Source organism: Osmerus mordax, chromosome 13, assembly GCF_038355195.1.
Source record: "Osmerus mordax isolate fOsmMor3 chromosome 13, fOsmMor3.pri, whole genome shotgun sequence".
In the NCBI taxonomy this organism is placed as follows: domain Eukaryota; kingdom Metazoa; phylum Chordata; class Actinopteri; order Osmeriformes; family Osmeridae; genus Osmerus; species Osmerus mordax.
In genome coordinates, this window is record NC_090062.1 from 412,535 (window position 1) to 484,623 (window position 72,089).

The window sequence follows — 72,089 nt, forward strand, 5'->3', positions numbered from 1 at the left end:
GCTCAAATATAATACGTGAGTGTCTTGACTGAACAACATTAACTGTAACTAGAGAGCTTGCTTGCGTCGGTTGCACAGGGGTCCGTTTTTGAATGACATTTTTACAACTGATATTTCTGTATATGTTATATAAAAATGCATACTTATTATTTATAAAGATTACATAGATTTAAAAGCATTTTTTTTTTTGCTGCTCATTTACAACTGAAAATACGAGTGAAGTGTAGAATGAAATAGATGTCTTCTCATTTCCCCTGCAAGAGGCAGCCTCATCGTTGAATCAAAACAAATAAATTTGGCAGACCGGTGTAAAAATGGACCTAATCTCTATGACTTAAACGTCCTTTTAAGTTTTTCCCTTCTCGTGATATTTTCAAGCATTTAGCCTACTCATTGCATTCATTCATTAACAAAGAACCCCCTTTGAAGATTATTCTACGACGTTACCCGGCAGGTAGAAGATGGAATCGCGATTCAAACAGTACCATCTGCTAACTGAAAATATGCCCCCCAAAACGTAAATAAGCTTGACATTTATTTAGTGGAAAATCGCTCATTCATAAAAAGCTCGCTGGTAGCGATCATTGTCAGTAACAACGCAAAATGCGATATAGCTCTGTGTGGAGAAGCTGCCCCGGTAAATTGTACTACTACGGTACACTACTGCTGTGTTCGTCTTGGTAGCGATTGCGTTGGTTGAATTGGATTTAACGTTCCGTTGTACGGTTTAGGCTGAAATTCATTATTTTCATGAACAGATTGACAAAGTTTAGGCTGTGGTAATGAAGTTCAAGTTAGTAGTTAGATAGACTTTTGATTTAAGTAAGGGGAGTGCCGAACATGTTCTGTCGCCGTTTGACTTCCTAAACAGCTGTGTAGATTTGTAGTGTCTCGCGTAGGCTACAGCGTTGCAGTGATACACTGGATTGAAACCACAGGTAATGATAATTTCACCCACAAATCGTTTACTTGTAATCTAATGTCATAATAAATCCTACAACGAAAATGTATATGTGAGGAATGTTTATTTTAACGATTGAAAACAGATACATCATAGACCACTGTAGTATGGCTACAGTGGTCAGGCTAATGTCATGATGCTAATACTTCAGTGAAATAGTAGACTACTGTTTCCGAAAGTAGATGTACTTCCTTCATAATATCATCTTATATTGTACATTACACATCACAATTGTGTGTCATAACACAAAGTAAAATCAGTAAATAGTTATCACCCTGGCCTCTTTTCTTGTGGCGTTTCTGCAGCTGCCTTGCAGTAAAGCTATAGTTAGCCTAGCTATCCCCCAAGTTAACAGATGCGAAACGAATGTTCTGCCAAAGGTAGTCACGCGTGTTTTCGTGACGTTAGTGACGCAGTGACGTTAGTAACGTCAGTGACTGTGGCTAGCAAATTAGCCACCGTTAGCTTCACTTTTCGCCACAAAAACTTAACTTAAGCCTAAACCATGCAACGGAATGTAAATTCCAATAGAAGCAACTCAATCGCTACCAAGACGAAACGTTTGACACCTACGTTGTCTATGTAGGCCAAATATTGACTGAGTTTTAGGGGGGCAAAAAAAAATAAAAATAAAAATAATAATATATATGTGAGAGAACAAAGGTTGTGCCCTTGCCGAAGGCAAAGCACACCCAAAAAATAAGCAGTTCTTTCTGTTGATAACAGGTGGGGCACCTGCCCCTAATGACCAGTCGCCAAACCCCACGCCACAAGAACAGTTTCTTTCCGTCTGCAGCTGGCCTCATCAGTAAGGCCCAGAACTCCCAACTGTCACTAGCACTCTCATAAAATCCACCTGTCACTTTACTGCACATTACACAATTTTGGCACCAACCATGTTGCGCTCTTCTTTATATATTATTTTATATTTTTATATTTAATTTCTTACATTGTATAGTATTGGCTAGACGGTGGTGTAATGTCCCAATACTGTTTTCTGTATAGTGTACATGTTCAAGCGCACATACACGGAGTGAGCACAATGTTTAATTTGAGTAAATAATGTGTTTTTACTTTAGCAAATGAACTGGTGATAAATCTTGCCTAGGGCGCCAAATGTGCTAGGACCGCTACTGCAGAGCATCTTAGAAAATCAAACAGTGAATCATGTTATAAATGCTTTCTACCTTTTATCTCCTTTTCTTTTCATCCCTGCCCTGCCCATCACTTCCCGGTCACAAGGGACAGGGTTCTTAGACTCTTCCTCTTAGTCCTTAGTTAAAACCCCACTAGATTAGCATCTTATCGCCTAATGAGATTCTGTGTGTGTGTACTGTTCTACTACTATCTACCCAGGGATAAGAAAGAACATCCCCCTATTAAATTTTTACTTGGAACTTTTACATGGAAATCACAATGTATCTGTGTATGTACTCACTCCATTTTGTATATAATATTATACTATATGATTGACAGATTGCTGCGATAATCTTTCTTTCTTTTATTCTTCCGCATTTTCTCAATATGTTTATTAAACTGCATATCTTCATGTTACACTTTAATGTACTTCACTACCTAACGCTCAGCAGACCCTGTAAACAGTGTGGCCAGGAAACCAAGGACCCTTCACTCCAGTCTTTCGTTGTCCGACCACAGAGACCTTTATCCACAGCTTCATCCTATTCAAAGATCTGTGATGCCAGCAGTTCAATCCTCTCTGTTGCTGACGCTGAACTGATCCTTGTTAGCAGCTAATCCTTCTAGGGGGCACATTAACAGTTTTAGAAATCTGTCACTCTCCACAGTTACCAGGGAGACACACCTCTATGGTGTAGCATAGCGTACTGCTCACACTGACACAGAATACATCTGCCCTCACAGATCCGATGTGCCATAGGAATTCCTTGCCTGCAGGTTCTCCTGTGAGACCTAGTGTACATATGCCTGAAACTAGCCTGGCAATAACACATTAAGTAAAGCACATCACCCCAGTGTTTTTTGTGGTTATCCTGCGTCCAATTAAAATGAAAGACTTTGAAAGCAACCTTCCTGTATCCTTCTTTCTCTGTTCCTATTTTCCTCTTTCTGTCAGTATCCTATCCTTAAGACAGGGTCTTACTGACAGGAAGTGGTATTACAGATTGTCAGAGGTTGTTCTTTTTGTGACGCTGACCCTTCCGTCATCCTTCTAATGCTATGATTAGAAGAGACACACTGATGGGAGGGGCTCAATACAATAAAGTTAATGAGAACCAGACACAGTGAACATTAACTGAGTTTCTTTTGAATTTATTTCATTGTTCAGTTATCACAGTTTCCTAGATAGCAACTAATACATCAAAGGAATGAGTCTACCTGGGCTGTGAGAGTCCCGGACCTCGGTACAACACACTTGGCTTTGGTTCTGGCCAATGGACCTTGATTTATAATACTGGGAACCGGTGTGCCAATTCTGGTTCCACTCTGCCACATACCCTTGCTTGTTCCATCATGCTGCCCCAGGATCCAGGTCTCTAATCCTAGCCCCCACCCCTTCTGCCTTACAGAGGGAAACCGCACAGTCCTTCAGCCAGTAATCCCATTAGCAGAGCCCAGTTTCAGGTAATCCTCCCACATCTCGAAGCTCCTTGCAGCCTGCACACACTCACCACCTCTGGGATGCCGGGTAACTGCTGAAGCCGCTCAGGTAAGCTGTGCAGACCAACCTCAGGAATCCATCATGGCATAGGCACCCTACACTCCCTAACTGCAGCTAGTACAGCAGGTCTACTCAGTTGGTTTCTATCAAGGACGTAGTTTGGTGACCTGTTGGACACATACTTAGATATTTTGCTAAATGTGTACTTGCACTGTATTGGTTGGATGTTGTAACTTGGGATAACTATGGTAAAGACCCATGTATGGAGCAGTAGTTTATACTTATGTGGGCCACAATGCTTTGCTTTTTTTCTTCAGTGTACCAACAGCTGTATCCATAAGATTTTGCCTTAATGCACTCCTCTGTTGTCTAACTACAGTATATGTTGATTTTGTTGTAATATGCCAAGATTGAAAGTAGTGTGTCACTACTAAAATTGCACATTTCCAAGAATGCCTCTTTTTATCTGTCCGCAACATGAGAATGGACATGGAGATGAACAATGAGGTGATGTTTAGGAGAGGGAGAGAAGACTGAAAAACCCTAGAGGGCCAAAGGCCATCAGAGATGATTGAGAGTGACACTCAGCCACTCACAGCCATGATCCACAACCCAGCCACTGACAGGATGACGGAAGTGGAAAAATAGGGAATCCTCTTGTCTGTGTTCTCGTTCGTTAATCAGTGTGTTTGTGTGTTTCAGAATGTTCAGCTGGGTGGTGAAAGTGGTTCCCCAGCCCCCTGAACCCCCTGGGATTTTAGAAAATTCAGAAAAACCTAATGAACCTCCGCCAGCCTCAGTAAGTGTGTGTGTGTGTGGAACAGGGGTCTTTGTCTACCTTGTTCACCATCATAACACTTTTTTTTTCACAGGAGAAGAAAGTATCTTTTAAGGAAGAAAAGAAACAAGAAGGTAAGAGTCCTCTCAACCCATGACTAAGTCATTAAATGCATTTCCTGAACTTGTTTTACATCCCATAGTCTGATACTCTGACCTGATTGTTAGCTTCAAAGCCTGCCAAGCCAAAAGAGGAGGAGCAGGTGTCAGAGGAAAAGTGAGTGACTACTTTGTGTGTGTGTTATTTTCAGTGTTTAGAGGTCCTTCTGACCCAATAACCTTGGCTGGTGTCATAGATACCAGGACAGAGAATAAGAGTGATCAGATAAGGATCACATGATCAGAAGAAATCCACTAGACATCAGTATCCCCTGTACAGGACAACAGTGCCAATTTCAACACCACCCAGGATTAGAGTGACTTTCCACCACATGTAACTTTACACAGCACAGTACACACACCTCTAATATCTACATTCTGATCAGGCTTCTACTCTGTGGAGCCACAGTGGTATTTATTGAAGTAAACTATTATTAGCTAAATTGTTAATGGTAGGAAGGAGCTACGCATCCTCCTGTTACTGTCTGCAGGTATAATACAGTGACAAAAATATGTCTTTGGTGAATGTCTCATTCAGGATTGAGTACAAGGTTTCCCTCCTCACCCATCAGTGTCTCCACAGTAATGCCCCCCCCCCCCCCCCTACCTCAAAGAACTTCTCACCCCACAAACCTCCAGACGGACCCTCCGATCTGCTGAAAAACATTTACTGAAACCACCAAGGACTAAGCTTCGTACCATGGGAGCTCGGGCTTTCTGCTCAGCCGCTCCCAGTCTGTGGAATCCTCTCCCTGATCACCTGAGGACACCACAGACTGTGGATGCTTTTAAACGTGGCCTAAAAAAACATCTTTCTAACAGAGCCTTTTGTTGATTGACCATTTTTTCTGTTTTTCTATATATATATATATATTTTTTTTTTTGGTCGACATGATTGTTTTAATTAAATTGTATTCGACCTTTCTTGCTTTTAACCTGTAGCACTTTGAGATTTTAGTTAATATAAAGTGCTTTATAAATATTATTATTATGTCCAATTAAAAGTAATTTTATCCTTAGTCCTCCGTTAAGCCTTCACCTTAAAGAGATGTTGTGTTTGTTTCTAGTAGTCAGAGTGGGGTTCTGACTTGGATCTCTCACGGCTTTGTCAACGCCCTCCCCCAGCCCGCCGGAACACCCAGACTTGGCCGGGCCAATGCAGAGACCAAGGTAAGAACCAAGTCTAGTTTTGTAGTTTAGCACTGCTGAACATTGTAATCTGGCTTGGTTGGGCCACAGCCACACCAAGAATTGTGTTAGCCCCACCATGATACAACCAAGAAAATTGTGTATTCTATTGTTTATGTATTCACATAGAAATTCTGACATTGATTTGAGCCCCACGACTGGATGGATTACTTAAATAGTGTTGAAAATAACCTAGACCCCTGTCAGAATGTCAAAATGCAAAGAAGAAAAACACAAGAATTTACATTTAGGGACAGGTTCAGTGTGGGATGGTTAATTTTGCACTTTGGGATGGTACTGGGACAGTGAGGAAAAAAAGTTAGTTGCGAGTCCTGATTGTAATCCTAGCTGTAGTATTGCGAATCAGTGTGGGGTATGACTGGAGCCATGGTAACATATGGTTTGACACATGTATTTGTCTTATCTCTTCTTTATCTGATCCCACATTAATCTCTGCTGAACAGGATGACAGTGCAGTGAGCAGGTATGACACTGTGTGATTTTATTAAAAAGTGGTGAGTGTGCATATGTGCGTGTTTGTATATGTGCATGCAGTCAGCTGATGTGTGTCATGTGTCATGTGTTCTTTACCTCTTGGGTGAATTGCAGTAAGACTGATGAAGAGTGAGTAATCAAGAGAATTACATTTACACTATGCTACAATGCTAATAGCGAAGCTGCTATTTTAAAGCCTGGCATGCATTCTTCCTACCATAGAAGGTGGAATAATTACATCAACTTGTTTTAGATAATGACATTTTAAACACTTACACAGTAATATCTTCACAAATCTAAATATATCTTTTAAAATGATGTGGCAGAGTTGTTTGGTGTTTCAAAAAAAGGTCCAGATCAACAAAAAAAAATTGTTTGTGGATGCATACATAATTATTCAGCCATTCCAAGAAGGGTAGAGCTCCTCAATTTGCAGCAAAGTGAGAGTGCTTTTCATTGACCCCCTACTGCCCCCTAGTGCATACATCTAGCCATGCATCCAAGCAGCAGGGTTGCAGAGCAAAAGAAAATAGCATGCTGATGAATGTATATGCATTAATACCTTCATCAAAATAGACAAGGGCCAGGAGTCATTGGATGGATCGTTCAGGAGTTGGGCAAAGTGGTTCCACAGCCGGATGAGAAATACAAGGAGGGGGCAGAGCCAGAGGAGACCACAGAGGTACAGCAAATTCATCAAATCTCTACTCTTGACTTAAAGACATACTTAAGCTCTGGATTTAATGTACAGTAAAAAGAAATACATTTCAGCTGTAGCTGGTCTCTGTGTTAGTCTGAGATCATTGTCTTTACAGATAAAGTCCAACTCTTTCTGTGGAAATCACAGAAAGAATTAGAAACAGGGAAACTCATCAGCCCACTGTTGTCAGTGGAGCAGTGTGGCACTGTGCCCTGTTTAACAGCATTTCCATTTAGATTGCAGAGGTGAGCAAGGTGCCGGAGGTTAAGACAGAAGTAAGTGAGTAGCAAGCATGGCCCTTGCAATCCAAAACCTACTGCTGTTCAACCACTCTGCCATAGAGTTGCTCAATAATGGTCCAACAGATCCAAGTAGTGAAGGACCCTGGCATGACCAGGACACTTGACCTTGGACCCCCCCCCCCCCCCCCCCCCCCCCAGATAAAAAAAATAAAAAATACTGCAGTCATTGTTGATTTAAGGTCCCTTACTCAAAGACCAGAGTACAATTTAGAAGAAAAAAAAAGTATTTTGATGACCAGTGTTCCGACCTAGGTCACCTTCCTGCTTAAAGCCTCCCCTCCTTCCCTCTCCCCTTCCAGCTGTGCCCCCTGTTTGGCAGTAGGGCTTGTTCTTGCTTGCTCCATTGATCTATGCAAAATCAGCTAATGCAGGTATGAGGTTAATCCCATCCATGACTTCAGATTGATCAGGACAGGAGAGCAGGAAATGTTTTTGTGAAAAGGGTGAGTTGAACAACTCTTGACCTAGAAAAAGAGTGAGTTGAACGACTCTTGACCTAGAAAAAGAGTTAATCTTACCTACGCGATATCAATGTCAATAGGGAGTCAGGTGGCTGAGCGGTGAGGGAATCGGGCTAGTAATCCGAAGGTTGCCAGTTCGATTCCCGGTCATGCCAACTGACGTTGTGTCCTTGGGCAAGGCACTTCACCCTACTTGCCTCGGGGGAATGTCCCTGTACTTACTGTAAGTCGCTCTGGATAAGAGCGTCTGCTAAATGACTAAATGTAAATGTAAATCAATGTAATATTTCACATAGCAAATCCAAAAGTGTTGTATTTTAGTTATGTTTGTAGCCACCAGACCTTTCACTTTCTTAATCTCTACATTGTGACATGCCTTGGCTACATCTCTGTTAAGGCACGAGGTATGATCCAACTCCCTGACCTTCTCAGGTTCAGAGTTGTTCATCAGTGATTTACTGTACATCCATCAGGATCCTTAGGGATCCTTACTGACTTCTTGTGTTTATCCACAGGTGCATGATATTAAAGATGTTCCAGGTGAGACAAACAATTTCTTCATTAGTGGATAGAAACAACAAGGATGATGATGATGATGGTGATGATGATGATAATCTGTAGATGCAGAGCCACTTCCTCACATCCCTGTGGTGGAGCTTGTCTCTGACGAAGAGCCTGATGACAATAACAAGCCCTTCCCACCAAGGTATTTTTCCCCTCTCTCTGTCTGTCTCTCTCTCTCTGGATACCAAAATACTTTCCAACGTGTGTGTGTTTGTGTGTGTGTTTCTTAGGGTAATTGACTGGATAAAGCATGGCATTGAGAAGGTGATTCCTCAGCCAGAGATATACATCACAACCAACACAGAAAGCCAGGTGAAAAAAGAGAAGATAGACTCATGCCCACAGAAAGGTACATTACCACATAGATTACCACAGTTCGTAATATCACAATCCGAATAATGGAAATGATTGTTGTCTTTGAGGACAGAAACATATCTGTACAAAAATGTGTGGTTCACTCTTGCAGTGATTGCTCCACCACCTGAGCCCCCCAAACTAGTAGAGGAAGAGGTCAAAGGAGAAAAGTAAGAGTCTTGAGTTCTCATTATATTTGCACATACACATGTGTTTCAAGTGATGCTGTAACATAACAGTAACACCAACAACTGTTATCTCAACATTTGTTAGGGTTATACTGTAACTGCAGCAACAACTACTGCTGAAAAAATATATACAAAAAGTTTATCTTAACCTTGGTATTTCATGCCATGACAGAGAGGAAGGACAGAAGCCTAAGTAGGTGATATGCTTTTTATAAACTCAATTTTGAATGGCAATAATGCAATGCGAAGCTGATCATTCTCATTCTATCCAGGCCGAATATATTGAATTGCTGCTGCAACTGTCTTTCTAAATGAGTCTGTACGCTGATGCTGTGTACCAACAGTGCTGGAGAGATTTTAGATTATATATAACTTTATTGATCCAGAAGGGGATTCAAAAGGTTGTATCCTACTTTGTCTGCTCTAAAACTGTGCTAATAGGGCAATAACCATGAAAACTACACAGCTGTTACTGCTGTTACTATAGTAATGACTCCAATGACCACGCCTGTATGGTGCATTCTCAGATGTGTTCTCTCATTGTGCAGTGTGGTGGGCTGGATCGTTCAGGGCCTGGGGCGTATACTGCCACAGCCAGTCCCCAAGACCAATGGAGTGAGTGACCTTTTGTTATACAACCAGTGTTGGTGACTTCCAAACAAGCAAACATTTAATTTACAATGAAATAATGATAAATAAATCAAATGAATACAATACAAATACAACCCATGACAACCAATTAACTATATTTTTCTGTCACACACAGGATGGCTGTGAGGATGTGCAGAACAGTAAGTAGTGTTCTCACCCAATACACACACAACAGAAGAGCCCTATGGTGAATTACAGTAGTGGGTAACAGACCCAATCAAATAGCGTACCATGGTACTCTACACCCCACACAGCAACAACACCAAGGCCTGTCAGAGAACACAGGGGTGTATGCATGTATGGGAGTCCAAAACATCAAAGACCAAACAGCCAGTTTTATCATTAATGAGTGAGGGATAATTGGACAATGGTAGCTCTATAGGGTGGCTTTTGGCTGAGTTACTAGGCTGGGCTTTGAGGGACAGTGTCAAGCACAGGGGATCTGATCTTCATAGATCAGTTCTTAATACACAATATATTTAATTAGAGAATTACACGTCTTAATATATTTTCTGAGTTATGGATGGATTGACTGATTGATTGATGAGCTGATTGGTAGATGATATGGTAAGGGTTAGTGTCTGTTGAGACAGACTCTAACTAGGCTCCTCTTCTCCTTCTGTTTCAGGGGGGAAGGCGCTGAGAGCCCCTTAAACATAAGGAGAAGGAAGACTGGGAGAGAGTCACTAAAATACACAAACAAACACACACACACACTCAGATGCTCACGCAGACTGGGAAGCATGGAACAAATAGACTAAACTAGCTGCTCTGTAAAGCTTTCAGTTGTTTTTGCGCAGCTATGATGCATAATGCACTTTTTCCTATATTTTCCACAACGTTTGAAAATAAGGAATTCCTTGTGAATAAATGAATCATTAAAATGTACTATAGAATATTAGACACTCTGTACATGCAGTAAACAAGGATTACTGTGGATACATTATCAGGTGGTTCATATCCCAAATAATTAATCATCCAAATATGCTGTAATTTAAACCTATCACCCTCTGTTATAAATCCTAAATGGGCAATATAACCCATCCTTTATCATGACTGTGTAGTACCTCAGGACTATACTGTTGTTAAATCATAAGTAATTATGTTGCATATGTTCTTTCTATTGCGAAACATTGATTGAGGGACAACATCGAGTTATTTCAGTACAGAACTCCCACGGTTTTGCTCGGATCAAGACGAGTAGAGCCAAAAGCTATTTATTGCAGTAGATAACATAGACAACTGTTCACAGAGGAATTTGCTTGTAACACATAATGTGTTTTTGAGGACATTCGTTTTTGTTGATGTCACATGAGAGGCAATAGCTAGCTATGCCCAGGCAGCTATCCTATTGTTTGTAACAATATATTATTACATCAGATGCAGTTTGTTATACAGTATAAATGTCTATGTCTAATAAAGAGCGTGAAATGTATTTGGGTGTGTTGAATGACGATGGCCTTTTGGATTGTAATTATTCTGTTGTTCCCAAGTGAGGTGTTAAGATTTGAGATAAAGGTATGACACCATCCATAAATCAATCAATCAATTTGTCAATCAATAGACCCTCGAAGTGCATGTGATTATTTAAGTTAATTAGCCTGAATGTATCATTTAGAATATCAAACAATGTTTTTCTTGTCAACCTATTCTACTACTTCACAAATTAAGCCATTCATAACAACCCCCTTGATTTTCTCACAAATCATCAACTGAGCCCTTAATCCTTAACATTTAACCCACTACCCACTTCCTGTTTCCTGTTTGGTGTGTAGTCTGCATACTGCAAGACCCAACAGACATGGTTCTGGAAGAGGTGGATGCCAACTGGGTAATGGAGAACCAGGATGCACCCAGTTGTCAGATCCAGCATCCCCTCCCCTCCCTGATGCCAGAGGTCAGAGTCTGACATTTTGAAACCTTTATTGTTAATGACCTTGCCTGGGAGCTCCAATGATTGTGAATGAATGTTTTTCTGTGATGTCAGGTGATGGCCATGCAGGCTGAAGATGCAGAGACCCAGACAGAGAGATGGACTCCCCTGATGGAGAACATTAAGAAGGAGGCTGAGCAAACAGTCTTAGCTCAAGTGGAGGAGAGGTGAAGAAGAATTAATGTATTTCTCTTGTGATTCCTGTAAAGTTGAATGTGACATCTTGATGCCTGGCCCATGGCCGTTGACCCCTAACGCCTGACCCTGCCCTGTGGCCCTGGCAGGCTGCAGCAGGAGCGTTTGGAGGCGGCACGGCTGGCTGAAGAGGTGGCCAGACAGGCAGCAGAGCTGGCAATCCGACAGCTGGAGGAGGAGCAGGCTGCCAATAGGGCCACAGGCACACAGCAGGAGGCTGACGGAGAGCAGTAAGTCACACACACACACACGCACATGCACACTCACACACTTACACTCTCTCCAATTTAACTCGTCCATCCTCTTCCTCACTTTTACCCATACGTTTTAAAATCAACTTGCAAGGTTGAATGAACTCTGTCTCCTGTTGTTCAGGGTTACTATGTGCCACTGCTGCTTGGTCTGAATCACTGAGGTGATAATCACTGGATTATGATGAAAAGCGCTATGTAGGGCTAAAAGCGGCACTTAGTGCTATGGTACATCAATTCATACACAAATACACGCACATAAACAATCACACAAACTCACACACATATACACACCCAGGACATGTAATCACTATGGAGACGTTATAATTACCCTGTCTGTTTTGCAAAGATTGCACAATATCCAGGAGGAAGAGAACGAGGAAGACCCAGAGTAAGTCCCACCCCCTCTTCCTGCTATCTCGCATCATCCTGCCGCCTCCTACTCTCAGAGTGGGTAGAGTTTGTCCATGATCACTGATACAGGATCAGATGATACTTCACAATGACTGAAGGTCATTGAGTAAGGGTCACCTGATTCCAGATCTGTGGTTATGAGCAATTTCCATCTGGAGCAGTAAAGGGAGACTCAGCAAGTTGACGTCATACTAAAAAAATGGGGCATTCACCACCAGAGATACAGACATGAAAAAGGGAGGAATGCGGTCAGGATCTGACAGGAGTTTGTGAAGCTTATTCATTTATACAACAGTACTTGGCGATTGTCATCCCTCTTTTTTCTCAGTACCGTCACACAGCTGAGACTTTCCTTTAATGTCTGGTAATCTAAAAGTGACCACCCCTACCATCACAACCCTACTCCTACTTAACTGCATTCTGCATATATATAAAATGCTAAAGTTATATCGATGAACTGCTAAAGTTCTGAAGCTGTCTCCTCTGTTCTAATACTTAACCATTAGAATATGTTTACAACCTAGAGATATTCTTTGATAATTATCAGTATTGTTTAACAAAGGGAATCAGTAAACTTCTGTTACCCTATGCTGCACTCTCAAGACCCCCTCACTGTCAACCCTATGTTACCCAATCTAAACTTAATCTGTGACTGCCTGAGACTGTCTGAAGATCTGTTTGTCCCCTCCTGCACACCGTCCAGGTTGCAGATGCTCCGGGAGGAGAGCGACGAGAGCGCAGAGAATAAAAGTCCTGAGGAAATTAAAACTCCTGCTAAGACTAAAGTAGTGGAGGTTACTATAGTGGAGGAGATTAACAACAGCATATATATTCCTACTGCACAGGAAAATAGGAGTTCTAAAGAAAATGAGATTACAGAGGATATTACTGTTATTGAGGAAGTCATGACTACTGAAGAGAAGCAGAACAGCAAAGCAAGAGACAACATCATGACATTGAATGAATGTAATATAGATCACAACAAAAATAATGCCGCCCAACAAAGAAAAGAAGTGACAGAGGGTCATATTTCTGAAAAGACTAAAATTATAGAACAGGTTAAAGTGGACATGGATGTCAAAATAACAGATGTTACTGTCATTGAGGAAATACCTAACAATGAAGTCAGTATGACCGCACAGGACAGTGAGAGACCTGAGAATGTTCAGATACCAGAGGAAGTTACACTGATGGAGGACTGTGAGAGTGCAGAAGATAATGAAGCAACTGAGGAAAAACAAGTAACAGTAATTAAAATAAATCCAGAGAAAAGTAAAACAACAGAGGACATTTTGATTATCAAGGGTATAGAAAACACAGAAGGAATTAAAGAAATACATGAAAACATTTCTAAAGAAAGCTTCATGAAGGAAGACAAAAATGTTTCCTACCAAGATAAAAACATTATTGAAGAGAAAAATATAAAGGCGAATAACAAAACAGAGATTGTCGTTTTTGCCAGTAAGATATCTGAGGTTGACAATGAGATAAAGACTGAGAATAAACTAAAAATGGATGAGGAAAACAGTTTTATGAGTAACAAAGACAGTACAAGAACTACCATTGTAGACAAAGAAGATTGGACATCTCAGATATCTGAGCAGACGAGAAGCTCAGAAGTGCAAATAATACAGGAGGTTACTGCAATTGGAGAAATCAAAACAGCGGAGAATACAAACGTACAAGACCTCAGTGTAATTGAGGAAAGGAAAAGCACAATAAATAAAGAAACAGAAGAAAACAAAAGTATTGAGGACAATAAAATAACCAAGATGATATTTAGTGAGGAGAGTCAGAGCATTGAAGACAGTATCTTACAGCAGGAGAATAAAAGTATTGAGCGAAGTAAGATATTGGAGTTGACAACAGTTAGCAAAAATATTGAGGAATATTCAGCAATACAGGCCAAGAAGTTATCTAATAAGACCAAAGATTATGACAAAATGGTATCTGCAGAGGAAATAAGTGAAGAATGTAAGGCAACTGATCAGGATAAGATAAAAGAGAAGGCTGCTTTTATTAAGGGATGTCAAACTCAGGAGAAAATTACTGCACAGGAGAACATAGTCCAGGAAAACCAACAAGATGCAGAGAAGGCTGTGTTTACAAAAAATTTGATTGTTTTGGCACGGATAAAAGACAAAAGTCCAGTCCCTGAGGACATAATCCTAAACAACAGTGAAGAGGGCACAACTAAACAGGAGAAAACATTTTCAATGGAAAGCAATGTAGAAAACATCAAACAATACCCAATTCAGGATAATATTGAAATGGAATGGAGTAAAATATCGGAGGTGAAAGTAAACAGAAGAGTGAATGGGAGAGCTTCAGAGAGTCAGATAACAGGAAAGGCTGCAGTTGAACAGGACCAAACTATGAGCAATGAAGACAATGCGGAGAACATTGAGGACAAAGTTCTCACTGAAGAGCATAAGAATTCTGGGGAGACTTGTGTGATTGAGGACCATACCAGCCCTGGAGAGAATAAGCTAACTGAGTAAGCTGAATCATTAGCAGATAGGTAGAGCTCCTAAATCTTTAGTATGGTTATATAGCGAGGTAGAGCACACCCATACAGACCAATCCTCAGGCATAGGACTTTCTATCAGATACATTTATCTGTTTCTATGGTTATTACACATAGCTCAGCTGTTGAGTTTATAAATTTAAACATCAGCATTGAAATGTGGATAAGTTGTATGGGTGACGCACTTCCTATGCACAGGCTTGTGCTGAGAAGTTGCTATTTAAAGCCATATGCTACTGACTACCTCTGGGTGAGACAGCCACTGCAGACACCTTGCTTTGCACTGCTTAATCTGTATAGAATGTTCTGAGGTCATAATCTGGACCACCTGTATAGTTATAACCACATTAACACTATTGACAGTTATTAAGTATACTTTACACTATACAATTTTGTCACCTTATAGACTGTGTGTGTGTGTGTGTGTGTGTGTGTGGGTGGGGGGGGCTAACAGTGCATCAGTGCATGTAACCTACTTGACAAATACTGGTGACGGCATCACAAGCAATCTTAATCAGTTAGTCGATTCCTCAGATCCTGTTGAATCTTTGCCTTTAACAAATTACATTGACTGCACCTGCTGTCACAGTGCTGTCAAGGCTGCAATTGAGCGCAGTGAGCTCTTTTTTGGAAGCTATGTTTGGCCCCCCATTACACACTGTCCAGGTTACACAGCAGGAGCAACAAGAGAGCAAAAATAAGAGTTCAAAGGAAATCTAACGAAAAGTAAAGTAGCTGAGGAAAATGTAATATCCAACCACAGTACTGTCAATGAAAAGTGTGGGACAGAGGAGAAAGTAGTCACTAAGTTGTAAAGCTCTTGTAAAGCTCTCTCTTGGAAGTCGCTTTGGATAAAAGCATCTGCTAAATGAATAAATGTAATGTAAATGTAATAAGTTAAGGGGAACAATGTTGAGGACATTACTGGCCCTGTGGCGAGTAAGATAACCAAGTAAGACCAATCTATATTGGATAGAGGGTTATATCTGCATTTGGGAAGCGCTCTCATACTCATGTTCCATAGATAGATTCTGCTTTTTGCTGGTTCTTGTGCTGGTTCCAGCTCACTGCTCTAATTGTTACAAATTTAGCCTCAAGCCAAGGTTGTCTGTTTCAATAGCCTAAAAAATTCTTTTGGATCTTGTTTGTTAAATAGCAATGGGTAATTTCATTTTGTATGGGTGGCACATGTCCTACTGTGCTGTGAATTTCACAAGGAGGTTTGATCCCAGCATCAAATATCTATGATGTTGCGCTTTGACTCCACATCGCTTTATGCATTTTTTTTTCTTAATGTGCCCGTTATGTGGCTAAATGGTCTGATGTCCACTGCAAGCGCTTTGGGCTTCTGCATGCGCTTTGTGGAAACCATGACTCACTAGTAAGTTTCAAAGTAACTATTAAAACTCAAATTCCATCGACCTTCCCATGTTCCTAGCTGAAACAAGTGACTAATCTCTTTCATTTTATCCCTCCTATAATTCAATGAATCAGAGCAGACCTCAAAAGGTATGTGGTAATTTAAATTGGCACATTTAATCTGATTTCTTGTGTAATAACCCATGCAAACACTTGACCAAAGTTTAACAGAGAGAAATACAAGTCATAACCAAAGTACTCACTTCCTCTCGGCATCCTCACCCCCTTGACAGACAAAGGTTGTCTCTATAATCCTACGTTTCTATGGCAACCTCATCCCAAAGATCCTTCCATGTGCACCAATCCGACCTTCCTATTAAATGTGTCTTGACTATTCCTCTCTAGGGTTTGATATTTTTAGGAGTGACACATCAGATACAGAGCTCTGGCCCTATCCCTGAGAACAATAAAATCAGTAGGAATGAGAAACTTCTCTGATATCACATTTTGTCACGTGAGGTATTATATCTAGTTGTTTTCCCGTTAAATATGCTTGTTATGCATTGGGGAATATCATGCAGTTTAAGTCTGAGGGAAACCATTAGTACCATGGTACTAATCCACATAGATTTTATGAAGAGTTGAGTGAATTGACTTCAGCTGCTTCTGGTATTTATATGTCTAATTGTCCGTCGTTTGCTGAGATGTTGAGATGTGTAATTGGTGTCTTTTCTTCTTTTACTCTTGACATTTTCACGTTTCCTTGTGTTGCTTCATTGTGTTTTCAGTAATGAGTCAACTGATGTGGTACATTATATATTTGAGTATATAGTTTTTAGTTTTATTCTTAGAACTTCTCTGATGCGTAGTTTTACAGCTTTATTTTAAATTGTTTGCACGTGTATTTTAAGCACAAACATTACCTTGATGCAGAATCGTATATCTGTCCATCTCTGAGGTGTACATTGGCCGCTCTCATTTGTGGAGGGCAAGTGTTCCGCTGACGTTTCCCATTCCACCACCATCCCCTCCTCCTTCCCAGGTGCCTGGTGGATGTGTGTCCAGCTGGGGGGTTACCCTGCCCTACCCGGGCTCAACTGGTGGCTGACTCCCAGTCAGATGAAGAAAGCCCCCTGCCAGACCAAAGCAGCCCTAAATCTCCCCCAAGGCAGGACTCTCCTGAACCAGAGCCTGCCCAAGAACCGCCAAAAAAAGTATCTTCCCCAGCAACAGAGGTGCAGCCTGCTCCGGCAGTGACCAGTCAGCCACAGACAGAAGATCCAGAAGCTCCACCAACTGCTCAGGTAGGGGTTAAACCATATTATGAACTATCACAGGTTGATGGATGGATGAGGTATTTGTAAAGACAGCTCTGACCAGATTGAAGGTGAAAGTTGATTTCAAAACATTTGCATTTAGGAAGAGGAGCCAGCAGAGGAAGGAGGATGTGAAGGTGAGTTGTAGCCTGTTAATAACCCAATAAACTGTTGAGTGTAAGAGATAGAATGTTTATTAGACTTTTTACCATATATGATTTCCTGCTTTGCTTGATTGCATTGATCTGATTGATTATCTGGCTATGTCTCTGTTCAGTGCCCTCAACCTGTTCTCCAATAAAGAGCCTGCTCCTGCGAATCCCCCATGCCTCTCAGTGCCTCGACAGCTTCAGCCAGCTACTGCGTGACAACAACCTCACGCCCCCTAAGTTTTCCATGCCCTCTCTACCTGAGGAGCTTGCTCTCTTTGTCCAGGAGATATCTGATTTTCCCAAGCAGGCGCGAAACAGCTACCTTAACATCCTCAACCACCTTAATAGTCTTAATCCAATATCCCAACAGCCCAATGCTTGAGCTGAAGCCCTCCCCTTCCTAACCCCAACCCATAGCCCTAGACTTGGAGTTTACAATCACTGTAGCAGAGCAACAGTCAGTGCCAACCAACCCCTGCTCTGTCACTGGGACCCCCTACCCTCTCCACCCTGCCCTCTCCCTCCACCTCCCCACCAGCATTGAACCCTGACCCCAAACCCCATCCTCTGACCCAATTACCTTTCACACCATACCTCTATTATCATGCTCTCCACCTCAGTCCTGCTGCATCATAAAGAGCTACAGCTATCTGACCACTGCTCAGGTAAACTGCTGTGCTGTGTTTACATTTAACAGTCATTGCAGAGAGTTCTAGAGTTTATCTCCAGAATATTCCTATGTGTTCCTCAGAGGGAGGCCACAGGACAAGCAATGGAAATGGGAACACTGTTTCTCCAGCTGTGAAAGTGGATGTAGACAAAGAGGTTAGGGTGGGAAAGAGCCTACACATCCCCCAGATCATCACACCTCAGGATCCCCAGCCCAAAACCCTAACTGTGCCTCCTGTCACCCTTTTAAAGCACAGGTAAGGCTCCTCACTTTACTGTCTGAACAGCTTGACTTATCCACACAGTTCAGCTGACAGCACACGTGCTTCGTTATTAATGACTATGAATTCATGATACTGTATACTCTAATGTCTCTGTATTTTATTTCAGTAATTTTCCTTTCCTCTTCAGAACTGACATAATTTGCCTTTTGTTTTGTAATGAGCCTGTTAGCCTTTAATTTTCCCTGTTCAGTTCAGAATCAGAATGGGATTTATTCGCCATGAAAGTTTGCACAGACAAGGAATTTGCTTTGGCAGGAAGGTGCATACAATAAACATATACCTAAAATTTGGACTATCTATACTAAGGGTACATAAACTAGCAGTACTGAGTGGGATTAGAATAGAATTAAATATACAATAAAATAAAATATAAGTTGCCGTAAATTACAATATAAAAATACAAAAATACAAATATTACAAAAAATACAAATGTACAAGATACCATTGTTGTAATGCAGTGCAAAAAGCAGTGTGTTTTAAGCAAGAAGTCATTAGAGTCAGTGTGGTCCCTTGTCCTTGTTGAAGAGGCCAACAGCGGAAGGGAAGAAACTGTTTTTGTGGCGTGAGGTATTGGTCCTGATGGACCGCAGCCTTCTGCCGGAGGGGAGTGTCTGAAACAGGGAGTGTCCAGGGTGGGAGGAGTCGGCCACAATCTTCCTCGCTCGCCTCAGGGTCCTCGAGGTGTGCAGGTCCTCGAGGGTAGGCAGATTGCAGCCAATCACCTTCTCAGCAGTGCGGATGATACGCTGCAGCCTGCTCTTGTCCTTGGCAGTGGCAGCAGCGTACCAGATGGTGATGGGGGAGGTGAGGATGGACTCAATGATGGCTGAGTAGAAGTGCGCCATCATTGTCTTTGGCAGGTTGAACTTCTTCAGTTGCCGAAGGAAGTACATCCTCTTTTGTGCTTTCTTGATGAGGGAGCTGATGTTCAGTTCCCACTTGAGGTCCTGGGAGATGATAGTGCCCAGGAAGCGGAAGGACTCCACAGTGTTGACTGGGGAGTCACACAGGGTGATGGGGGTGAGTGGGGCTGTGTTCCTCCTGAAGTCCACAACCATCTCCACTGTCTTAAGAGCATTGAGCTCTAAGTTGTTCTGGCTGCACCAGGTCACCAGGTTGGCCGCTTCCCACCTATAATCAGACTTGTCTCCACCAGAGATGACCCCAATAAGGGTGGTGTCGTCTGCAAACTTCAGGAGTTTGACGGACGGATGACTGGAGGTGCAACTGGTGGTGTACAGGGAGAAGAGCAGAGGAGAAAGGACGCAGCCCTGAGGTGATCCGGTGCTGATGGACCGGGAGTCAGAGACTTGTGTTCCCAGCTTAACGCACTGCTTCCTGTCAGACAGGAAGTCTGTGATCCACCTGCAGGTGGAATCAGGCACGTTCAGCTGGGAGAGCTTGTCCTGAAGCAGGGCGGGGATGATGGTATTGAAGGCAGAGCTGAAGTCCACAAACAGGATCCTGGCATAGGATGCTGGGGAGTCCAGGTGCTGTAGGGTGAAGTGGAGGGCCATGTTAACTGCATCGTCCACAGACCTGTTGGCTCTGTAGGCAAACTGCAGGGGGTCCAATTCTTGGCAGAACACTGAATTAACAGACAAAACAAGACAAAAAAGAGCGCACCTAACGACCGAGGCAGCCATCATCGGCGCCATCTTGGAGTATCAGTTCCCCTCACCATCTCATCCTACTTCCTTATCTCTGCCCTTTAGTGCCTCGCCCACACTTAAACTCCACCCAGAAGAGGCAGGTGCCGCTGGTGAGAACGATGAGATGAAGGACAGTGTTAAGGCCCCGGCCGGCCTGCCCAACCTACTGACGGCAGAAGAAGAGTAAGTGAACACACACACACAGGTTTGTTTTACTATCCTAGTGAGGATCAACAATTCACTCCCATTCAAAATCTTGCTATCCCTAACCCATAGTTAGCCCATAACAATAAACCTAACTCCAACCTTAACCCTAACAACTTCCCCACAAGGGTAGTTAAACAAGACCACACACACACAAAGGCATAGAGATTGATGGCATGGAAATGATGGCAAAACTGATGAACCCCCACCACTAAACATCTGCCACCGCAGGCTACGCCCAGGGTCTGCAGCCAGTTATACCAGTGCTGTGGTCCATGAGAGACTTGCTGAGCTGCTCAAGCTGTTCAAAGAAAGAACTGAACGGCAAAAGGACAGGCTTGTTGACCCGGATGAGTCAGATGACGAAAGTCCGACAGCCTGTAAGTAACATCAACCTGACCTCTACGCATGACTTAAAACTTAAGATCCTTTTACCTGTGATGCATATTTAGCATGTGTCTGTCACTATGCACTTATTTGAAAATGTCTCCTCCATCTGCCACAGCTCCAGCCAAGGCCCCCCCTCCTCCCCCTCCCCCACCACCTAAGGAGGAGAAGGATGCCCCAGTGGAGGAAAAGGAAGAGAAGGAGGAGCAGTTCTATGACTTCTTTGGATACCCCATTAAAATCCACAAACTGCCCAATATGCCCTCTCTCCCTGGCTGGCTCCGCATGATAGTGGACTATCGCTTCCCCTCCAGCATTGATCCCTATACTGGTCAGTTATCAACTGCACCCAAACTCATCTATATTACCAAATCAAATAATAATAATAACAAGAATAATAAAACTAGAGAGGGTACAATTTCTGGGGAAATTGTTTTTTTGTTTTTTTACGGATCCCTTTGCAACCGACGCAAGCAAGCAGAGGTTGCAGAGGGGTCCGTTTTTTACTGACATTTTTACAACTGGTATTTCTGTATATTTTATATAAAAATGCATATTTATTATTTATAAAGATTACATAGATTTAAAAGCATACATTTGTTGCTGCTCATTTACAACTCAAAATACTAAGAGTAAAGTGTAGAACGAACAGTTATCCCTGCAAGAGGGAATGGTGATCGGCTATATAGCAGCCTCGTAGACTAGTTGAATCAAAACTAATCCATTTGCTAACTGAAAATATGCCTCCAAACACTTAAATAAGCTTGACATTTATTTGGGGGGAAATCGCTCATTCAAAAAAAGCTCACTGGTAGCGATCATTGTCAGTAACAACGCAAAATGCGATATAGCCCTGTGTGGAGAAGCTGACCCCGGTAAATTGTACAGCTACTACTAGACTACTGCTGTGTTCGTCTTGGTACTGTAGCGATTGAGTTGCTTGAATTCGATTGAACGTTCCGTTGTACGGTTTAGGCTGAAATTACGTTTTTTCATGAACAGATTGACAAAGTTTAGGTTGTGGCAATGAAGTTCAGGTTAGTAGTCAGATAGTTTCACCCATTGAAAGACTTTTGATTTAAGTAAGGGGAGTGCCGAACATGTTCTGTCACCGTTTGGCTTCCTAAACAGCTGTGGAGCTTTCTAGTGTGTCTTGCGTACAGCGTTTCAGTGAGCTACACTGGTTTGAAACCACAGGTAATGATAATTTCACCAGAAAATCGTTAACTTGTAATGTCATAATAAATCCTACAACAATTTTTTTTTGGTGAGGAATGTTTATTTTAACGATTGTAAACAGATGCATCATAGACCGCTGTAGTATGTGTTGCCCGGGCAACAGAGGCTAATGTCATGATGCTAATGCTTCAGTGAAATAGTAGACTTCTGTTTCCGAGTACAAGTAGGACAAGTAGATGTACTTCCTTAATAATATCAGCTTATATTGTACATTACACTTCATAATTGTGTTTCATATCACAAAGTTAAATGAGTAAATAGTTATCACCTTGGCCTCTTTGCTTGTGGCGTTTCTGCAGCTGCCTTGCAGTAAAGCTATAGCCTAGCTATCTCCCAGAAGTTAAGGAGCTGCTAAACTAATGTTCTGCTACAGGTAGTCACGACGTCACGAAAACATGCGACTACCTGTAGCAGAACATTAGTTAGACGTCAGTGATGTCAGTGACTGTGGCTAGCAAGTTAGCCACCGTTAGCTTCACTTTTCGCAACAAAAACGTAATCAACAAATTCAACTTAAACCATGCAACGGAACGTAAATAAAAATACAAGCAACGCAATCGCTACCAAGACAAACCTTTTGAAACTGAGGTTGTCTATGTAGTCCAAATATTGAGTGATCCTTAGGGGTGGGAAAATAAATAATAATAACTAGAGAGGGTACAATTTCTTGGTAAATTTTAGGGTGTGCTTGTTTGCGTCGGTTGCAAATGGGTCAGTTTATTAACTGTAATTGTATATTTAATATAAAAATGCGTACTTATTATTAATGAAGATAGCATAGATTTAAAAGCATACATTTGTTGCTGCTCATTTACAATTCTAAATACTAAAAGTGAAGTGTAGAATGAAACGGTTGTCTTCTGATTTCCCCTGCAAGAGGGAATAGTGATTAGCCTGGCTCTACCCTCCTACGTACTTCCGCTCAATTTTGATTTTGCTTCTGTATTAGGCATAGACTTATATATTAATAGACACAGCTAGATTCTTCTTCCAAGATGGCATCCTCATTCATTTCTATGAGAAGTGCTCAGTGGCGCAAAAGCTTGTTCCTAGCTCCGAAAATCGTGCATGCTTGCAACTAGCTGTACACGTCATACTTTGCGACAACCAGTCGTGAGCTTGTAAGCTGGAGCTAAGGCATTGCAGAAAACTGTCAGAATGTGGTAGGCCCAGAGCCATCTTTTTCTATGGCTCTGCAGTGGTGGTGAAGGAGTTGGCTAAGGCGAACGCGATTGGTTATGGCAGATCACAGTGGCTCTGGGCAGATCCAATCGTTTTAAACTTCATCAGAGTACCCGCCTTCAAGGAAGTTAACCCGGAATCAGAATGGGTTTTATTTACCATGAAAGTTTGCACAGACAAGGAATTTGCTTTGGCAGGAAGGTGCAAACATTAAACATATAGGAATTTAAAATGTAAATATGAGGACTAAATATACTAAGGGTACATAACTAGCAATACTAAGTGGAATTAGATTAAAATAAACTATACAATAAAATATAAAATAAAATATAGTTGCAGTAATTTACAATATAAAAATACAAATATTACAGAAAATACAAATGGTACAAGATTGTATTGTGCAGTGCAAAAAGCAGTGTGTTTTAAGGGCATTGAGTCGTGAAGTCAGTGTGAACCCTTGGCCTTGTTGAAGAGACCAACAGCGGAAGGGAAGAAACTGTTTTTGTGGCATGTGGTATTGGTCCTGATGGACCGCAGCCTTCTGCCAGAGGGGAGTGACTGAAACAGGGATTGACCAGGGTGGGAGGAGTCGGCCACAATCTTCCTCGCTCGCCTCAGGGTCCTCGAGGTGTGCAGGTCCTCGAGGGCAGGCAGATTGCAGCCAATCACCTTCTCAGCAGTGCGGATGATACGCTGCAGCCTGCTCTTGTCCTTGGCAGTGGCAGCAGCGTACCAGATGGTGATGGGGGAGGTGAGGATGGACTCAATGATGGCTGTGTAGAAGTGCACCATCATTGTCTTTGGCAGGTTGAATTTCTTCAGCTGCCGTAGGAAGTACATCCTCTGTTGTGCTTTCTTGGTGAGGGAGCTGATGTTCAGTTCCCACTTGAGGTCCTGGGAGAGGATAGTGCCCAGGAAGCGGAAGGACTCCACAGTGTTGACTGGGGAGTCACACAGGGTGATGGGGGTAAGTGGGGCTGTATTCTTCCTGAAGTCCACAACCCTCTCCACTGTCTTAAGAGCATTGAGCTCTAGGTTGTTCTGGCTGCACCAGGTCGGCCGCTTCCCACCTATAATGAGACTCGTCCAGTGGCGGCCAGGACTTTGCAGAGGCCCCCCGCAAAGTCGGAGCTCGAGGCCCCTCCCCTAAATCCACTCAAAATGTATCTCCATCCTATCTTATACATTGCTGTCTACCTTTAAATATAGCCTATATTCACCAATGTGAGAGAAATAAAAAAGTTTAAAAATAACAAAAGCACAATGGCAGCCTATTTGTGTGGCGTCCTGCGGAAACCCGTTTTTTTTGGTTAACACCCTAAACTTCATTGTAATGTACAAAAAGTATAGCTTCTGAAAAACTGTTAATTTCAACGTTTTTTGGACATGTCAGCTAGCAAGATTTCCAAGCCATTTCAAATCAAATGATCAGTTTGCTTGCTCTTTTGAGTGCTGCAGCAGCCCCAAACAACTGATCAATGAAGACAGGCTGTTAAACTTAAAAAATAACTTGCTGAGAAGTTATTAATGTAGCCTATACTTAAACTGAAATTTACATTCACAACGTGATTACGAACAAAAGGATTTCCTTTCCATATTCGCCACAGAATTAGAATGAAACGGAGTGGAATGCAATTTTCTCGCTTATCACTTTATTGACACAGGTCAATTTTAAAATTATGTAACTTCAGTTGTGATAAAGATATCTGAGTGATTTAAACAGATTTGTATTCAGGATAGTTTGTAGTTTCCAAATATGTATAATACTCAGAAAGATTCAAATGTTCACGATGTGAAGGGGTTTCCGCAGGCCGCCACACATTTGTCATTGTTCAAAACCAAAGACAGCACTAGCCTTCTGATAGTTCAGCACCAAGGATAGCATCGCCGAAATAACACACAATCAATGGAGGAAAGGAAAACATTTATTCTTGCCAATAAGTAGGCTAAGCAAGTATATTTATTGTTGGTTGCTGGTGAAGACGTGCTGCTGCTAGCTACCTGTGGCTGCGGTAGTGTTTCGTCTGGAGATTTTGATCATATTCCCTCCACTTCACCCTACAGGTGAAGTGGAGGGCCATGTTAACTGCATCGTCCACAGACCTGTTGGCTCTGTAAGCAAACTGCAGGGGGTCCAGTAGAGGGTTTGTGATGGATTTAAGGTGTGCCAACACCAGGCGCTCAAAAGACTTCATTACCACAGAGGTCAGGGCGACGGGTCTGTCGTCATTATGTCCTGTTGGCCTTGGCTTTTTGGGCACAGGGATGATGTGGAGGACTTGAGACAGGCTGGCACATGGCATGTCTCAAGGGAGGTGTTAAAGATGTAGGTAAAAACCGGAGACAGCTGGTCAGCGCAGTGCTTGAGGGTGGCTGGAGAGACAGAGTCTGGCCCAGCTGCTTTGCGGGGATTCTGCCTCTTGAAAATTCTGTTAACTTCACCCTCCTGAATGGAGAGTCGTCACTGTAGAGGGGGGGAGGTGGGAGGCCTCCTGGGTGGGAAGGGGTAGTTCAGGACTGTCCAATTGTCTTTCAAATCTGGTGCATGTTGGTATACAGCAGTCCTCACAGAAGCTGATGTATGATGTCACAGCCTCTGTGAGCTCATCCAGACTATTGGTAGCAGTCGTGAACATGTCCCAGTCAGTGCAGTCCAAGCACGCCCGCAGATCCTCCATAGCTTCACTGGTTCACTGTTTCAATGTCCTCACAGCAGGCTTACAGCGTTTTAGCTTCTGCCTGTATGCAGGAATCAGGTGGACCATGGCGTGGTCGGAGTGACCCAGTGCTGCTCGGGGGACTGCATGGGACGCTTTGCTGATTGTAGAGTAGCAGTGATCCAAGGTGTTTTCTTCTCTGGTAGGGCATTTGATGAATTGTCTGTATTTGGGGAGTTCTTGAGTGAGATTGCCTTTGTTAAAGTCGCCTAGCACAATAACCAAGGAATCGGATTTTCATGCTCCACACTCAGTATCTGGCTGGCGAGCACACGTTGAGCCTCGTTGACGTTAGCCTGCGGAGGCATGTAGACGCCAACCAGAATGAATTATGCAAACTCGCGTAGCGAGTTGAAAGATCTACAGTTAATAAAAAATATTCCAGATCAGGAGAACAGTGCTTCAGAATCACTGTCATATCTTCACACCAGCCACTGTTAATGTAAAAAGAAATACCACCGCCTTTTGTTTTGCCAGAAAGCACAGGGTCACGATCCGCTCTCAGCAGTTTGAAACCTGCTAGCTGTAGCGCAGAGTCTGGGATCAGTTCACTCAGCCATGTCTCCATAAAGCACAAAACTGAAGATGAATGAAAGTCTCTGTTTTTCCACACCAGTAGCTGAAGTTCATCCAGTTTGTTGCTCAGTGAACGCACATTGGAGAGAAATATCCCCGGTAACGCTGTGCGTGCCCCACGCCGACGGAGTCGCACCAGTGCACCGGCTCGTTTGCCTCTCCTACGACGCTTCGCTGCTAGGACAAAGCCGAGGGTGGCTTTGACTATAATTCCCACTAATTCTGCCGCTGGAAGCAGAAAAGTGGGAAATAAATACACAGGAGTTGTAGTCCTGATGTTTAGAAGTACTTTTCTTGTTAGAGAACCCCGGAAATCTTGGCAGAACACTGAATTAACAGACAAAACTAGACAAAAAAGAGCGCACCTAACAACTGAGGCAGCCTTCATCTGCACCATCTTGGATCCATTCACAACACTTGTGAATGGAGCGATCCCAGACCCTCTGTACAAATTAAATGTACGAGGGTCTGGTTAGGACCAGGCTAAATAGTGATAGCCTCAGTTGAAAAGTTGCGCACCCCTGGCTCCCGCTCTCATCGGCGTCTGGCGCTGGTCACCCGGCCCCGTTTATGACTCGCTCCGTAGTGTCTCGTTCCCCACTCGGCCACACTCGACCTCCTCTTTTTCTGGTCCACACACAGTCTCCCGCTCTTCCTCACGCTCTCTCTTCATATACACCCTCCTCAATCACCCCCAGGTGTGCCAGTCAGTGCTTAATCAAAAGCACCAATTGTCTTTGCTGGGCTGATAGACTCCATTTATCACAGTAACATATGTAGGCTTAATTTAGCTTGCTTTGACGAGCTAGAACAATGACGGAGCCAGATATTCAAGTTTACAGTTTCTTTAATCCGACACAAAACTTAAGCAGTCAAACTAAAAACACAAAGCAAAAAGAGGAACGTATAGGCCCTGCACGTATAATACTACAGTACTAATAGTATTGATTTTCGTAAAGTTCACATGTATCTGCTCCTTGATCAGACTTGTACCACATTCTGACAGTTTTCTGCAATGCCTTAGCTCCAGCTCACAAGTATGACGTGTACAGCTAGTTGCAAGCATGCACGAGTTTCGGAGCTAGGAACAAGCTTCTGCGCAAGACCGGACGAGTCAGTCTGGAAAGATAGCGCGGTCCATTTTGCGCTCTCGCTTGCCTCACTGCGCCACTGAGCACTTTTCATAGAAATGAATGGGGACGCCATCTTGGAAGAAAAATCTATTATAAAATCTATTTATAATACATAAAATCTATTATGAAGTCTATTAATATATAAGTCTTATAAGTTTTTTTCACATGCTGTTGCAACAACTACTGACGTTAGAAAAACTACAACACCACACCGGATCTAGCTAGACCGGAAACAAAACAACAGGCACGCCGCACACACTTGTTTGGGCTTGCAAGCTGGCTAAAGACTAGTAGACTAACGTTACGTTTTGAGTGGATGGCGAGCGCGAGACGCCGAAATGGATGGCAATAACATTCTGAATAGAAAGTTTACTTTTAAAAAGTTGCCAAATGGTTCCACTGAAAAGACCAAAGTGATCTGTGTGTTTTGTCATTGTGAACTGAGCTATCATCGCAGCACGTCTAGTCTGAAATACCACTTGATGGCCAAGCACACAGCTGATGCAAATTGTCCGCCCCCTCGTCAAAGCCAGGCAATTGCAATGTTGTTTTCAATTTAAAAAAAACATTTGCACCAAGCAATACGATCCACTTTTCCATGTTGATAAGACCATTAAAATTAGAAAAAATTATTGGACAAAAATAAATCAAGGGACATTTAGAATAGATAAAAATGTGCGATTAATTGCGATTAATCGCGAGTTAACTATGCCATTAATGCGATTAATCGCGATTAAATATTTTTATCGTTTGACAGCACTAAATTCAACACATCTGTATTTTTGCGGTTGAGTGTTTGTCATGTCTCTCTCATGTCCCTGTAGACCTGATATACGTGATGTGGCTGTTCTTGGTGATGCTGGCATGGAACTGGAACGTGTGGCTGATCCCAGTCCGCTGGGCGTTCCCATACCAGACCTCGGAGAACATATACTGGTGGCTGCTGATAGACTACACCTGTGACTTCATTTACATTCTTGACATTGTTGTCTTCCAGCCTAGATTACAGTTTGTACGTGGAGGAGATATTGTGGTGAGAGAATACTATAATAACACACAGACACATATACACACACACACACACACCATTATGCCCATGTGAATACATGGGTGAATTAGCAAGACAGAAGCTCTATACTAATGGAACCCTTTTTCTTTTAAGTGTGAAAAAAAGGACATGAGAGAAAATTACATGACAACTGAAAGATTTAAGGTAAAGTCATGATTTAATTTATTCATACTCGATTTCATTGATTCAAATGTATATGAGATGTATATACAATGGCTACACTGTTTATGTTTGTGACTGGACAGTCTATTCAGGGGTATGGAAGCCCATTTCCGCCAGTAAAAAAAGAAGAAGATGACAAATTAAGTCATAATTATGAGATACTAAGTCATAATTATGAGATACTAAGTCATAATTGTGAGATACGTAAGTCATAATTATGAGATACTAAGTCGAAACTAGAGAGGGTACAATTTCTGGGGAAATTGTAGGGTGTGCTTGCTTGCGTCGGTTGCACAGGGGTCCGTTTTTGAATGACATTTTTACAACTGATTTATGTATATTTTATATGAAAATGCATACTTATTATTTATACAGATTAAATAGATTTAAAAGCATGCTGCTCATTTACAACTGAAAATACGAGTGAAGTGTAGAATGAAATAGATGTCTTCTCATTTCCCCTGCAAGAGGCAGCCTCATCGTTGAATCAATACGAATACATTTGGCAGACCGGTGTAAAAATTGACCTAATCGCTATGACTTAAACGTCATTTTAAGTTTTTCCCTTCTCGTGATATTTTCAGGCATGTAGCCTACTCATTGCATTCATTCATTAATAAAGAACCCCCTATGAAGATTATTCTACGACTTTACCCGGCAGTAGAAGATGGAATCGCGATTCAGACAGTCCCATCTGCTAATTGAAAATATGCCCCCCAAAACGTAAATAAGCTTGACATTTATTTAGTGGAAAATCGCTCATTCATAAAAAGCTCACTGGTAGCGATCATTGTCAGTAACAACGCAAAATGCGATATAGCCCTGTGTGGAGAAGCTGCCCAGGTAAATTGTACTACTACGGTACAGTACTACTACTAGTAGACTACTGCTGTGTTCGTCTTGGTAGCGATTACGTTGGTTGAATTGGATTTAACGTTCCGTTGTACGGTTTAGGCTGAAATTAATTATTTTCATGAACAGATTGACAACGTTTAGGCTGTGGCAATGAAGTTCAGGTTAGTAGTTAGATAGACTTTTGATTTAAGTAAGGGGAGTGCCGAACATGTTCTGTCGCCGTTTGACTTCCTACAGCTGTGTAGATGTTTTTGTAGTGTCTAGCGTAGGCTACAGCGTTGCAGTGAGCAACACTGGTTTGAAACCACAGGTAATGATAATTTCACCCACAAATCGTTTACTTGTAATGTAATGTCATAATAAATCCTACAACGAAAATGTATTTGTGAGGAATGTTTATTTTAAAGATTGAAAACAGATGCATCATAGACCACTGTAGTATGTGTTGCCCGGGCAACAGAGGCTAATGTCATGATGCTAATGCTTCAGTGAAATAGTAGACTACCGTTTCCAAAAGTAGATGTGGGCCTACTTCCTTAATAATATCAGCTAATATTGTACATTACATTTCATAATCGTGTTTCACATCACAAAGTAAAATGAGTAAATAGTTATCACCCAGGCCTCTTTGCTTGTAGCGTTCCTGCAGCTGCCTTGCAGTAAAGCTATAGTTAGCCTAGCTATCCCCCAAGTTAACAGATGTGAAACAAATGTTCTGCTACAGGTAGTCACGCGTGTTTTCGTGACGTAGTGACGTTAGTAACGTCAGTGACTGTGGCTAGCAAATTAGCCACCGTTAGCTTCACTTTTCACCACAAAAACGCAATTTCTACTTAAACCATGCAACGGAACGTAAATAAAAATACAACCAACGCAATCGCTACCAAGACGAACCTTTTGACACCGCCGTTGTGTATGTAGTCCAAATATTGACTGATCCTTAGGGGGGCGAAAATAAATAATAATAAATAAATATATATGTGAGAGAACAAAGGTTGTGCTCTCGCCGAAGGCTTGAGCACACCCAATTATGAAATACTAAGTCATAATTATGAGATACCGCCTGCTCCGCTGTAGTGGACACGCAGGGTTACGGTGCGTGTCCACTACAGCGGAGCGGGTGGCGCGGGGCGTCAGCTTCCAATTCATTTTCAATGAAACCTGGCGTTGACGCTCGCGTAGGGCATTGTGGGAAGGCGAGCGGAGCGTTGCAAGTTGGTGTTATGTATGCAGGTGTATTAATAAAGTAGTATTGTACTAAACTAAACTGTACAAACTAACTAGTAGTTCAGCAGCAATGCACGGACACGTCATTCCTCATTTATTCCTTCTTCTCAATTCGAATCATCTTTGATACTCAAACATCTTACATTCAACGCGTAGCTTCTAATTCATTTAATTGGAAGCCGACTCCGACGCGCCGCCCGCTCCGGACTGCTCCACACCGGACTACCGTTATGCAATTACACTGACTGATTACCATACTAAATGGCCCAAGGTTGCTTTCACGTCCTCTGCTACTACAGCCAACATTGTCACTTTTCTTGCTTCAGTATTCAGCAGATTGGGTAATCCAAGAACCATTGTATCAGACAATGGGCCCCAATTCCTGTCTTCGGAGTTTGATGCATTCTTAAAAGATTGTGACATTGGCTCCCGGCGTGGAGAACACTTTACATCTTTCAAAGAAGGGGACAGAGTGCATGTTCGGAAGCCTTTCCATGTTCCAAAGGCTCACTCATGCTACACCAAGCCACTGGTGATAAGAGAGCAAGTTGGCCCTAGCACTTTCCTCTTATCTGACGGTAGGAAATGGCATTCCTCACGACTTGCTAGATACCAGCCCCTGCCTCGCCAGAGACACTTACATGCTCTACACCAGCTGCTGTGAGTGACAACTACACAGTCCCTGAGCCTGACCTACCAGATGTTGTGAGTGACAACTACAGTACACAACGCACGGGGGCGTGTGAGACAAGTTAATATAGAGTTGTAGTTCTCTAAGGTCACTGTTGTAGTTGGGTTCGTGCAGACTTGGGTTCATGTACTCACAATATCAATCAAAATACCACTTTTACACAACATTTGTGTATAAATACACAATATTTTACGAGTGCAAGATTACAGTAGACTACGTTTCGCCACCGGTCACTCAACCAGTCGTGTGTTGGCTGGGCTAGCGAGCTAGCAGTGGCACAGAACAGTCACGTAATGTGACAAGACTGAATTTAAAAGTATAAAAACACACCAGGGACACTGAAGAACATCGGCAACCCTGCACCATGCATTATTATTTTAATGTAATCTTTAAATTTCGACTTAGTATCTCATAAAATGACTTACGTATCTCATAATTTCGATTTACTAAATCATAATTATGAGATACTATCTCATAATTTCGACTTAGTATTTCATAATCATGACTTAAATTGTCATCTTTCATAAATTCATCACAGAAGAATGTGTTGTTAACTACCCATCCAAATTCGAATGGAAAAAAAACACAGACAAGTATGTTAAATTAGGCTTTGAAATTGTGAGAAAATCAGCAGTCTTCTCTGCTTGAGACTGGGGGGGCGTGTCGCCTGAAGGAGCTGAATCTCCGGCCCCTCGAATTTATTGAATTTAGCAACAACAGCAACACTAGCTAAATCAATTGCAGATATCAGAACAGACCTACCTGCAGTCTCTGAGTGTTTTATGTAATAATGACTCTGTATTTGCATCGTACCAGCTGAGTAACAGAATGCAACCGTCTGTGATCTGATGTAGATAGGTCACTGTGACGCAAGGCCGTAGCCATGGAGTCAACATCGGGGCGGACAAATTAATTTTTTTAAAGATAATTTCGGACAGCGTGCCTGGTTGCCTGTCGTAGCGTAGCACATTTATATTTTTATATCAATAAATTGGGGGGGGGGGGGACATTCTGACCAGATTTGAATATTGGGGGGGATGAGTCCCCCCAATATGTATTATTATTACGGCCTTGCTGTGACGTAGATCAGTCGGGTTTTGGCTCCGCCTAGACAAAACCTGAGCTGAAAATGGAAGAGAAACTGTTCAACGGTCGCGCTTTGCACATGCTTTCAGGAACTAATTTCACACGTATGTACTGAGAAGCAAATCATGGAATTTGCTTTACAGGATCTTTAACTTCCTTAAAGGCGGGTACTCTGTTGAAGTTTAAAACTATTGGATCTGCCCAGAGCCACTCTGATCTGCCAAAATCAATCGCTAGCGTTCGCCTTAGCCAACTCCTTCACCACTACTGTAACGGAGCTAGCTGCCGTAGCTGGAAAATCTAAATTCTGTGTCCGTCTCCGTAAAAACGGAGAAGTATAAATCGGCCTTAACTTGTCCAGTGGGGCAAGTACATTTCTCTTCCACTTGCCCTACAAAAAACCCTACCCGCCCGCGGGCCCGAAAACACTGCCCCCTACCCCCCCCCTGTTACTACGCACTAAATGTTAATAAATAAAAAATTTAGACTACTACACATGTTACACATCATTGGAAAGCTGAGATTCTTGTGCTTGTAGATATGTAAACCATTTCAAGATCGAGTCACAACAACAAGTTTAGTCAACGTCTTTGTCCAGTCACCACTTTGGTGTTGTTTACAAAGCCAAACGTCTCTACTTACCCTCAAAGGTTCTGTGTCGTCCAGGTATGCAAACAACACATCAAAACTTGATCTGCTTACATTCCCAAGGGTTCAAAGTATCTAACCATGTAAAGTAATTCGTCCAAATACAATGTTTTACGTTCATGAATAGCCATTATCCTTTGTTTCATTATGCAAGTTAGCCGACGGAAGAAACAACTTGTTCACATAAAAGTGTTCTTTCTCCGGTTAGCAACGGAGAATTTACGATATGGAGGCATCAAAATGTCCGTTGAACCCTCCCCTTTTGATTGACACCTTGTTTGACCTTCCATGCCCCGTTGACAGCCCTCTAAAGCCAATTAGGTCTGTGCGTCCTGCCCCCCCCCCCGCCCCCCCCCCCACACTCTTTCTAAACAAATTTCTCGAACTGGCTTCGACTGGCTCTGAAATGAGCTCGTTAGCCTTGTAGCTGAAAGCTAGCTGAAAATGCCAATACCTCATTTGTATGTGTCTGTGGAGCCTTCAAAATAAAAGTCGATTGCGCAATATGGTTGAAAGAATCAGTTTTCTTTGTGCGCCAATCCTGGGAATCAGATAAAGCACTCCAATGTGTTCATGCTTAAATTTTTGTGTTTCAGTAATACTAATTAGGGATTTAGCTATTATATATGATAGTTCTAAGTACCACCTTTCATTAGAGATAACAATTATGAAAAATAATACCTTTTATCCTGAGTATTTGACCTTGGTTACAAAGGGTCATTTTGGAGTCTCCAAAAGGCCCTTTTAGAAAATGAATGGATGTACTCTTATAAAAACATGTGTCAAATATGAATATATTGTGGTATTATGTTTGACTTTTGATTTGAATTGGGTAAGGCTTCAACCTGTGGTCCAATTTAGTCTTCCAGCTAATACCTACCACCTCTAGGCCTCTTCAGGCCTCTGTTTTCAAAACAAAATCTAGGCGGAAATAGAAATTTTCACTTTCCTTGTGTTCAAGCTTCTATTACTCAACACTAGTAGGACTGACAGGGGTCCTGACAACAGGGGACATAACTTCAGAGTGTCATCTTTCAAAAGAGATCATTTACATGCATGTACTCCAAATGGTTCAAGAACAGCTTCCAATTTACTTTGGGTATGCTGTTTAGGCGTTTTCAGGCAAATTTAACAGGATTATGAAAAGGTTATACTCGTTGGAAGAACATGAAGGGAAGGGAAACAAGGTCTACAGAAGGTTTACAGAAGATTTACGACTCCAACTATTATTATGCTATCCATTATAACAATAGTAGGGGAATTAGCCTTTAGTCTTTTGGTATAGAATGAAATACCATTCCGGGGTTCCTCTTTTGGCTGTTGTTGCAGCCAACTGCACAACATATTGCAGGCATGACTGAGACCCAGACCCCCACCCCTCGCCCCTCGGCTTGAAGCAACGGCCCCGGTGGATGTAGGTGGTATTGCATTTCCGGTTAGGCACCCGGCTCGTCTGGTCGTTTTTATTCTATTAACTCCAGTCAACATTTACAAAACTATCTCCCGCAATAATTTTTGTTCGATTCTCGAACCTGGCTCATACTACTAGCTTATTCATGGAATAATTTTTCTAAGTTTGAAACCAATCCGAAATGGGTAAACTAGCACCCCATTTATTTGCTTACGTCAATAAAAGTTGCCTGCAAATGTGCTTGCGGATACGAACAGGGCATGGGCACAAAAGTGCACATTGGCCGATTACCGATTTACCTGGAGCTGAATGAGCCATAGAGGTCCGTGTACTTTGCGGCCAATAGATTTTTGTTTAGAAATAAGAAAACCAAAATCGGGAAAAGAGCTGAGCTGTTTCCCGACTACCATTTAGAAATAGGAAAACAAAAAACGAAAAAATGACCCATTTTCCGTTTTCTGTTTTGATAATAGAAAACGTAAAAAGATCCGTTATCTGATTTTCTTTGGCAAATATTATATTACGTTAAGGCGTGAGCATAGATTGTTGACATGTCTATCTGGAGAAAAGACGAAGATTAATACTTGATGACCACAATAGGAAATGATATATATTTAAATAATATTAGTCTTGCCCTCAGAAGCTTTTGTTAAACACACCCATTATTCTTCTTTTTTTTTATCGTGTCATCAAGCCAGAATGCTTTTGTGGGACAATGAAGGTCCATTCTCAGTGACTATTTCACCCCCACTTATATCTGATGGAAACGTCTTGTATATAGTTCTCTCAATATGCCCCTTTCAAAGGCAAATGTTCAATAAAATATATTTTAGACACACTTCTCAAGCTTTTATTTATTACATTATTACCAAGTCTTGTTAGATCACATTATATCCATTAATAGGCGTTTGGTTTTGTAGGTAGAACATATAAAATACAGGCCACATTTCTACACTACATTTACATTTAGTCATTTAGCAGAAGCTCTTATCCAGAGCGACTTACAGTAAGTACAGGGACATTCTCCCCCGAGGCAAGTAGGGTGAAGTGCCTTGCCCAAGGACACAATGTCATTTTTTGCACGACCGGGAATCGAACTGGCAACCTTCAGATTACTATCCCGCTTCCCTAACCGCTCAGCCACCTGACTCCCCCCCCACTAATGTTAAATTGAAGGCAGTGTGAATTTCGTGGCATTTCGTTTGAATATAAAGTTGACAGTAAGCTATGGTAAGTCTGCATTATGGAAGATTTCTGTTACCAAAATAAGTATTAAGCTTACTTTGCCTGGAGAGAACAACAACAGAGCTACAGTTAGGTCCATAAGTATTTGGACATTGACACAATTTTCAGCATTTTGGCTCTGTATACCACCACAATGGATTTTAAATGAAACAATCAATATGTGCTTTAAGTGCAGACTTTCAGCTTTAATTTCAGGGTATTTACATCCAAATCAGGTGAACGGTGTAGGAATTACAATACATTTTATATGTGGCCCCCCCCTTTTTAAGGGACCAAAAGTAATTGGACAATTGGCTGCTCAGCTGTTCCATGGCCAGGTGTATGTTATTCCCTCATAAAGGGAGTTCGTTATTTCATTGACAAGGAGCAGATAAAAGGTCTAGAGTTCATTTCAAGTATGGTATTTGTGTTTGGAATCTGTTGCTGTCAACTCTCAATATGAAGTCCAAAGAGCTGTCACCATCAGTGAAGCAAGCCATCGTTAGGCTGAAAAATCTAAACAAACCTATCAGAGAGATAGCTAAAACATTAGGTGTGGCCAAATCAACTGTTTGGTACATTCTTAAAAAGAAAGAACACACTGGTGAGCTCAGCAACACCAAAAGACCCGGAAGACCACGGAAAACAACTGTGGTGGATGACAGAAGAATTCTTTCCCTGGTGAAGAAAAACCCCTTCATAACAGTTGGCCAGATCAAGAACACTCTCCAGGAGGTAGGCGTATCTGTGTCAGTCAACAATTAAGAGAAGACTTCACCAGAGTAAATACAGAGGGTTCACCACAAGATGTAAACCATTGGTGAGTCTCAAAAACAGGAAGACCAGATTAGAGTTTGCCAAAAAACATCTAAAAGAGCCTGTACAGTTCTGGAACAACATCCTATGGACAGATGAGACCAAGATCAACTTGTACCAGAATGATGGTAAGAGAAGAGTATGGAGAAGGGAAGGAACTGCTCATGATCCAAAGCATACCACCTCATCAGTGAAGCATGGTGGAGGTAGTGTTATGGCGTGGGCATGTATGGCTGCCAATGGAACTGGTTCCCTTGTATTTATCGATGATGTGACTGCTGACAAAAGCAGTAGGATGAATTCTGAAGTGTTTTGGGCAATATTATCTGCTCAGATTCAGCCAAATGCTTCAGAACTCATAGGACGGCGCTTCACAGTGCAGATGGACAATGACCCGAAGCATACTGCGAAAGCAACCAAAGAGTTTTTTAAGGCAAAGAAGTGGAATGTTCTGCAATGGCTAAGTCAATCACCTGACCTAAATCCAATTGAGCATGCATTTCACTTGCTAAAGACAAAACTGAAGGGAAAATGCCCCAAGAACAAGCAGGAACTGAAGACAGTTGCAGTAGAGGCCTGGCAGAGCATCACCAGGGACGAAACCCAGCGTCTGGTGATGTCTATGGGTTCCAGACTTCAGGCTGTCATTGACTGCAAAGGATTTGCAACCAATTATTAAAAGTGACAATTAGATTTATGATTGTTAGTTTGTCCAATTATTTTTGGTCCCTTAAAAAGGGGGGGGGCCACATATAAAATGTGTAGTAATTCCTACACCGTTCACCTGATTTGGATGTAAATACCCTGAAATTAAAGCTGAAAGTCTGCACTTAACGCACATCTTGATTGTTTCATTTCAAATCCATTGTGGTGGTATACAGAGCCAAAATGCTGAAAATTGTGTCAATGTCCAAATACTTATGGACCTAACTGTAGGTGTTCAGGTTAACAGTTTATTTAATCCGATACAATGCGTTGGAAATCATACTCGAATCACGGAAAAAAAACAACATATGTGATGAGTTCCATCTAGAATAGCCATATATTTAGCCCTAGTGACAGCATACATTTACGTAAAGTTTGCATCATGTCTCTGATTCTTATCAGACTTGTACCCCATTCTGCCACTGCAATGCCTTAGCTCACACGATCGCGACCATAAAGTCTATGCTCGCGACTGGTTGTCACAAAGTATGACGTGTACAGCTAGTTGCAAGCGTGCACGAGTCTCGGAGCTAGGAAAAAGTGGAGCCACTGTTCTACGCTAGACCGGAAGAGCCGGAACTGGAAAGATGGCGCGGTCCATTTCGCGCTCTCGCTTGCCTCACTGCACCACCGAGCACTTTTCATAGAAATGAATGGGGACACCATCTTAGAAGACAAAAGTAGCTGTGTCTACTAATATATAAGTCTATGCTGAGACCAAGTTGGTCGGTAAGATGGCGGCGCAAAGCTACAGTGACGTCATGTGAATCAAATGATTAGGCGATCTTACAGCATTGTAGCCTGACGTCATACTCATAATTCTAGTCAGAATATGAGTCTGAAACCGCTCCGTTTGGCTGTGAGAATGGGGTGTGTTTCAACTGTACCCTGAAAAAAATGCCTCTTCACTCAATTGGAGTGAAGAGGCAATCAGAGCAACGTAGTATGTCAACTTTGACCGAATCCCATAGGAAGGACGGCGAAAACATATTTTCCATCGACAAATGCCTTGATCGCGTTTCTGTGTCCCTCTTTCAAAATTAATGCGCTGTCGATGTCTTCTAAAACAGAATCGATGGTAGAATGTACACATCTCAGCTCTCCAGAGGCAGCCATGTTTGTTGAAAACGAATTCAACCCAAGCGCTCTTTGGTGACGTGGTTGATTACATTACTGTTGATCATCTGTCCATCATCGTATAAAGCCCGTCCTGACAATTTGGTTGGTCCGAACAGCTCCTGTTTCCCCAACCGAGCGATCCCAGACCCAACTTCCCGACCACATTTTTTTGTGGGCGGGGTTAAGTTGGGCTGCATTGTGTAACAAACTTCGGTTGTGGATAGTATGTCCAGAAATAAAGCCAAGTCACTCATTTAGTGGCAAAATCCATTGTTATGTCTATAAAATACTGAGGATAGCCTGCTGTAGCAGACCTTTCTATGTTCAACGGACAAAGGTGTTTTGTCCCTCTGGAGTTGACGTAGGCATGATGCTTACGTGAAGTCACTGAGGGCTGTTCGAATGGCGATGTCAAGAAGATATTGATGGGAAGTTCGGATCATTTTACTGACTCGGTTCTTTGAATCTCGTTCAGTAAAATGAACGTATCTTTTTTTGAGTCATTCGTTCATTTCAACGGGGGCACCGTTGCAGATGAACGAAGCGTTCACCTCCCAACCGTGTCTTCGGATCAATGTTTCGTTCTTCTAACAACCGAGTCTTCGGATCAATGTTTCGTTCTTCTGACAACCGAGTCTTCGATCAGTAGGTGCGTTCGACATGGACTGACTTCATGCAGCCAGCTGCAGGTGGCTGCAGGTGGCTGACTTGAAACAGTGAATTATGGTTAGACTTTTGTTCCGACTTGAGACGGCGCCGAGGCTAGGTCACTGTGACGTAGCCATCAAAGTACTGTGAGATCGATTCAAGAACTACCGGCTGTGTAGCCGAGCGCATTTTCTCAAGAGCAACTGCACGGGTTCAAATGACGACACAGCTATTTCATGATTGGCCAACAACAACTTTGACGCGTGTTTTGTAATTATTCTGACACCTTCAGTTTCGCTAATGCTCAAATCTGGACCAAACTGTTTAACTGAATAAAACATTTGTTGAAGAAAGGGTTTTAGTACGCCTCTTCACTAACGGAAAGACAAAATGTAATTATAAAGTAAAGTAAGCAAACAGTGCTTGATCGGCCATGACTGATGTCAATGCAGCAAACCACGAGAAGCTGGAATGTCCGACTTCACTGAGCCGTTTTTAACTCCTCTCCGACTGCAAGCGGCTACTCCCACCGGTCGTTTCATGCAGCCGCAGTCAATGTCGAACGCACCTATTGTTTTGTTCTTCTGCCAACCAAGTCTTCGGATCAATGATTCGTTCATCTACCGGGTATGAGTCTTTGGATCATTTTTCACGTGACCTGCATAGGCTCAGTACTGGTAGCTAGAGGAAACAGAAATGATTAGTTCATTTTGACTGGGTCTTCGGGTACGAGTCTTTGGATCATTTTTCACGTGACCTGCATAGGCTCAGAAGAGCAAACAGAAAGTATTTGTTTACCTGATTCTCTTTCGCATGACTAGGTTTAGTAGGACGTGATTATATTAGTTCACAAGTGATAGGTTTTGTTATTTTAACTTTGTTTTTCTCGGCCACGAGAAAATGAACAAATCGCTCTCTGAGACTACTCGTTACTCCCGAGTCTTACTAATGATTCGTTCAAAATGAACGACACATCACAAGAAGAGCAGTGGGAAAATACAAGTTGTGAAAAGAGCGCGTCCGTGTCTTATTGGGTGTGCTCAAGCCTTCGGCGAGAGCACAACCTTTGTTCTCTCACATATATATTATTATTATTATTCTTTTTGCCCCCCTAAAACTCAGCCAATATTTGGCCTACATAGACAACGTAGGTGTCAAAAGTTTCGTCTTGGTAGCGATTGAGTTGCTTCTATTGGAATTTACGTTCCGTTGCATGGTTTAGGCTTAAGTTAAGTTTTTGTGGCGAAAAGTGAAGCTAACGGTGGCTAATTTGCTAGCCACAGTCACTGACGTTACTAACGTCACTGCGTCACTAACGTCACGAAAACACGCGTGACTACCTTTGGCAGAACATTCGTTTCGCATCTGTTAACTTGGGGGATAGTTAGGCTAACTATAGCTTTACTGCAAGGCAGCTGCAGAAACGCCACAAGAAAAGAGGCCAGGGTGATAACTATTTACTCATTTTACTTTGTGATATGACACACAATTGTGATGTGTAATGTACAATATAAGCTGATATTATTAAGGAAGTACATCTACTTTCGGAAACAGTAGTCTACTATTTCACTGAAGTATTAGCATCATGACATTAGCCTGTGTTGCCCGGGCAACACATACTACAGTGGTCTATGATGTATCTGTTTTCAATCGTTAAAATAAACATTCCTCACATATACATTTTCGTTGTATGATTTATTCTGACATTAGTAAACGATTTGTTGGTGAAATTACCATTACCTGTGGTTTCAAACCAGTGTAGCTCACTGCAACGCTGTAGCCTACCCGAGACAATAGTGTGAGTAGCTAACAAAAACTCCTCAGCTGTTCAAGTCAAACGGCTACAGAACATGTTCGGCACTCCCCTTACTCAAAAGTCTTTCAATAGTTGAAACAATCTGACTACTAACCTGAACTTCATTGCCACAGCCTAAACTTTGTCAATCTGTTCATGAAAATAATTAATTTCAGCCTAAACCGTACAACGGAACGTTAAATCGAATTCAACCAACGCAATCGCTACCAAGACGAACACAGCAGTAGTCCAGTACTGTACTGTAGTAGTAGAATTTACCGGGGCAGCTTCTCCACACAGGGCTATATCGTATTTTGCGTTGTTACTGACAATGATCGCTACCAGTGAGCTTTTTATGAATGAGCGATTTTCCACTAAATAAATGTCAAGCTTATTTACGTTTTTGGGGGCATATTTTCAGAGCAGATGGTACTGTTTGAATCGCGATTCTATCTTCTGCCGGTAAAGTCGTAGAATAATCTTCAAAGGGGGTTCTTTATTAATGAATGAATGCAATACGAGTAGGCTAAATGCCTGAAAATATCACTAGAAGGGACAACTTAAAAGGACGTTTAAGTCATAGAGATTAGGTCCATTTTTACACCGGTCTGCCAAATGTATTCGTTTTGATTCAGCCTGTCAGCTGCCTCTTGCAGGGGAAATGAGAAGACATCATATTTCATTCTACACTTCACTCGTATTTTGAGTTGTAAATGAGTAGCAAAAAAAAGATGCTTTTAAATCTATGTAATCTTTATAAATAGTATAGCCCGATGCATTTTTATATAAAATATACAGACCCCTGTGCAACCGACGCAAGCAAGCACACCCTACAATTTCCCCAGAAATTGTACCCTCTCTAGTTGTCCACGCGACCATATCAAATTAGACGTCCAGTGGGGCAAATACATTTCTCTTCCAGTTGCCCTACAAAAAAATCCACTTGTCCCGGACAAGCGGAAGCCTTACTGTAATGTCGCGCCCTGAATTGTTTTGTGTATTGTATAAACATTACAAACATTTTATTTATAGTTAATGTTTGTTAGCAATTACATCCAGTGAATTTATATTATCAACGTTCAATGACTAGCGAAAATGTGGTCGACAATAAAATATTCAAAACACTTTTCTTTATTTAATATTTAAACATTACTTTTAACACGAGGGAATGTGAATAAAAAGTGACTGCTAGGTTCAGTCTGCAGTATTTATACATAGAAATGTAAATTAAACATTATCGAAGAGTTGAGGCATAAGCGTGGCTCACAAACTTCTTTTGATCTCTAAAGCCAACACTAGCTAATTTCACGGCAGCCTGGAAATGGCAGAGCGAGTGAAACAACATCTGTATTAGTCATGGGTCGTTCGCAAATGAGCCGGCTCTAAGAGCCAGCTCTTGTAGTTGAACGTCGGGAGCTGGCTGCATATCTGAAGAGCCGACTCTATTCTTAATACAATTTTTATTTTTTATTAAATGATTATGAAATAATGAATTTTAATTTTATTTGAAATAATTGACTAATTCATAGAACAACAAAAAAATACTTGTAGGCCTAAAGGCGCACACTATCATCCTCACATTCTGTTCCTGTCAATCATACACGCGGTGTCAACCAATTATACTGCATGAGGGAGGGCCGAGCCAACTCACACACACTCAGTAGACGAGTAGTCAAAACTCGGAGGAGAGCCATAACAAATAAATGCATTTTTAAAGACATTGTGGTTAAGGTAGAGTATGATTTCATTTAATAATTTAATTCAAATTGTTTTTACATCTATCATAGTCAAATTCATAGTTAAAACATGTATTTTTTAAAGAGCCGTTCGAGAGCCAAAAGAGCCATCTCTTTTCAGTGAGCTGAGCCAAACGAGCCGGCTCATGAACAAGAGCCGGAATGCCCATCACAAATCTGTATTAATTGGTTCCGCCTTTATTTACACGGGTGGTGTAATTCACGCACATGGCTAAAATTCGAATGCGGTTTTGTGAAATTGATTGAATAGGGTTATAAGAGTGTTATAAACCCCTTAAGTGTTTCTGTTTTGTTCTTAAAACGGGCCATAAGCCGCTTCGAAATATAAGCCGCACAACCACAAGAAAACTGGAAAAATCGGGGTACAAGTTTTCACTTAAGCCGCTACCTGGAATACCCCCCAGATATCAGATACTGATAATATTTTGCATGTTGCTTTAGATGGACATAATCAGTCTGTTACCTCTGGAGATATTTTACATAAAAACTGGAGTCAACTCGCTGCTGAGATTTCCACGCTTATTAAAGGTAATTAGTAACACACACACACATAATGGTAGTTTTTCCTATCTTGCTTTTTCATCTTCTATTTAGAATAATATACATTTCATTTTGTTCTAGTACATGGCGTTCTTTGAATTCAACGACCGCCTGGAAGCAGTGATGAGTAAAGCCTACATCTACAGGTAACTACCCTTTCAGAAGTTCACAGTGGTCTTAAACCTAATGCCTGCATGTCACACTGTATAGTATGCATGTGTACTTACCAGCATGGGGCGCCGTTGCTCACAGTGAATGTCTCTTCCAGGGTGATCCGTACCACTGCTTACCTACTCTATTCTCTGCATATTAATGCCTGTCTGTTTTACTGGGGATCGGACTACGAAGGATTGGGCTCCACCAAATGGGTGTATGATGGCAAAGGGAACAGGTCAGGATACTAAACCAATCAAAATCTTAGAACTAACATTCAGTGGATTTTATGTAATCATTGGCAGCACATACAGTACTGAAATGCTCAGTGTGTGTGTGTGTGTTTTACAGTTATATACGCTGCTACTACTTTGCTGTGAAGACCCTGATCACTATTGGTGGTCTGCCAGACCCTACCACAGTCTTTGAAATCTGCTTCCAGTTACTCAACTACTTTGTTGGTGTCTTCGCATTCTCTATTATGATCGGTCAGGTCAGTGGCACCTTAATCGTATTTTATTCATATTTCAGTTTTTTATATCAAATACATTTTTAGTTTTTACTTTATTTAAGCAAGTTATTTTAATTCATAGTAAAAGCACTTGTTTCCACTGAGATTTATGTGTGTTGTACGTGTGCTTGTACGCCAAATTATAATGTGTTAACATTCAAAACATACAGTACTGTAATATACCCAACATACAAACATTCTTAATGAAGTTTTCAGATCAATATCATACTGTTGGGACTAGAACTTGGTCCCAGGTGCTGGCCCATGATGTGACTTTTGGGATGGTGGTTCTGTTGTTCTGTAGATGAGAGATGTAGTGGGAGCTGCCACAGCAGGGGAGAACTACTACCGGTCCTGCATGGACAGCACCACCAAGTACATGACCTCCTACCGCATCCCCAAAGAAGTCCAGAACCGGGTGAAGACCTGGTATGACTACACCTGGAAGATCCAAGGCATGCTAGGTAAGAGATACTAGTTGGTTGTTAAACTTTTTTTCAATGAGCATTACATTGTAGTCAGCTTTGCAGCATTATCTGTTCTGCATGGTGTTATCATGCTTTATAATGTGTACAGATGAGCAAGAGCTGTTGATCCAGCTGCCTGACAAAATGCGTCTGGACATTGCAGTGGATGTCAACTACAGCATTGTCAGTAAAGTGGCCCTGTTTCAGGTCAGGCTCAAGGAATGGACAAAAGCAAAGCAGTACAACAATGACTAACTGAACAAAGTTACTGTCATGGGAATATTCATTTCTGGTATTTATTTCTCTCAAAACTCAATTACAGGGCTGTGACAGACAGATGATATTTGACATGCTGAAAAGACTGAAGTCTGTTGTTTACCTGCCAGGCGACTTTGTCTGTAAAAAGGTATGATATGCATATGTTGCGTGTCTGTGTGTGTTAGATGATTTTCTGTCAGAGGAGGGGCCAAGGAAAGCACCACAATGAAAAGAGTTGACTTCGTTTATTAGGTCGAGCTGCTCGGATCACGTCACCACGACAGGCATAGTGGTTTGCATGAGTGAGAAACATGTCTCTCAGAAGTCCTTTATATATGATTGGACTGTACAAATATAGTAACCACCAAAACATGCCCTTATACGGTACACATTCCACAACTTAATGCACAGAAGAAACAACACACAGGTGATGCGGACATAACTCATTGCTTGTACTATTCTCTGCATCTTGCTCTTAACCTAAGTTGTCCAGAGCACATTCCCTGATCCATATGTGTATTGTCCAAGGCCTGCTACGTGACCTCTTGACCACAGCAAGAGACAACCTCACATATGTATAGAAAATCTGCATATCAGTGTGTGAATGTACTGTGGCAAAAAGGTATGATACATATACTGTATGTTTGTGTGTCTGTATGTATGTGAGTGTACTGTGACAGGAGAGTCAGAGATTAAACTGACAATAAAACAATTCAAAAGGAGGCAGAAGTGCAGTACTAAAAATAAAAAAGTTATTTACATTTACATGTATTCATTTAGCAGACGCTTTTATCCATAGCGACTTCCAAGAAAGAGCTTTACAAAAGTGCATAGGTCACTGATCATAACAACGAGATAGCTGCAAACATTGCGGGTAGCCAAAACATGAAGCATACATTGTGAAAAAAAAAAAAATGCCAAAGGGAAGAACCATAAGAGCATGTAGTTAAACAAGTTACAATTAAACAACATGACCCATTCATCCATCCATGAACCTCAAAAAGTGTACCTGTAGAAAAGCAAGCAACAGTAAAATATTTCACAGTGAGTACAAGAATTTAAAATCAGTTACAACTAACCAACAAGAGCAACAAGTCTCTCAATAAGAGACATTGTGATCCTGGAGGAAACTAACATCAGGTCCAGCAGATCATTGCTAAGTACCGCTGTACTCCCGGAACAAGTGCGTCTGAAGTTTATTTATTTAAACTGAACACCAAAACGTATTTTATATATAAATATATAAATACTCTTGCACAACTAAAGTCATTAATCCTGGCCCAATAAATCTCTCCAAAAGTGTTGACTTTTGAAGAAATGTGTAACGTATGAATGCCGTCAAGGTACTAGGATGTATAACTGGTAGGGTTTGGGTCTGAAGTACCCTCATACAGATAGTATTGTAGGTTATCGTATTGTAGGTTATCATATTCTCTATAGTATAATATTCTATCTGCATGAGGAAATGTAAACACTGTGGCTGTTTTGTGCATGTTGTTAGTTGTGAAGTTTTAACAACAATTCTGGACTGCAGAGTTTTTTGCAGAATCGTTAAAGAGTCAACTAAAAGTTAAAGAGTCGGGGAGTCAGGTGGCTGAGCGGTGAGGGAATGGGGCTAGTAATCCGAAGGTTGCCAGTTCGATTCCCGGTCATGCCAACTGACGTTGTGTCCTTGGGCAAGGCACTTCACCCTACTTGCCTCGGGGGGAATGTCCCTGTACTTACTGTAAGTCGCTCTGGATAAGAGCGTCTGCTAAATGACTAAATGTAAATGTAAAGAACAATGGTTTGCTTCCCAATTTGCTGGATAATAGCAGCGGTGAATTGGTGATTCACCGCTGCTATTATCCTAGGGTGCTGTCTCATCTTGAAACCTCCAGCCCTCTGGAGCTGCCATGGTCCTGCTCTTCCAGCTCCCTGCTGGCACAAGGGTTGCAACAGTAAACAGTATGTGTGTGTGTAACTCTCAGCCCTGTCTTGTGTGTCAGGGGGAGATCGGCAGAGAGATGTACATAATCAAGCAAGGGGAGGTACAGGTGGTTGGAGGGCCTGATGGGACCACTGTGTTTGTGACGCTCAGGGCTGGCTCTGTGTTTGGAGAGATCAGGTAACGTCTTCATACACCAATGTTTCTAAACTTATTTAATAAAAAATACAAAAAACTGGGTTCTTGCATTGCATGCTGTTGTAACATGTGTTCTTTCATTGGATAGCTTGCTGGCTGGGGGTGGAGGGAATAGACGTACAGCAAACGTGAAGGCTCATGGATTTGCAAATCTCTTCATTCTGGACAAGAAAGACTTGGCAGATATCCTTGTGCACTACCCGGAGTCCCAGAAAATCCTCCGCAAGAAGGCCAAGTGAGGGGGAGCCATCCTCCCTAACCCTGCCTTGCTGGGCTTGGCCATTGGAGAGGGTTGGGGGTGGGTGGGAACCATGGCTGTGCTAGTGGGGCTGGGGGCTGGACATGGACACAGACATACACAATGAACATACAAACTACATTCACAATACTGCCTCGATAGCGCTTTTTATCATAGGCCCAGATGTCTGGTCACCCACAACATGTGGCAGGCCAGCAGCCTTGGGCAACTTTTTGTCTTACTGTGCACTGTATCTCTCTCTTTTTATCTCTCGGTCCCCCTATCATTCTCTCTTTTAGGAACCTGAAGCTTCCAATTGAGTTGAATTAGTCCTTGACTGAGATATGTGGCAGGCAGATAGGAGTTAGAAGGGAATAAGGTCTGCTAACCAGAGTAACATGATCGTCCTGCCTTTTACTCATGCCCTCAATTTAACTCATCAGCATGGATATGTTGCCAGAGTGTGTATGTGTCTGTGTGTGTGTGTGTGCTATTGCATGCAGGGACCTTCAGTCTCAAGTATTTGTTCCAGAATGTACCTTTAGTTGTGGCAAGGGATGTGTTTACAACATGCATCATGTAGGACAGCTTGTCTGAGTATTTGACAAAAAAAACCTTACATCCTCTTCTAGGAAAATGCTAACAAAGGATAAGAAGCCAGAGGTGAAAGAAGGAGAGAAGGAGTCTGCACAGGTTATCCCTATCAGACCAGAGACACCCAAACTGTACAAGGCTGCCCTGGTGGTTACAGAAGTTGCAGGCATGAAGGGGGGGACCTTTGCCAAGCTAAAGGGCCAGAAAGGTTCTGACACAGCACGTGAGGTAAACCCCAACAGTACAGTAGATCCCTGATAGATTAGATTTGTAAATATGTTCAATGGCTGTAGTATTGATGGTGTGACTGACTAACTGGGGAGTCAGGTGGCTGAGCAGTTAGGGAATCGGGCTAGTAATCAGTTGCCGGTTCGATTACCCGCCGTGCTAAATGACGTTGTGTCCTTGGGCAAGGCACTTCACCCTACTTGCCTCGGGGGAATTTCCCTGTACTTACTGTAAGTCACTCTGGATAAGAGCGTCTGCTAAATGACTAAGTGTAAACTGGCTTCACATTTTTTTGTCTCTACCTCCTTTTCCTCACCAAACTCTGTCTCCCCAACTTCTCCATTCTTAAACTCTACCCTCAGGACTCTCAAACCCTTGAAGCCCCCTCTTCCCCCATTCCCCCTCCCTCTCCGAGGCACCGCCGCTCTCCCATCCCCCCTCTTTCCAGGATTGTGGACAACAACGACACCATTTCTGAGGTGACCGACAGCAGCATGATCATTCGAATGACTCCCCGTCATGATGGTGAGGAGATGCTGTCTGTAGAGCAGGGACAGGACGAAGAAAGGGGTGATAAGGAGAAAGATGAAGACGGCCACTGAAAGAGACTGAGAAAAGAGAGAAAAGGATGACAGTGAGAACTGGATTACAATGACATATCTCAGCTCTACCTTTATGCTCCTAACATGGAGTGATCCCTAAGATTACTCAGCCCTCTCAGAGCAAAAACAAAATAAAACAAAAAACAACCAATCGCCACACAAATAATATTAAAATGGGTGTGGGGTTACACAGGTGAATGGTCTTTTTTGGTCATGAAGCAGTCTGTTTGATCAAGCCCCTTACCCACATTACATAATTGTATTTCATTTCCCCTTAATGTTTTTCCCAGCTCCCCTGTCATTCTGCCCCAAGTTCTAGTGTTAGAGATTCTATGGCCTTAGCTATACCAGTATACTTTCATGAGGATATTTATGTAGTTGGTTCCTATAGTAAACACTGACAAGTATGTATAGCATTTAATCATTGACAAAACATGTGTTTTGGCATATCTAGACATTAACATTACTTTTATCTGAGGGAAATGGTAAACAACCTGTTACAAATCACTGTAGCTGCATTTGCTGATATAATGAATCATGAACATTGTCAAGTTATCAAGGTAAAGATTGTAAACTTCTCTACTGAGTTTAGTTTGGTTTGTAGTCTGAACTGGTTTCTATTGTGCTGTACTATGTTAGGCTAGTCAATAGTTGATTGAGGGTCAGTATGTCTGTCGCTACAGGAGATGTTATATAATAGGTTTTAATAATTACTATTTGAGTTTTTCTCAAATAGTGTGAGTATATGCACTGCATGGTTGTGTGTGTGGTGTATGTGGGGAGTCAAAGGACATTTTCATTGTGTCCATTTTGGTTATAGAGGAAAAGGTCAAATAAAAAGGCGAGAATTGCTTATTGTAACTATGTGGAACTAGCTCTTATCTCTGACCTGTCTAGGAGCTGGCCATAGCAATATTTTAGGTGATGTGAGCAATTGGCTTGTGGGTGGTTGTTATTGTGGTATACAGCCTACTATCTGTCTAAGACCTGAACCAGCCATTAAGGGGATCACTAGATGTTTATCGAAGTTAACCATTACAAAAAACATCTTTGATTTCTTTATTTAAAGGGACAATGCACATTAATCAACATGAGCACAGCGTTCAACATCTAAATGTGCCAGATTTATCCATACAGGCTCATTTTTATCTGCAGTCCCTAGCAGGTCGATGGCTTAAAACAATATATAAGTTACAACAACAACAAAAACATAAAACAAGAAACACATAGGCATTGACAAGTAAAATGACACAGCCACTATTCCAGATCACGACAGCTGGCCGGTTAATGGCAATAACAAAAACAACACAAGTAGCATATACAGTAGACACAGGTAAAAGTGGATAGACACACCTTAGAACGCAACAACCACACAGAAGCACACACAGAGACAATACTATAACGACAAAGATAAACACATAATTCAATATAATGGTCAATAACTCTGCATGTGCTGTTTGTTTTTAGGAGACTTCTGTTGTGGATGTGCCAGTCCAAACATGTATTAAATTTATGAAATGGATACTGATGAACTGAGAACATCTTTTCTGAATATTAAACCATGACCACATAATTTAGCAAATGCAGAGCTGAATAATGATTTTGGACATAGCCTGAACACACAAAACCAGTATGAAGACATGTGTAGCACATCTTGCAAAAGCCTAACTATGTGGTTGTTGAAATGTTCACAACAATGTGTGAAATTATGTTTGGTTTATTGTGAATACAAATTAGGTTATTGATGTGTCTTTGTTGAAGGAATGGTTTACAAAAAGAATGGAAAAGAGAGGGAGTCTTGAATTACCATTACTATATAGGCTATAATATAGCCTACAGGTATTGAGCCGGCTGTCAGTTTGCACAGTGTATTATGCAATGCTGACAAGACCCGCTCTCACACACAGCAACCAACTAAATGGAGATTACTAAAGTGAACTTGATAGCGTACCGGCGGGAAAAACGTTTGGAAAACGGAACAACTTATATTTCTGTCCCGACTGCTTTTTCATATTTTGTTACATGCTAAACGTACAGTAAGTTAAACTAAGTTGGCCATCCTCAATGATTATACATTTTTAAAATTGCATGAAGTGTCTTTCTTGTGAAAACGCTTACGTCACGGTCTCCCAAAGTGCAGTCAGCTGGTGAAGTCTTGGAGTCACTGCCTAAAAGGAGACTTAACCCTTCTTCGGTGAAAATATCTCAACGCAGCTTTTCGTTATTTTCAATCCTGGACAGTTTAACTTTCAAGTTTGCTACGCAACCAATTGTATTTATTTTTATTTTAAGTAAATATCATATTTCCTAGTATTTAAACTTTTAAACAAGTGGTAATCCGGTGGTCGCGTGCGACCTAGCGGTAAGTGCACTTCTTCGCATTTCCTGTTTTTTGCGTTTTGTCTCGTGTGATTAAATTGTACGTAATATTAGTTCTTTCAATAGCTTTGAAATATTAAATAGGTGTTTGGTACTCTGTAGTCCTTGGAGTGGCATTTTGCAGGGTTATGATAGTCCCCTTGGTGGTGAGTGCTTCACCAGTTATAATCGATTTTCCAAAAACAGTGTAATTGACAACATGTGCAGAACCAATTCACAGCTGTGCTTTTCACAATTCTGGCATTCTCCAAGCGTGTCGAACCGTTCCCTCTTGTATCAGAAAGGTGTTTTATCAGCGTTTTTATTTGAGCTGTCTGTGAAAGGTATGAGAGCGCGCTCTGACACGACTCAAACTGGGATTTCACCTTGGATGCGCACGCGACCAACGTCGCGAGTCTGTTTCCAGTGCTTTGACTGCATTTGTTGGGTGTGCTTTGCCTTCGGCAAGGGCACAACCTTTGTTCTCTCACATTTATTTTATTATTGGGTGTGCTTTGCCTTCGGCAAGGGCACAACCTTTGTTCTCTCACATATATATTATTGGGTGTGCTCAAGCCTTCTGCGAGAGCACAACCTTTGTTCTCTCACATATATATCAGTCAATATTTGGACTACATAGACAACCTAGGTGTCAAAAGTTTCGTCTCGGTAGCGATTGAGTTGCTTGTATTATTATTTACACTCCTTTGCACAGTTTAGGAGGTTACAACGTTTTTGTGGCAAAAAGTGTCTTTTGTCAACGAAGGGTACCAGTGCTAGCCTACGTCACTACGTCAGCACACGTTAGCAACAACGCATGGATACAACGTGATAGAGACGTTCTAGCAAGTTGCACTTGCACTTATAGCGGTTCATGTTGTTTAATTGTAACTTGTTTAACTACATGCTCTTATGGTTCTTCCCTTTGGCACTTACTTTGGTTGTTCACAATGTGTGCTTCATGTTTTGGCTACTCGCGATGTTTTTTGGCTATCTTGTTGTTATGATCAGTGACCTATGCACTTTGTAAAGCTCTCTCTTGGAAGTCGCTTTGGATAAAAGCGTCTGCTAAATGAATAAATGTAAATGTAGCACGCAAATTGGAGCTTGGATTATGAGTGAAAAATGTCAAACCCCAAAATTACCAACCATTGGGTTTTGTTGAGAAAGCAATTTCGAGTGGAACTGCCATCTTGGATTTTTTATTTAGGTCGTGAAAGTCTTTGTAATTTGAGCGAGTGCGGGTCGCCCGTGAGACTGCCTAGGCGGCAGCCATGCAAGCATCATAGTAGTTTAGTATTTTCGTAATTTTATAGTTCGGTCAATTCTACACCAAAAAACAGGAGGGCAATGTTATGACGATATGACTATTGTGAAGACAGCCAGATGGTGAGATGTTAATGTAGGTTGCTGTAAAAACTTTGATTGGTTTGCTACGTGAGAGCCCCGTAAGCCTCCGTTGACGATTGCGTCAGCTGTTGTTGATCTCTGATGAGTATTTTCTTAATTTCGTACCAGGGTCAATTCTACATCAAAAATCAGAAGGAGGGCAGTGTTTTAAAGATATGGCGAAGATAGCCAGCGGGTCAGCATATTTTTGTGATGTGTAAAACTTGGAATTTGAGTGACACCGCGGCTTGTTTTGACGTTAGCCTCAGTCAGACTCGGCTCGCCCACTGGCAGTGTGTAGTACTGTCTTCAATGCCACAGCTAAACTTTGTCAAAAGAAATGTTCTAATTTCCGGCGCTTTCAAACAATCAGTGAAATGTGGAGCAACAGCAGCTAGCTTGCCTCTAGCGAACTTATTTTGAATTAGCCATTTCCCCCTACATTAACGTCAAACTTAATTATGTTTTGGGGGGCATATTTTCAGTTAGCAGACGGTACTGTTTGAATCGCGATTCCATACTGCCAGTGACAACGTTGTTACAGTAGCTTGTTTTAAAGGGGGTTCGCAGCTGTTTCAAAGGGTGTTCTTAATGAAATATGCAATATGAGTAGGCTAAATGCTTGAAAATATCACTAGAAGGGAAAAACTTAGAGGACGGACCCACCTGCAACCGACGCAAGCAAGCACACCCTACAATTTCCCCAGAAATTGTACCCTCTCTAGTTGGGTGTGCTTTGCCTTCGGCAAGGGAACAACCTTTGTTCTCTCACATATATATTATTAGTGTGTTTGCTGCAAGCAAAAACACTATTGTTATTCTGCATACTTATTTTTTTTATAATTTCTTTTTTTCCTCACACTTTTTTCCGTCGCCTACTCCTTTCACACCGTTTAAGCTAGAAACACCGTTCAAACTTCATTTGATAAAGTCTGAACTGCTCTAGTGTGCTATTACTTTTCTCATTGATAACTTTTAAAGTTTAAGGTATTAAAGTTTAAAGTGCTAAAAAAAATGAATGGGTTTCAATGGTTCAGAATGTTCAAGTCAAATTCAATTGTGACGTCATGCACTGACAGAACTGTTTCTCACCGCGTCAATTTTTGACACTGTTTAACACTTTCCTGCCTGAATATGCAGACTTTTTCAAATAATATACCTGAACTGTTTATACCATTTTGAAGACAAGATTTAGGGCTTTCTAATGATGTAAATATTTATATGATCATGTTAGGCAAATCATCCTTTATCAAGACGATTTCACTGAGCCATTCTGACAAAAATCTTCTCCGTCTGCATTACTTTTTTAGAAAACCTAATTTTTAACCACTTTCACTACAAGATAGAGGATATGTTAGAGCGTATGAAATGTGCGTTGTCGTGAATTCAGAACAGCAGACAGATTTAAGATAGACTATTTTGTTTACAAGTTATGACCACTGAAGTGATGAGTGGGATAACGCAATTCCAAGCTAGCGCGATGGCTCTCCATAACTAAAAACGGTTCTACTTTTTTCCACAATCGACCAAATTGGCCAAACAAGGTATGTACATTGAGCTTAAAGTGTACATAATCTAGCTAGATTATTTTTCTTTAAGAAAGTTTCACAGAAATCTGCAAAAATCGAGGCTCAACACTGTCATAGCCGACTGTCACGAACAGTTAAACCGGGGTCACGAAAGGTTTACTGCAGCTGGCATTACTACGAACAAAAGCTTCGTAACTGAAACGTTTTTACTTTTAGTTGACGATATTGAACACAGACGTTAAGAAACTTGTCTTTACTCTAAATATCTTCTCCGTTTTCAATTTGAAGCAGTAAATCTAACCCAATAGGAATTCTCCCACGACATCCGCTCGCTCTGCTTTGACAAATATGTTTTCTCAGTCCACCATACATTAGACGAGCTAATTTTCAAGCACTTTCAATACAAGATACAGGCCATGTTAGAGTTGATATATATATACATAAATTGTGTGGGCAATGTAGAACAGCAGACAGATTTGAAATATGATCTTTTGTTTTAAAGTTCTGGTCATTCTAGTGACGAGTGCTTACAACTCTAGCTACGACTGTCATCATACAGTACTGTACTAGCTGCCATAGAACGGCGAAACTAGCTACGTCTATCGTTCGTTACCTACAAACAAATGCTTCGTAACAGTATTTACTTTTTATCGGCGATATTGACAACAGAGGTTAAGGAACTTGTCTTTAATCAAAAGATCGTCTCCGTTTTCAATTTGAAGCAGTATCTACCTTACTGTAGGAAATCTCCCATTGCATCCTCTCTAGCTTCTTCGGCTAAAGATGGACGACATGACGATGCATGCATTATTCACGCCTACGGTGTTAATACAGTCGCTCTGGATAAGAGCGTCTGCTAAAATGACTAAATATAATACAGTCTGTAAAAATACCACTTTGACACACTTGCAAGAAATGATCCGCTGGCTAGATGTAGCATGATCTTATTTACCACCCACAATAGTTCTGCTTTTTTTTGCAGCAGCATTCTGAGTTGGAGTAGCTAGCTTTTCCAGTTGCACAACAAAGTCACAATGTGACGAGATTGAATTAAAAAAACTCACCAGGGACAACGACAACATCGGCAACCCTGCACTATGGATTATTATTTTGATGTCATCTTTAAATTAAGTGTCTGAACAGGACTGGTTGTGCAGGCACACATGATTAGTTTCTCCTTCATCTTGAACCTAAAACCTAGATTCTAGGTTAGAAATGTTGACAATGACCAACAGTTGCTACGTTACAAGAAACAAGGAACCAATCCGATTGGCCAACGCTCTTCACTGTTCAAACTTTTTTCTGTTTCTACATCTTTCAATTATTAATACTTTTCAGAATGGGTTTTATTCACACAGACAAGGAATTTACTGTGGCAGGAAGGTGCACACATTAAACATATAAGAATCTTAAATAAGAAGTGTACAAGTCTAACTAATACTAAGGGTTTAAAAATGTAAAAGGTTTAGAATGAAATAAAATATAAAATGGCTCTAACATAACGCTTTAACATTTATGAAATTAAATAAGATACCCTTTTCATCACTCTTTTTTCTCCTTTTTCAACCGTGAGAAAATATTGCAATGCATAACAATGACAGATATACCTTTAACACTGTCTCACCATTTTGGTTTCAAAGCAACACTTTTTTTCACCTTCATACTGCTGACATACTTTTGTCTGCTATGATATTGATAACTGTTATGCAATATACTCTTCATCACTATATTTGCTCATTTTTCTAACTTCAAACTTTTTTCTGTTTCTCAATCTTTCATTCTTTAATACTTTTAACTAGTGGTGGGCCGTTATCGGCGTTAACGCGCTGCGTTAACCTGAGACTCTTATCGGGAGATAAAAAAAATATCGCCGTTAATCTATTCTCAAAGTTGGGTTGGGAGCTGGGTCTGTACTACGCAAGCTATAATGACTTTCACCTTGATATTTTAGCGCGGATGTATACCTTGCCGAATTGCACTGTAGAGGGCGAGAACGAGTCTTTGAACCTGTGTGTATGCTTTGTGTATGAAATTATCACATCAAACGTAACGTGCTAACATGGATGCAGCTATGAAGCCGCCTGGTTTGCTTCAGGGAAAATGTATTTTTAAGAAGCTTCCCAATGGAAACCTCGACAAGACTAAGGTTGTTTGCACCTTGTGCTATGCGGAATTAGTTTACTGTAGGAGTTCTTCCAGTCTCAAATACCACCTAAACGCAAAGCTTCCCTTAGCTAATGCGGAAGATGCCGGGCCAAGCACAGATGTAGCGCAGGGGAAGAGTCGTCGTCAAACTACTGTTTGAGTGCAACCGAGGCAAGCCCGTCAGCACAGCTCTATCAGCCAAGCTAACTAATCTAATACATTTACATTTAGTCATTTTAGCAGTACATCTTATTGAACATAATTTATTTTCATCACCAATTATATAGAACAGCTTTCTCAAGCAGTTTGTGATGCATTTTGGAAACAGGAGATGAGCCCCTGGACTAATGCGCCACCTGGCTTGAGAAACCCGTTCTCAAAGACTTACTTTTAGTCATTATTTGGGTAGCACACATATTCTGAATGCCTTCGGTGGAATTCAAATGAGCCATTTTAATCTAGATTAACGCCAAGATTACAGTGATATTAATCTAGATTAAAAAAATTAATCTATGCCCACCACTACTTTTAACGATTAAAAATGTATGAAAGTCAATAAGATACTCTTTTCATCACTGTTTTTTCTCCATTTTCAATAGTAAGAAAATATCGCAATGCATAACATTGACAGATATACTTTTAACACTTTTTCTCACCATTTTGTTTTTAAAGCACATACCTCTTTTAAAATTTTTGTAAAACCTTCTTCACTATTCAAGCCATCAAAACAATCGTTTCAACTGCTTTCAGCAAACACACACATTTTCTTCAGGAAATGTACCTTTCTAGTTATTATTATTATTATTTTTATTATTCTTTTTGCCCCCCTAAAACTCAAAATATTTGGCCTACATAGACAACCTAGGTGTCAAAAGTTTCGTCTTGGTAGCGATTGAGTTGCTTCTATTGGCATTTACGTTCCGTTGCATGGTTTAGGCTCAAGTTAAGTTTGTGGCGAAAAGTGAAGCTAACGGTGGCTAATTTGCTAGCCACAGTCACTGACGTTACTAACGTCACTAACGTCACAAAAAACTCGCGTGACTACCTATAGCAGAACATTAGTTTAGCAGCTCGTTAACTTCTGGGAGATAGCTAAGTTAACTGCTTTACTGCAAGGCAGCTGCAGAAACGCCACAAGCAAAGAGGCCAGGGTGATAACTATTTACTAATTTTACTTTGTGATATGACACAATTGTGATGTGTAATGTACAATATAAGCTGATATTATTAAGGAAGTACATCTACTTTCGGAAACAGTAGTCTACTATTTCACTGAAATATTAGCATCATGACATTAGCCTGTGTTGCCCGGGCAACACATACTACAGTGGTTTATGACGTATCTGTTTTCAATCGTTAAAATAAACATTCCTCACAAATAAATTTTCGTTGTAGGATTTACTATGACATTAGTAAACGATTTGTTGGTCAAATTACCATTACCTGTGGTTTCAAACCAGTGTAGCTCACTGCAACGCTGTAGCTTACCCGAGACACTAGTGAGTAGCTAACAAAAACATCCACAGCTGTTTAGGAAGTCAAACGGCGAGAGAACATGTTCAGCACTCCCCTTACTTAAATCAAAAGTCTTTCAATAGGTGAAACTATCTGACTACTAACCTGAACTTCATTGCCACAGCCTAAACGTTGTCAATCTGTTCATGAAAATAATTAATTTCAGCCTAAACCGTACAACGGAACGTTCAATCAAATTCAACCAACGCAATCGCTACCAAGATGAACACAGCAGTAGTCTAGTACTGTACCGTAGTAGTACAATTTACCGGGGCAGCTTCTCCACACAGGGCTATATCGCATTTTGCGTTGTTACTGACAATTATCGCTACCAGTGAGCTTTTTATGAATGAGCGATTTTCCACTAAATAAATGTCAAGCTTATTTACGTTTTGGGGGGCATATTTTCAGTTAGCAGATGGTACTGTTTGAATCGCGATTCCATCTTCTACTGCCGGTAACGTCGTTGAATAGTCTTCAAAGGGGGTTCTTTATTAATGAATGAATGCAATATGAGTAGGCTAAATGCCTGAAAATATCACGAGAAGGGAAAACTTAAAAGGACGTTTAAGTCATAGAGATTAGGTCAATTTTTACACCGGTCTGCCAAATTTATTCGTTTTGATTCAACGATGAGGCTGCCTCTTGCAGGGGAAATGAGAAGACATCTATTTCATTCTACACTTCACTCGTATTTTCAGTTGTAAATGAGCAGCAAAAAAAAAAAATGCTTTTAAATCTATTTAATCTTTATAAATAATAAGTATGCATTTTCATATAAAATATACAGAAATCAGTTGTAAAAATGTCATTCAAAAACGGACCCCTGTGCAACCGACGCAAGCAAGCACACCCTACAATTTCCCCAGAAATTGTACCCTCTCTAGTTATTATTTTCCCACCCCTAAGGATCAGTCAATATTTGGACTACATAGAAAACGGCGGTGTCAAAATGTTCGTCTTGGTCTCGATTGCGTTGCTTCTATTGGGATTTACGTTCCGTTGCACGGTTTAGGCTGAACTTAAGTTTTTGTGGCAAAAAGTGCCTTGTGTCAACAAAGGGTACTCAGTGCTAGCCTACGTCACAACGTCAGCACACGTTAGCAACGACGCATGGATACAACGTGCATAGATGTGCTGTTGCACAGCGAGTATCGTGCCGTGGTGTACTAACAGCATCATACATGTACATTTAAGCAAATCAAGACTTGCATGTGCAGTAAGTAATGTAACATTAAATAATGTATTAAACTCAAGCTTGTGTGGTGCGTCGCTGGCTTCAGTGCCACAGCCTAAACTTTGTCAAAAGAAACGTTCTCATTTCCGGCGCTTTCAAACAATCCCCTCACTCAGTTAAGTTTGGCTAGCCACCGCAACTAGCTTGCTCGTAGCAAACCTCTTTTGAATTAGCCAATTCTCCCTAAATAGATGTCAAGCTTATTTACGTTTTTGGGGGCATATTTTCAGTTGGCAGATGGTACTGTTTGAATCGTGATTCCATCTGAAATACGGCCGTTGAAAGCGTTATTACAGTCGTTTGTTTCAATTTTATTTTTTTATTTTTTATGAATTACGCAATCAGGGTTTTTCCTGGGTCAAAATGGGTCTTCGGTGCTCCAAAAAAAAAAATATATATATGTATTCTTTTTTTCTTCCTTTTTCTAATCAATGTATTTATTCCCAGGTGTTTTGCACCCCCCCCACCCCCTGTAATAGTCTAATAGCTAATGTAATATTGCACATATTTTCATCCTACTTCCCCTAAAGCAATAAAGTTAGGCTACTTAAAGACACCTTACACTCATAAAGTATGCTCTAAATGGCATAAATGCTGCCAATTAATAATTGGCAGCAGTGGAGGCACTGGCACGTGACAGTGGCTAGTGGTACGTGCCAGTGCCTCCACTGGTACGTGACAGTAGCTAGTGGTACATGCAAGTGCCTCTACTGGCACCTAGTGGTACGTGCCAGTGGAGCTAGTGGTACGTGACAGTGGCTAGTGGTACATGCCAGTGGAGCGAGTGGTACGTGACAGTAGCTAGTGGTACGTGACAGCGCCTCCACTGGTACATGGGGGTCATACAACTCCCTGTGCTTTTAAACATCGAGAATTCATTTGATGCTGACTTTAGAAATCGACTTGGGGGTTCTCTCTCGATGGGCTATGTCTGCACGCGTGTGTGTTGTGTGCAACGTGTGACAACTCGTTTCTCTCAAGCAAACAAAACAACTACGGGCATGCTAGCTCAACAGATCAATCGGGTTATTTTCATTCGTTTTCATCAGGGTAACCACATGTAAAGGCTGTTCGTTACCAACATTGTGAAATTATAAAGTCTACAACTTTACAAATGTGCACCGTAGTCTACAATTAATGGAGTAAAATCTTAACATGTTTTTTTATTCAAATATATCAACTAATATGGTGTATTTCATCATCCTGCAGCCGATTTCGCAAGCGTCTCGCAAAAAAATTCGACCAGCTGCCGAAACGATCGCTGCAGATCGCAGGCGATCGCAGGCAATCGCGGCACTTCGCAGCCAGTGTGGTCAGTCCTATTTGATAACATGGGCGCCGAAAGAAAAAAGGCGGCGCGTCGCAGCAGATCGCAGGCAGTGTGTCCCAGGCGTAACAATCACTGCTGATAGACTGCCTAAAATGTTGTACAGCCTGATTTCTGATACCGTGGCGGCAGTAATGTAGCCATAGAGGAAACACTGCACTATATATTATCATTCCAGGTTAAGAATACCAATGGAGGCTGCGTTGGAAATCAAAAAAATCAAACTTTTGTCAGCATTTTGAGTGGAAATTTCATTTGCATTTGTACAGGTGTATTCGTGCACGTCGGGCTGGCCCTCGCAGCGGAACGACAGTTTATGCCGCTCTGTCCATTCGCGCACCTCAAAGTTGCGTATTGATCAGACAAGAAGACACGCTTATCAACTCGATTACTATTGATCACAACAGAACGAGGGTTCGGCTGTAGCCTACTTGAAACATACTATTGAGAACATATTCGCTGAAGTGCATTGCCCGCGTTTTTTTTTATTTTTATCGCAGACTTTTTTTTGCCTTTGGCGCTCGGGATTTGTCATTGGCGCTCTGGAAAACGGCTTTGGCGCGCGCCAACATTTTCTCTATGCAGGAAAAACCCTGGCAATATGAGTAGGCTAAATGTGGGACGGACCCACCTGCAACCGACGCAAGCAAGCACACCCTACAATTTCCCCAGAAATTGTATCCTCTCTAGTTTCAATTGCTTTTCATGTGCTTTCATATGCTTTCACTTGCTAGCAAAGCAATTGAACGGTCTAGGTGTGTCCCTGGAGACACCCACATTTTCTATTTTTTATCCACCACCAGCAACACCATTAATTGTGGGTGGCAGTTTTTTGACAGGAAAGGCCAGATGAGGCCTTTGTTTTTAAAGCATAGTGCTGTGTTTGTAATGGACATACCAACGTGTTCACACAGATACAGATCATACATTTTAGAGGCCCATAGCATTCAGTTCCCTGCAGCTCCTCTTCTCCTCACACATCACCCCTGGCACAGCATTCTGGAAACATGAGTCACTAGCGGAACAGAACATTTCTCTGTTTTGATGCAAGATTTTGATGATCTGAGACCAGTGACACCATTTTGACTTTAGTCAAAGGATTTCAGATGCAAACATAACATGCTTAGTATGAGGAAAGGGATACTTTGTCTGACAGTGGGATGCTGACTCAATACTCCTCTTGTGAAATCTCATAATACAAGCTTCTGGCACACAGTAGGGCAATGTTCTTGACTGGGAGGGCTCACAGAAACAAGGTACTTTATAAATGAGTTGTCCAACTCTGAGTCACATCCTATAAAGATATAACATTTGAGCAACCATGAAGACTAGGCTGAAGATTCCCTTTACTGGTAGCTGACTGATTTCCATCTAACTTCTCGGGTTTTATTAGGATTGTAACCTGTTGTAACTGATAGTATGCCTATTTTTATTATTCTAGAAACCTATTTGGCCCAATAACTCAAAAAAACTGAAAAGCTTTTAAAATTTGGCACATTGATACAACCGGCCATGACTAGCCACCAGACCAAGAATGACCCACATTTGACCATAGGCCACGCCCAAAAGTCAAATTTTGTGGCATTTCCACCCCATTGCACCGATTCTTCTGAAACTTGGTCTACATGCCTCATTTCTCATGAGGAACATAAAGGTATGTAGGACCCATAAAGTCAGATTTATGGATTTGACTGTACAGTGACACAACTCAGCTTAATTTTGTAACTCCGTTGGGCACAGGGATGATGGTGGATAACATCATACCTACCGAAATGTTTGGGACTGTAAGATCTGACACACCACAAAATTATTTTGGTGGCTCCTCATGCCCTGTACAGTGTGCCATAAAAAGCTTTTGATACTAGTTGCAAAAATGTAAAAGTTAGAAGTTTTTATTTTTTTTATACCTGCCGAAATCCCCCCCCCTCATATCTTGGGACTATAAGATCTGACACACCCCAACTATGCGGGGATGTGGACAATCTGGAAGGCAACACTAACTGGGTAATAGCTTGTCAACTGGTATTGAATACATTACTTGTTTCACTACTAAACACATTTATAATGTAGCATTGGTATTTCTTTGTAAAAGAGGTAATGTTATTATAGGTGACAGTGACAGTTTTTGACATTCCTAATGTTTGATCATTCATTATCATTCCACAAATTTGTCTTAATATTTATCCAAAATCTCAGGTTGGCTGTGACAGCTGCCTCAGATGGTTCCATCACTGTTGTGCTCAAATCCAACTGACAGGAATATGTCTGTGCTGCCTGCCGTAAACGGCCCTGACCTGTTTTCATGATCAAGCCTCAAACTTGTTAAAACTCTTATTTAAATTATAATTATTTCTTTCTTTTTTTCTACCTTTTGTTAATTTATCATTATAGTTTTTTGTTTAAAATAAATGTGATCGAACCAATCAAAATGTCATCATTTATTAGATGTTTTTCACTAGCCATTCACAAAGGGAAGGTCCAGGCTTGGCTTATCAGGTACTAGAACCAAGCACTGTACATTGCAAGTTAGAAGATACTAACTAGGCTGTGGGGAGCAGGATCTATAAAATGGATATGATTGTAAACACAAAACTGTTGTGTGGCAAGTAGTTTACTGAGAGGGAAATAGAAGTTGAATCCTGGTAGGATGGACCTGTGAGCAGGGGCCTTTTTATATACATTTGTAAAATAATGTAGGTATACTAATTTACCAGACAAGTGCATTTAGTAAGTAGCCTATAACAGCAAGTACAACGTAATCAAGAATCAGAAGTGAATAGTTCTACTAAAAGTGATTTGTACAAATGAATACAAAGAAGGATGCTCGCTTTTACTTGACAGTGACATAACGGCAGTCGCAACTACAACATAATTCACATATTACCCTCATTCCGATAATAGGACAGTGTAGCACAACATCGACATCAGCATCGTTTTTCAAGTGCAGCTCCACATTACGTCTATTTTCGTGAGACAATCATTCTGATTTTACATGTAGCACGACATACAAATCTTATAGGCTCTCAAGTGCAGCGCAACATAACTTATATTTTAATGAAACATTAATTAAATAGCCTACTGACAATTTCCCCCCCCTCTCCCCGCAGAAACAAAGTTATAACCCTATATTTACTTAATTTAAATTTGCAAGAACTATAGACTTGTACAATAACAGGCTTACATTTACATTTAGTCATTTAGCAGACGCTCTTATCCAGAGCGACTTACAGTAAGTACAGGGACATTCCCCCGAGGCAAGTAGGGTGAAGTGCCTTGCCCAAGGACACGTCAGTTGGCATGACCGGGAATCAAACTGGCAACCTTCGGATTACTAGCCCGATTCCCTCACCGCTCAGCCACCTGACTCCCGGAGTTTCGACACTCGTCAGTGTTGCTTCCTCCCACTCTTGCCTGCACTGGGTTTCAATTTGGATCCTCTGACTTCAAACGACTACCACCTTTATAAACACTTCCTTAACCAGCTATGCCACCCAAAAGCTAACACTTCGATCGATGGCGCGAGTGGGCTGTATTTATGCTGAGGAGTGAGTTTACCAATTTAGTTCAATTACACCAGCCCGACCTAATAATCCTATTTTCACGCCAAGTTATTTGAGAAACCCATAATATGCCATATGAGACATGGCATGCATGCTTCTTAATACAGGCTACACCACAGGAGAGCTTTTCCAAATCACTCTTATTCTTTAATTAGTTAATTAATTACTGTTGAACAACACATTGTTAGTGCCAGCCTTTTCTTCTTCAAAGTTGTGTAGAGATGAGCATAGTAGGGGTGTAAAAAATAACCGATACGTATCGTTATCCGTTTTTAGTGTTTAAGATACGACTACATCGATGCGTGAAGTCCCGTATCGGTTTTAAAATGACATGAACCGGTTGTTGCCCCGATTTAAAAGTTATGAACCGGTTCACAAGTGTTTGTCTCTCCGTTAAGTTGCTATGCAAAACCCTCACTCACTGACTTGGTGCACTTGAGCTCAGTCAGAACAATGACAGTCTGTCATTGGCCAAAGCCCGCATAGCATAAGCCTATCAGGCGTGCCGCTATCCCTTTGAATAACGCAACATACGTTGACATGCTCAGAACATGCCAGTTTGTAGTGAAATGATGTCTGACCACAGCGTACACATTTTCAAAGCGCCATCGAAACTCAGATCGAAAGTTTGGAAGACCTTTGGCTTCTACAAAAAGGAAGGTAAACTTGTTAAAAGTGAAGCTATTTGTAAGCTATGTAGGGAAGTAATTAAGTATAGTGGCAGTACCACAAATCTCAGCACTCACATCTCGAGACACCATGCCAGTGATGCCGAACTTGATGCTAGCACTGCATCGAGCAGCACAAACATAACCCCATTGGAGAACAGAAATATATCACAGTTATAATAGTGATAATGGACGATGCGGAGGCGTGAACCGTCCGACGCGAAACGGAGGACGGTTGCTTCTGCGGAGTCCTTTATCAGGTGATATTGTACACCTCGTCGGGCATTATCCCTTACCTAATGCACGACATCAACGTCATCGTTCTCACGTTAGCCAACTCTGATATTTTATAGTCCCCTCAGCTCATAGAACCAACACTGGCTTTCCCTTGGCTGAGCTATTAGCCCGAAAGCTAACGTTATGCTAGCAATGCGAGCGAAGCTATTCGATCTGTTGTGGCAACGCTGCTGAATATCCATAAGTTAAAGCCGGAGCAAGAACAATCCTTGCTGAGTTTTGTTGGTGGCCATGATGTTGTGGCCCTCCTCCCCACGGGGTTCGGCAAAAGTTAGATTTTCCAGCCACCTCAGCTAGCTCCGTTACAGTTAGTGGTGAAGGAGTTGGCTAAGGCGAACGCTAGCGATTGGTTATGGCAGATCAGAGTGGCTCTGAACAGATCCAATAGTTTTAAACTTCAACAGAGTACCCGCCTTCAAGGAAGTTAACGCTTGTCAATGGAGCAATCCCAGACCCTCTGTACAAATGAAATGTACGAGGGTCTGGTTAGGACCAGGCTAATCAGAAATAGGGCTGTACAAAATTTTAGGCCGTCTATCAGCAGTGATTGTTAGAGCGCATGTCGGAGAATAGCACGGACACGCGCTTCACACCGCAGTTGAGATTGCATGTGTGCGTCCTTGAGAACTGTAAATCGTATAATTTATGTTGTCAGTTCATTTAAGTTCATTTAGGGAGTCAGGTGGCTGAGCGGTGAGGGAATCGGGCTAGTAATCCGAAGGTTGCCAGTTCGATTCCCGGTCATGCCAACTGACGTTGTGTCCTTGGGCAAGGCACTTCACCCTACTTGCCTCGGGGGAATGTCCCTGTACTTACTGTAAGTCGCTCTGGATAAGAGCGTCTGCTAAATGACTAAATGTAAATGTAAACTCCGAAGGACCGAAGCCATCTCATGAAGTAGAGCCATGTCTGTCCCTTTTTAGTAGAGGCCATGGTGCTACCAGCTCACTCCAGGCTGTTGTCCAAGAGGACTCCAAGGTTAGGTGATTTGGGTGATTATTATAAGTGTAGAACCCCACTTTCTCAACCTCCATCCCCTGGATGAGAACTAGGGTCGAAGGGAGTAGTTCCTGTCGCACCATCAAACAATATCATCCACCAGGCCCATGTACCCTTCTAATCCTCCCTGATACACCCCACAAAAGCGGTGTCATCAGAGAACTTCTGCAGATGGCAAGTATCCAACTTGGATTCAATGTCGGCGGTGTACAAAAACTGGGTGAATGTAGGTGGTGAATCTAGTTGGATATTAGTTTGGTGTTGCTCTTTTGTACTGAGGTAGTATTCTCTGTTGACACTCATACCTCGTGTGAGTCAGAGGTGGAGGCCTCACACATCCATCCCAGCTCCATAATTCTTTGTTCAGTGTCAGTAGAGAGGCATCTGTTTACAGTTTATACAGCTGTCCCTACAGCCCAAGGTCTCAGTGCTCAGACGTGTGTGTGTGGAGAAGTGGGGGGTAAGGGCACACCCAGTGGGCAGCCTGGTTGCATTTGTTCAGACATGCCATATTTTATACTAACCACTCTGATCTGTTGCTGAGTGTTTCCACAGGCGTGTCCCTGGCAAGCCCCAAGGTTTGTATGCAGTAACAGTAACATGCTGTCATACAGCTAGCCAGAAGAGAGGTGAAGACAGGCTCTGGTGTTGGTTTAGAGTGCTCTCTTTTTCTACTTCTCCTTTTTGTTTTTTCTCATCCATTACTGTGTCCTGCTCGCTCGCTCTCTCTCGCTCTCTCACACACACACTCATCTGTGGGATGTGCTGGACACACATCTGATCCATGGAGGCCCCACCTCGCAATTTACAGTACTTAAGATCTGCTGCTAATGTCTTGGTGCCAAATACCGCTGCACACCTTCAGAGGTCTAGTGGAGTCCATGCCTCAACAGGTCAGGGCTGTTTTGGCGGCAAAAGGGGGACCTACACAATATTAAACAGGTGGTCATAATGTTATGGCTGATCGGTGTAGCTCTAGCATCAAGACGGTTGTGTAGGCCCTTTGCCCAGAAATATCCTTAATTTCTCAGTATCATCAAGCTCTATGTAGTTGGTGGCCAAGCAGCGAAGCTGTGAAGCCACCTTGTGTTTCTACCTTTTCTGATTTAGGGTTCCTCCAGGCCAGGCCACGCCTAAAAGAACGACTGTCAAGCATGCTCAACTGCGCATGTTGGATGCAAAAGACGAGCTTCTCCCGGGTATAATACACTTGGAGTGTCGATCAGGTCATCATATATATCTGGCCACTAGATTTCAGGGCTTGACATTAACGTTTTGAGGCACTTGTCCTTTGGACAAGTACATTTACGTTTAATTTGTCCATGAACAAATACCGATACTTTTAAACAGCCTGACCAAGTGATCGGGCAAAACTAGCGTGGCTACGGAGGTCACTTTCTCAGGCAAATGACGAATGAAACAGATCGGTTAAAGAAATCCGAGATGCTGGCTTTCTTCAACAGGCTCGTATCTACAAAAGGCAGTCCTCCCTGACGTTTTTAGTGTAGGATGGAGTGAACGGGCAAAACTAGGCTGGTTAACGGAGGTCGCTTTCTCAGGCAAATGATGAATGAAACAGGCTTGGTTAAGGAAATCCGAGATTCTGGCTATCTTCAGCAGGGTTGTATCTAGAAAAGGCAGTCCTCCCTGACGTTTATAGTGTAGAATGGAGTGAAATACAACATTGTGCACACTGCCAGTGAACGACGTCAAAACAGTGTAATTGTCACAGTGACATTCTCACTCAAATTTCAAGACTTTCGTAACCCAAATCAAAATTCTGATGTGACAGATCAATGGGGAATCGCTTTCTCTCTTATAGGCTGTCCTCCTCGACCTTTTTGGTCTTTTTAAATCGAACTATTTGTATAATCCGTACTTCTCTAGCCATTATAAAGGCTATCCTTTCCCGGTTTTCTGCAGCCACATTGCGCGCGCATCCCGAATGTTTACAAACAAATAATTGGTCTATTGAGATGCGGGTTTTCTTGGCTATTGCGCAATACCCTGGACTCGCTAGGTTATCGAAAAGTCGGAGCAAATTTACAAAGTACCCGTTTCATCAATAAAATAAACACATCTTCAGCGACTACACTGCCCATTTTTCGTCACATTTTAATTCAGATGCTGATTTTCACGTACCGTTTAGCTGAACTATGAATAGTAAAAACTTAAAGTTATGAAGTTTGTCCTCCTCCTGACATCTTGCAATGACTTTTGGGAAATCATGTGCGTTCTCGCTGGCCAAGTCACCATCTGATGCACCCTCGATAAAAGGGGCGGATCAAGAACGTTTCAGGGTATTTTTGGCGTTCTTGGTGACTTGTGTTCTTTGGATTGGAACCCTACTTGGGCAATGAAAGATGACGTCAAACGAGTACGCAAGAACGGAGAAAAACGTGGATTGATAAACAGCCATTGTCTAATATGGGGAGAACTGCCACTCTCGGGAAACTTCCGGGTTCTGAACTGGTTGGAGTTCCACTCTAGTTCCATATGAGGGCACTAACGAGCGAGTGCAGAATGAATGGAGGTCAATGGAGCTATACCCCTCAAAATCCACTTTTCTCAGGATATAATTTTTTGTCTAGTAATTAGAATTCTGAATTCGAAAGGGGAGGCAAAAAAAATACACACTGCTGGGTGTTAGATTTTTTTGAAGTCGCCTTTCTGTTCTAAAAAGCCTTTTAAAATGTCAATGACGTCATACACATCGTACGACCAGAGATAATGCTTTACGGACAGTTCTGGTCACTTCCTTTTTTCTCTCGAGGCATCGACAACACAGCTAACAAGTTAGGCTCTCCCTGTCAATACACATGCTAGAAAAAGTTTTGGCTTGCTAATATTGTTGCTAATGCTTTGACATTCTGATTCCGCTTCGGATGCCATCAAGCGGGATCTCTGGTCATAGTCAGTCTTTCACTAACCAGTCAGCATTCATTAACAGAATGCTAGCATATTATGGGCAACAACGACTCACCCTGTAAGAAATTGAAAGGACATACGTACTTGTTCATTCAACTTTAGACCTATAATCCATGAACATGCAAAAACTACAATCAAATCTGAGATTTCTCCATGACAATCAGGCGAAAGAGACAAATGTAGACGTTTAGTTCCATAGACTCCCATTCATTTTGCACTCGCTCGTGATCACCCCCAGTGGAACTCTGGTGGAACTGCAACCAAATTCGGTACAATGTGGCTTAATAGGGAGTTGACAGGCTCTCCTTAATCAGGCTCTGGTATAGCTCTATAGACCTCCATTCTCTGGTAGTAGCATTGCTACGAGTATTATGATAACTAACTTAGCCTGGAAGCTAACTAAAGCTAGCTAGCTACCGTTTCGGAAAAATAACGCTTTGGGGACCGTTGAAAAATATTTAGAACTCACGCATCTAAAGGTAAATATTAGTTAATTCCCGGGCAATAGAAAACATTACGCATTTACTTTTGTTTTCGAAGTGTGTTCCACAATGGCATGCTTGGTATCATTGGTCCCGTATCAAGTGCGGCATATATTCCAGTGCAGTTTGTACTCAGATTTACATACACAAAGGTCCCATTCTGGTGGGTTGCGGTTTATAGAAAATGCGGCTTCTTTTCCAAAAAATACGGTATTGTTTTTATTTTATTTTTATTTTTTTTGGGGGGGGGGGGGTATTTAAGAAGGGCAAGACAATACGATACAAAATTTAAGTGAAAAACATAAGAAGATGGTGACTTGAGTTTTATTTTATTTTTTACTATATCCTCCCACCCACTACCAAAAAGCATGTTAACTACTTGAACATCCAGCCAGCCAACTCCGTTTCGCATAACAAGAGCAGGTGAAGCCCCGGTTGTAGCTTTGTCCTCGGTCACTGGCCTGCTGCTGAATTTGTAAATCGGGTTGGTCTGGTCCGAGATCCTTTATCCTCTTTTTTTTCTTCCAGCGAACCTCTTGTGAAAGTTAGTTTTTTTTGAAAATCAATGACAGAATTTCGTTTAACTGCTGCCATTATCTCTATGAAAGTGATTTGTGTGATCATCAGCTTGCAAGGTTTTGGCGGAGTGACGGTCTAGCCTGTGCGTTAAGCTATTGAAGCAAATCGTTACCAAAATGAAAATGCATTTCCAGAAATGCATTTGCATTTTAAGAATGTGGCTGAATTATTTGACTCATAAATTAAATTAGTAATCAATCATCCTATTTGCATTTTAATTTTCTTCAAGAGTGCTCAATCTTTGACTTAATTAAAATGAAAAAGAAATAGACATTTGAGATTTATTTTTCAAAACATGCCCCAGCAAATAGATACCAAAATTCAATTTGAAATGTAAAATTTGAAAATTAAAATGCATTTCCAGAAATGCATTTTCATTTTCAAGAACGTGGCTGCAAAATCGTGACCACAATTCAAATTAAAATGCATTTGCAGAAATGCAAAATGAACAAAAAAGCATTCTGAGCGGCGCAGCAGAGTGACGTCAGTAGCCGCTCTTCTTCAGCTCCCTGCTGACCGAGCTACCCATCTTGTTCGGTAGGGAGCGGTGTGCACATCTGCATTGCATTACATTGCAAATGTGCCGGGAAATTGATTGAATTGCCGGGTCTTTAGAGCAGCGTTCCCCAACCGGTGCCCACCGGTCCCGGTACCGGTCCGTGGGTAATTTCGTACCGGGCCGCACAAAAAATAATTAATAACATCATTTCCTTTTAATTGATTATCAGAGTCTGAAAGACGTTTTATTCTGAAAAATCACCTGATTCTCTCCTTCTCCGCGGGCCTTTTCCCCTGAGCAAAAAAGCTCTGCAAAGACGTGTGTTTACTCATTTTTTAGCAAGTTTGTGGGCTTTATTGAACGGTATCATGCACGTCTCTTCCTCTTGACACATGACAAGTGATAGTTACCACTCAATGAAGCCTGTTTGAGACAACAACTCTATCTGTGTTTTGGATGAAGGCTATCCTGAGATCGCCACTAAAGCACTGAAAACCCTGCTTCCATTTCCAACATCAAGCGGGAATTTCTGCCGTGACAGCAATCAAACAAAATTATGGAATAGGCCTGAACTGGATATAAGGAACGCACTTCGGGTGTCACTGTCGTAGCTTATAGTCTTGTTTACACACAACAGTGGGACTGACACATCGAAAGCTAGCTAGTAACAATATAACGATGGAAAACCAGGCTAAGAAACTTAAAGATGGGGCTGAAAAATTAAGAGACAAAAATACATCACATTCACTAGACATGGTTTTGTCAATTGAAAAAACGGCTGTTTATTTTACATAAAACTCCAAAAACTATTTTTCGCTCAAATCAGCTAAACTATTTTTCTCGCGCGCTCTGCGCGCTCGCATTAGGTATGGAAGTCACTAACTAGGATCACATCAAACCCAGAATGTGCATGCATTAGCAGCGCAGCTGTCCAGGGCCTATCTTTCCTCCCAGTCCGTCCTGCCGGTCTGTGAAAATATGTCTTACATGAAAGCGGTCCGTGGCGCAAAAAAGGTTGGGGACCGCTGCTTTAGAGGATGCATCACAGATCATGGCGCTCCCTCAAATTGTGCAAACACTGTTAGAATTAGCTGGGCAGGTATAATCTAATAATATATCTGAGTCTGATGCCCGTGACCGAGTGGAACAAGTCATAGAGAGCTTGGCTGCATACTCTGCCGTCACAGATTTACACATTAATAGTAGCTCTGCCACTGTTTTAGTCATTGTTTGACATCAAGTTGCTCAGTCTGTGATGCGTCCTCTAAAGACCCGGCAATTCAATCAATTTCCCGGCACATTTGCAATGTAATGCAATGCAGATGTGCACACCCCCTACCGAACAAGATGGGTAACTCGGTCAGCAGGGAGCTGAAGAAGAGCAGCTACTGACGTCACTCTGCTGCGCCGCTCAGAATGCTTTTTCGTTCATTTTGCATTTCTGGAAATGCATTTGAATTTGAATTGTGGTCACGATTTTGCAACCACGTTCTTAAAATGAAAATGCATTTCTGGAAATGCATTTTAATTTTCAAATTTTACATTTCAAATTGAATTTTGGTATCTATTTGCTGGGGCATGTTTTGAAAATTAAATCTCAAATGTCTATTTCTTTTGCATTTTAATTAAGTGAAAGATTGAGCACTCTTGAAGAAGAAAATTAAAATGCAAATAGGATGATTGATTACTAATTTCATTTGAGTCAAATAATGCAGCCACATTCTTAAAATGCAAATGCATTTCTGGAAATGCATTTGCATTTGAATTTTGGTAACGATTTGCTTCCATATTAAGCGGCCAAGACCGTGAAGTTGAATGACAGGTGTCAAGATTCGAGAATCAATCAGATTGGATAAAATAAAATGTATCCCATTCTGATTCGCCAGGGTGGGCTGTGTCCGGAGGAGAATCTTCAAGAAACCAATAACCAAGAGACCAGCTTTAGGTCACATGCTTGCCGAAAGTTTAAGGACTTACATAAACATTCATTTATGCAGCGTCCCTCGCCCATGGAACCGCA

The 72,089-nt window shown here is 41.6% G+C and overlaps 1 protein-coding gene across 1 annotated transcript; it reads left to right on the forward strand.

The window, feature by feature from the left end:
• The first annotated feature begins 4,302 nt into the window (after positions 1-4,302).
• Positions 4,303-49,390, forward strand: LOC136955661 (uncharacterized). The gene is made up of 38 exons (XM_067249397.1): positions 4,303-4,398; positions 4,472-4,511; positions 4,605-4,653; positions 5,603-5,705; positions 6,188-6,207; positions 6,333-6,347; positions 6,795-6,900; positions 8,197-8,221; positions 8,303-8,387; positions 8,476-8,594; positions 8,712-8,769; positions 9,336-9,402; positions 9,554-9,578; positions 11,214-11,335; positions 11,426-11,538; positions 11,656-11,796; positions 12,167-12,208; positions 12,935-14,728; positions 17,160-17,421; positions 17,737-17,932; positions 18,206-18,250; positions 18,337-18,511; positions 20,254-20,373; positions 20,626-20,774; positions 20,900-21,112; positions 28,453-28,661; positions 28,791-28,841; positions 43,283-43,369; positions 43,463-43,527; positions 43,650-43,772; positions 43,886-44,027; positions 44,350-44,509; positions 44,622-44,719; positions 44,835-44,918; positions 46,759-46,877; positions 46,984-47,130; positions 47,766-47,968; positions 48,337-49,390. The coding sequence occupies exons 1-38, from the start codon at positions 4,303-4,305 to the stop codon at positions 48,555-48,557; spliced, it is 5,889 nt and encodes a 1,962-aa protein (XP_067105498.1). The 3' UTR covers positions 48,558-49,390.
• Positions 49,391-72,089: the final 22,699 nt, after the last annotated feature.

Bases quoted from the DNA above. Each gene is read 5' to 3' on its own strand.
- LOC136955661 (XM_067249397.1), top strand. From the start codon at position 4,303: ATGTTCAGCTGGGTGGTGAAAGTGGTTCCCCAGCCCCCTGAACCCCCT. The intron at 11,336-11,425 runs GTCAGAGTCTGA...CTGTGATGTCAG, and splicing joins TCCCCTCCCTGATGCCAGAG to GTGATGGCCATGCAGGCTGA. The intron at 12,209-12,934 runs GTAAGTCCCACC...CACACCGTCCAG, and splicing joins GAGAACGAGGAAGACCCAGA to GTTGCAGATGCTCCGGGAGG.